At 34.6% G+C, this 72089-nt stretch overlaps 1 protein-coding gene across 1 annotated transcript; it reads right to left on the bottom strand.

Annotated features, from left to right (window-relative positions):
* Positions 1-39551: 39551 nt before the first annotated feature.
* On the bottom strand, positions 39552-46184 carry LOC107874949 (UPF0481 protein At3g47200). Its single transcript, XM_016721640.2, has 2 exons — positions 46050-46184; positions 39552-41063 (listed from the first exon to the last, which is right to left on the bottom strand). Exon 2 carries the CDS (start codon positions 41054-41056, stop codon positions 39689-39691), a length of 1368 nt encoding a protein of 455 aa, XP_016577126.2. The 5' UTR covers positions 41057-41063; positions 46050-46184; the 3' UTR covers positions 39552-39688.
* Positions 46185-72089: the final 25905 nt, after the last annotated feature.

The following is a 72089-nucleotide window of genomic DNA, read 5'->3' as shown; positions in this document are numbered from 1 at the left end:
CATTATGAGGCCTGAAGATGCTAGTATGATGACTTAGGTTGTACCATGAGTTGATCTAGTTTTTATATATGTACATCTGTATATAATTAGATTTGGTATTATCGTATATCCCTTTCTTCCTTCATTTATTTAGATTATATATTCATTCCTTGGCTTTGTATACTATTACTCTTCTTTTGACCCTTTACTCTTATATTGGTTAGCAATATACAGTATAATGTTGAGGTTCCTAAATATAGCTAGAACAGAATAGTTCATTCTTAATACCTTATTAGACATAGTTTTTCCGTTTTATCTCATTAGCTTTATTATGCAGATTGTTGGATATTTGGGTGTAATTTCTGTTTATATGTTATATATAATTTCTTTATCTTTGGAGATCAGTCGGCAGTTGTCTACTGAGTACCACGTGTTTGGTACTCATACTACACTTCTGAAGACTATAGATTACAATACAGGTTATCGTCATTGTTGTGTGCGTCCTATGGAGTAGCTATGTTTCGAAGACACAGGGTGAGCTTTTGAAATTTGGAGTATTAATTTTCTCCCTCTTATGTACTAGACTGGTCTCTATGTTATATTTAGAGATGGTGGTATCTGTATATTCATTTAGTACCTTATTTGTATCCTCTCTAATGGAAGAAGCTTTTGTACTGATTCCACCAGGTTTGGCGATTATCTTATATATGTTAGTCTTTTATTACATCTATTTAGCATTCCTTCCTTCATTCTCTTGGTAGTCTATTACAAGTAGTTTCGGACTACGGGGTTGGCTTACCTACTGGCGTGTTATAGTAGGTGTTACCATGACCTAATAAATTAGATCGTGACAATACCCATGACTGTCAGACACGTTATCCCATCCTCAAGTACCACTACCACTACCCCAGCCCTATCCCTACTAGCTCCACTACCTCTATCTAATTTAGCCCCACTATCCTCACCGTCTGGTTCACCGATATTCTTATTGATTTTCTTCACTACTTTTGAATTCAATGAATGCTGAGATGGTGAAGATTTATTCTTTTTAGCATCTCGTTTTAGTTCATCAATGCTTCTTTTTCTACTATCAAGGGTAAAAACTTTCTTTGAACCCTTTCCTACTCTTCTAGCCAGTTTTATGATCTACAAGAAATTGAATACCATTAACATTAACATTAATCTATATTAATTGATCACAAGGCCAAGAATAGAAACTAAAAAATTACACAACTTTATCCAGAAAAACCCCATTATCCACATCAATCGACATTCAAATATGCTACAAAACATAAATTTGTTTTAAGAAAAATCTCAAATTTCTAAGTCATTAATCGATAAAATTCAGAAAAATTCTCCATACTTTATATATATATAAAACAATCCTTGTGATTACTAAACACACTTATAAGAAATTTTGACCAGAACACTTATTTTATTTAAAAATCTTCAAAACGAACCTCATTACATTCAAAAATTTTAAAATAAAATAAAATAAAATAAAACCACCGCAATATGGACCTCAAAAGGATCGGAGAAAGATGAGAACATAAGTGGTAACGAGAATTTTGAAGTTGCGATCTTGGGAAAAAAAGAAAAATCAATTATGATAAAGTTGGGAGTTGAACTATTGGGTGAGAGGGAGAGAATGAAAAAGCGGAAGTTGTGTAAAGAGTAAAGAAGGAGTAGTGAGTTGTGTAAATATTAAAAAAGAATAAATGAATGAAGGTAAAATGAAAATGAATTTTATGAGATCAAGGTAGCATTAAGCTGATGACCCCACTACTTTGACTCTTTTTACCATAATCTTAAAGATTAAAGGGCCCAAGATTAAATCAATAAAAAAAATGTGATATCTATTCTTCTAGATAAGTTTTAAAATTGGGTGCCTCCCAATTTCTTTCGGATTACTTAGATCTTCCTTGATAGTAATAGATGCCTCATATAACTATGGTGGTCCACCCATTATATAGAGATAGGGGTATAACCCTGGCTAACAAGATCAAATCAAGTGTAACTAAGGGCCCTCAACATATCTAATTTAATTCGAAATAAGATACACAAGGATGAATTTAAAGTCTTAAATTTACACAAAAGAGATCCATCTATTCCGGACAAAGAGGTTCTTATGTTGGTAATTTTATTAATGGTTTGGCAAATGCAAAATCAACGACTCATTTGATATTTAAAATTCTAATGATATCATATAAGTTAAGATAGAAAAAATAGTAAGAAGAAAAAAAATAAGGCAATTGGAGATATTATTTCTTTAATTTCCTCACTTCTTATGATGAATACATCAACACAATATACTTCAGTGTTTGATAAAATTAGCAGTACGATTTATCAAATATTTGGATTTGTCATTCTCAGGATCCAATATCTGAAAGCAATGATCTTCTCCTTCAATATCAACCGCTTCTACTAATTTCCCACATTTCTCCATAGATTTAGCATATCGAATTCCCATATTTCTCAGCTCATCTTCCTCTGCCAAACACACCAACATCCTCAAACAAGCTGATTCTTCCAATCTTAGAGCTTTTTTAATTAAAGGATTAATCATTGGATCGTCAATTCCATTCTCAGCTAATGGATTCACAAACACCCACATCATACTTAACATACTATCTCTTATGTATTGGATCGATGATAAAAAGTATGGGAAAGAAAGAATCCCACCCAAGATTTTAACATTACCATTCAATTGTTCAATTCCAGCTCTCATGGCCATGTGATGAGCTATTGTTCCTCCGGCACTATCCCCGCAAATAAAGATGTCCTTGAAATCACTGTGTTCAGTTAACCATGGTTCTTTTTCGATTGTGGGATTTTCAAGAACATTATCTCTATCTCAATGAGACAAGGGTAGGGTACGGTCTGTGTACATTTTACCCTTATTGTTATTGTTGTTATTGAATTTTCTAGAACATAAGAGGCACGCAACCCATTGGACATTGAAGGGCTATCCAAGCATCTTAAAAAATAGCAGAGAAAGGATATTCTGTAGCAAGAGGATATTCTACAGAGATGATAATAGCGTTAGATTCAGCTCAAGAGGTTAAGGTACCTTTGAGAGAAGAAAGAGAGAGCCGACCCCGCACAAAAATCTCCACAATGATAATACACTAAGATAGGAAGCTTATTTTGCTTATTAACGGTGATTGATGAGAGATTTGGTAGAAAGATTCTGGCTTTGAGATGTGATGAAAGGGAGATGTCTTTCGAGGAAACTCCGGTAACAGACTCTTCTCATGATGGAGGAACATGAGTTGAAAAGAGAAAATGTTCAACGCGGCCGTTTTTGTATAACCACAGATGAATGGATAAATATCAATCACCACCTCTTTCTTCTCATTCATAGTTTACATTAGGAAAATGTCATAGCAAAATACAATTTTTCTTCTGTTATTATATAAACCCGGAGTCAAGTGTTATCTTAAAGTATTTAAATGCATTCTAGCAAGAAATATAGGGGTATCAAGTATAGAGGGTTGAGGTGATCAAAGGACAAGGGTTGGGGCATTGGGTGAATGGGAAGAAACAATGAGCATATAAAATATCACATGTCAGACTTGTTTATTCAACTTTATTAAGTAAGTCAGACTTTTTCCTCATTTTAAAAAATTACTTTTTAGTGAAAAAAATCAAATTTTTTATCCAAAAAATCATGAAAAAATTAAAAAAATATTTCTCAAAAAATATTCTACATTCAAATCAAACGCACCCTAAACTTCGAACAAAGGAATTTCCTTATGAGCTGATTTACTTGAAAAGTTAAAGGAATACAATTGTTGACTAAATCAAATTTAAGAGGGATGTAGAGTCATCAAATTTGATACGTATCGAAAAATAATTATTCTTTTCCTCAGTTTCCCAGATGAGGTGTTGTGGAATATATGTTTGAGTAACTATCCCATATTGCGAGCATGATACTCCTTCCAATAATATCGTCAAGACCTTCATTCATGTTCTGAAAAATATAATTTGATAAAATAATAGATAATAAAATAAAAATCTAAAAAAATATTTTTTATTTTATATAAAAAATAAAATTATGTCCTGCACTCAGTAACCTAAACAAAGTTTAAACATTCATACTATTTTGTAGCCAAACTCTCTTTGCCTCGCCTCCTTGTTATGATGGAAAAGTTAATATTTGATTTATTTAAACTGAAAATAAATTACACAAAAATAAATTTTTACTGTAATTCACCATGAAATTAATTTGGATGGTAAACACCCATTCACCTCTACTTTTAGATTGTAATTTCGAGTAATCAAGGAAGAAAAAAATAGAAACTCCTACACAAAATTTGTTTGAATATAATTTTTCAGTTATTGTATCTCAATTTTATGCTGAGTTTCTTTGTTCTATCACCTCTAGAAGGAGGCATTTAGTGAGAAACCGTTTGCCAAACAATTCAAAGGGTGTGTTTGGCCATGTGATACAAAATACTAATTTATGATATGATATCATATGGATATGAAGTTAAAGTTTTGTTTGAACATGTAATTTGAATTTTTGAAGTTATATTTTTTTTCATAAATATGAGAACTCTGCAAGTAGTGAAAACTATCCAAAAATAAAACTTTTTTTAATAATCTTACCAAATGAGCAAACTATAATTCATAAAAAAAAAAATTTAGTACACTAAAGATCTCATTCTATGCAAGATCGGGAAAAGGCCCCGCCACTAGGGTATATTCCTGTATAATTCATAAACAAGATATTTAAATATCCGTGTATAGCACAGAAATAGTATGGACACATTGAGGAAATAAGTCACGACACATGGAAGGATAACATATAGAACTTTATGATTAACTAAACAAATTCCAATGATCTTCTAGTTCTGGTGGTGACAGAGGAACGTGAGGTGAAAAGAGAATACGTTCAACACTGTCGTCTTTGCAGATTGCGGATGAACAGAGAAAGATCAATAACCACAACTTTGTCATTGAAATCCTTAATTTACGGAGTAGGAAAATGTCATAGAAAAATACTCCTCCATTTCAAAAAGAATGACCTAGTTTGACTTGGCACGGATTTTAAGAAAGTAAAAAAAATTTAAATCTTGTCGTCTTAAATTAAAAATATGTCAAATATACTAAAATATCCCTCAATCTTGTGGTTTTAAGCATGCCACGTGGAAAGTTAAAATTTAAAAGTTGCTAAAAAAGAAAAGGAGTCATTCTTTTTTAAACGGACCAAAAAAGAAAGTAGGTCATTCTTTTTTAAACGGAGGAAGTATAATTTTTCTTCTGTTATTAAATAACCCTGAGCCAGGTTCTTTACGATTAAAATAAATTAACAGTGTGTTTGGTATGATGGAAGCTATTTCCACGGAAAATATTTTTCTAGAAAATATTCTCTTGAAAAATAAGTTGGTTTCTTACTTATTTTTCAGTGATAGTTAAGTGAGCAAAACAAGTGTTATCTCAAGAGTATTCATATGTAATCTAGCAAAAAACTATACGGTAGAGGAGCGAGGTCTGGGGTCTCGAGGATGGCAAGTGACAAAGGGTCAGCCTGTTTGTTTGCACCCACTTCGGTAGTCATACTATAACTTTGACTCTTACTTTTTCGCTCGAACACTTAGTTTGCCTAGGCTTATGAATTGAAACAGACACAAGCATATACAAGATCAAATCCATAACTTTGTATTTAACTCGTGTCACAAAGAGACACACAAGTCAGACTTACAAAAATTTGACTTCCATAGCCAAATCTGGCCTTGAGACAACCTGCCTATGCTTATCTATTGGCCATAGATTCTGTCACATGTCAGTTATATGTCCAGCATATGTAACTATCCTAATTCAGTTGATATCCCCAACTGGTAAGATAATTTAAAATTGGAATACAACATTCAAATTCCATCAGCAACAAAGATTTACCATATATCTAAGGCGGTTGTAATTGCCCAACTACTGTCATGTGCAAGGCACACGCCAGTGTCAGAAATTCCTTGGTAGCACTTATTCCAAATTTGCATTAGGGTCATGGGTGTTTGTGCACTCGCCCATGTCACGGCTTTGTCAGCACCCAAGTCGCCCTATTCTAGCCATGTTTAGCCTAACTTGCCTTTTCTTAGCCACGTCTCTACAACATGACTTGCCTTAGCTTAAATCAACCTTAGTTTTGATCTTCCTTAGCTTGTCATCCCTTGTCATGCCTTAGCCACTCTACTACGAAGGTTTTGCCATGCCATGCCTACACGTGTCATTCCCTGTTGACATGCTCATGTCGGCAGACTGGCCTCAATTGAATATAAATTTAGCCCGAACCATTTGATCTTGGCTAGGTTGATCATGTAAATCCCTAGCCAAGCTCGAGATGCCCGAACCATCACGATGATGGTCTAACAAACTTCCCTCACCAAATGATCTCATCGTCCCCGATGAGGTAGAATCTAAGTAGTCATTGATTTTGTCTTCAAATTGCCACAATGATGATCCTTTCTCCCAAGTAGCTTCACATACTTGTTTTCCCTTCTATTGAACTACAAATTATGTTCGCCTATTTTTCTTGCCTTGTCCCAAAGTTTGGTGATCCAAGATGTTTTCAATCTCCTCTTCATACTACTGTCTTACAACAGGAGGAGCACATCTTTGTCACAATCCAAAAACAAGGGTTATTATGGCACTTGTCACGGCGAACCTTAAAAAGTAATTCTCTTACCCAAACTAATACACACGAAAAAAAAGACAAAAATGTCCCCAAGGTAAGACTTCTAGAACGAAGCTGAATCGCATAGATATAATAAAAGCGGAAAGTAAAAAATAAACACATGTAACCATAACTCCCAAAACCTGGTGTCAAAAGTGTAGGAACTACTAATACTATTCAGGAATCAAATACATCAGAAAATAACCACAAAGAAATAAAATTTGTCTCCGAATACTAATAAAGACATAACTAATACAGAAAGATAGAGGTGAACTCCGGACGTATGAATGTCCAACCACTACCTTGAGTAATTTGAAGGTGCCCGAAATCAACCAGTTTGAGGCGCACCCAAACCTAAAGCTATACCAAAAGGGTAAAGTAGGAGTGAGTACGGTCCACTTGTATACAGTAGGTGTCATAGGCCGATCGAGCAAAGTAGAAAATAAAGCATACAAAATACACATTAAGGGCACGCCACCTACAATTAGAAAATTTTCCACAATGGTAGCCCACACCTCTTGTACTACTAGTTCTAATATATCACATATATTGCAATATCACACCAAGATAGGACACAAGTACGTATTATATCACATATAAGTAGAACAAGGGAGAACATGTATATACAAGATCATCAAATATAAGTAAAAGAAGATATAACAAATACATAGATGACAAGTCAATATGAAAATAAAATATGATGTAACATAATAATGTAAGTGTAATGTATATGATGATGATAATGATGCATGAGGTCGTTGCACAACCTCTAGGATCGTTGCACAATCCACGTACACACCTACGGAGCTAAAACTTCCCGAATAAGACCCGTGGAGGGTTCTTCAACCCATTTACAATCCACATATCTCATATCTCCTATCCGACACATCCCTTGAAAAGGTTTTTATAAGGTGTTACAATATCTCCTCTCGACACTTCCGTTCGGGAGGATTTAATAAAAGGTGTTATCAGTGTTTCTCAGATGTTGCCATGTTGGTACTAATGCTTCATGAATGATTATAATATGAGAATGTAATGCTCACAACAATCACAATGAGTATTATCACAACCAATAACAATGATATATTTCCACAACCAACCACAATTATACATTTTCACAACCATGTGAGCCAATATTCCTTCATTATTTTCATTTCATCCATGAATTTCCACATGTATCATATAACAACAACTATAAATATATCACAATACACAAATGGTACCACATTAGGTATTTAAACAACACAATATAATTATTCACATATATGCAAGGCTGTCAACATCACATAGGACCTCACACGGTCACACATATCACATAATATCTCAATTTCAACAATTACATTTCATATAGGCCCCCATTCGAGCACAATACATAGATATTCATTTTTAATTTTAGTTTCCACCCTTACTATACATTTTATATCATCATTTACTATCCATCCAAGTCTGAAAGAATTAAGCCATAACCTACCTCAAAAGTCGAATTCAATCCACTACACTTTGAACTCACAACCTTAAATTCCATAAATGATCTTGAACTTCTCTAGAAATATCAAATACAGAATATATGAGTCAAAACAAAATCAACGACACCTATATTGACTATTTTTTGTTCGGGGTCAAAACGGATCCCTGAAATGGATTTTGAAAAAGAAGGGTAAAATCATAACTTTACTTCAAAGATGTATTTTCCATATTTTTAGAAACCTACAGCTGAAAACTCAAGTCAAATAGAGTAAAAAAAAGGTTTAAATCAAATAAAAATTATTTTAAAGCTTTACCAGGTAAAATCTTTGAAATCCGTATTAAGATCAAGAAACAGAGTTGTTTTAAGGTTAAATTGATGAAAAACTAGTGATTATAAGATAAAAACATTATTCAAGTGAAAAGACTGAAATTTGGGTTTAAAATCAAGCCCTAAGATTTTTGGGAGTTTGAAAAATCAATCAAGAAATTACTAAGAAAAAAGTGAATTCTTACCTTAAATCCGTAATAGAATCAAGAAATAGATGAATCTAGTTTCCCTAGCTCCCACAAGCTTCACTTTTAAGCTCTCACACTATTTTAGGGTTTAACTCTCAAGAGGCAAGATGAAAAATGAACAAAATGAGCCAAAAAAGGGTATAAAAATTTGCTATAAATAGTGCAGATTTTCTGCACCAGCTATAACAAAAAAGTTTTATTTTTTAAGTCTAATTCGGACTTTGATGGTATGTCCGAGATTCCTTCGGAGTCCAATAAATACAAAAAAAACTATGTAACCACACTAAATTCGACGCTCGGTACTCAATGGAGGTATAAAATTTTCAAAAAAAAAATTCACGAAGTTAACCACTGAAACTCGAAATCACAATTTTCCAAACCGAGGGTCAAAATGAGATTTAAAAGAAATAAAATCACAACAAACATGTTACCACCTTAAAATCGACGTTCTGGATCTGCTGATGGATTCGTATTTTTCATCCAAGATCATTTCAATCAAATGTGGATCCCACACCTGTATTTCTAATTTTTAAACTTTCTAACCAACAGGTCAAAATAAACTCGGATGCATCGAGACCCGAACCAAAGGTTTATCTAGCCTAAAATTGATATTCTAGAGCTGATGACGTAGTCCATTCAACCACCCATCTTACGGATCAAAAGATATCCACATAAGTCCAAAATAAAGCTCTTAAAGCCATAAAAAACATAATATCACATAAATGGTACCAAAATGCATCGCAAACTGTGTCAATCACCCCAACACCTCAGAAATACCCTAATGCAGATATGGGGTAAGGAAAAATAGTTTCAAATAACACAGAAACGCATATTTCACATATTTTATCAAAATACTAATTGTTACATCATCCACCACTAAAAATCTTGTTCGCCCTCAAACTAAAGACAAAATAAGCACCTGAATCAACAAAGAGATAGGGATAAGAACTATGCATATCAGACTCAACCTTCCAAGTAGACTCATCTACAGGTCAATGTCGCCACTGAACCTTAACCATAAGCATAAATCTAGCGTGCAATTACCTAACATCCCTAGCCAAAAAATAAAAACTAGCTCCTCAACAAAAGACAACCGCTCATCTAACTGAACTGACTCCCAACGAATGACATGACACTCATCTAGAATATAACAGCGGAGCATAGAAACATTATTTACTGAATGAACAACTGATAGATCAGGGGGCAAAGCCAACTCATAAGCCACATCACCACAGTCTGAAGAATATCAAATGGACTAATATACTTGGGGCTAAGCTTGCCCCTCCTTCCAAACCTCATCACAACCTTCATGAGTGAAACTCAAAGAAAAACACGATCCCCAACACCAAATCTCAAGGTACGAAGTCTACGATCAACGTAATACTTCTGCCTATTCTGAGCCGCTAAGTCTATCCTGAATGATCTGGAATCTGTCCAAAGACTTACGAAAAAAGTCCATTTCTCGAGATCTCACCTCTGAAACATCAAACCAACCCACTGGAAAGCGACAACACCTACCATACAATGCCTCAAAATCATCCATATCAATACTGGAATGGTAGTTATTATTATATACAAACTCAGCTAATGCTAAAATCTATAACACAAGTGCAGAGCATATCCTCCAAAACCTAAATGCTCTGACTGACCAGACTGAAACACTATGCTAAGATCAACCTGAGTACCCAACTCATCTAGAAAAGTCTTCCAAAAGTGAGATGTGAACACAGAACCTCAATTTAAAATAATAGACACTGGAACACCATAAAGATGCATAATCTCACGAATATAGATACGGGTCAACCTCTCAACACTGAATGAGACTTGAACCAAAATAAAATAAGTTAACTTGGTTAATGGATCAACGATGACCCAAACACTATCGAAACCATAAAAAGTATGAGGGAAAATAGTCACAGAGTCCATGGTGATTTATTCCAACTTCCACTTGGGAATGAGTAAGCTCTGAAGCAATCCACTAGGTCTCATATGCTCGGCCTTCACCTGTTGACAACATATGTAATGAGCCATTAGATCTGCTATATCTGGCCTCATAACACCCCACCAGTAGTGTTACCTTAAATCACTATACATCTTAGTCAGACCTGAATGGATGGAATATCTGGAACAATGGGCCTCTTCCAAGATCAACCTAATCCCGTCACTCACTCTTGGCACACAAACTCAGCCTCCAATCCGTTAAATTGCATATTAATTAAGTGAGGTTTCCTTAACCTCCCCACTCAACACCTTTTCATGAATCAACCTCAATCTAACATCATCAAATTGAAAAGCTCAAATCTACTCCATCAAAGAAAATCTAGCCTCCACAAATACCAAAACATATCCAGGTGTCGAAATATCAAGCCTAATCATTTGGTTAGATAAAGGCTGAACCTCTAAGGCTAAAGGCCTATCCTCACTCAAAATATGCACTAAGCTACCCATGCTAGTCAAATTCTAGCTCACGGCATCCGCAATCATATTAATCTTTCCTGAATGATAGAGAATGGTCAAGTCATAATCCTTAAGCAACTCAAGCCAACGATGCTGCCTCATATTAGGATCTCGTTGGGTGAAGAAGTACTGAAGGCTACGATGATTTGAGAAAATCTCACAACTAACTCCATTCAAGTAGTGCCTCCATAACTTCAAGAAAAACACAACTGCACCCAACTCCAGACCATGGGTAAGATAATTCTTCTCGTGAACATTACCCTCCTGCATCAACATAACACCCAACCTAACACCTAAAGCATCACAAAAAATAGTGAAACCCACACTCCTCTAGGCAAAGTAAAGGTAGAAGCTTGAGAAAACAAATCCTTAATCGTTTGAAAGCTTGCCTCACAAGCATTAGACCACTGCAAAAAATCTTTTTCTAAGTCAAATTAGTCAAAGGAGCTACAATAGAAGAAAACTCCTCAACAAAACACAGATAATAACCAGAAAAGCCAATAAAACTATAAATCTCGGCAAGAGAAGTAGGTCTAGCCCAATCACGAACTATTGCAACCTTGTTGGATCAACCATAATACCCTCTTTAGTCACCACATGACCCAATAAAAAAATAGAATCCAACCAAGACTCACACTTAGAAAACTTAACATACAACTTCTCATCCCGCAATCTCTGAAGCACAATCCGTAAGTGCTCCTCATGCTTAGCCTTACTCTTGGAATACATCAAGATATCACCTATAAATACAATAACAAAGGAGTCGAGATACGGTCAAAACACCAAATTCATCAAATCCATGAATACGATAGGGACATTGGTCAACCCAAAGGACATGACCAAGAACTCATAATAACCATATCGATTCTGAAAAGCTATCTTCAGAATATCTAAAGCTCTAATCCTCAATTGGTGATAATCGGACCTCAAATTAATCTTTGAAAATACCACAACACCTTGTAGGTGGTCAAATAAATCATCAATGCGAGGAAGATGATACTTATTCTTACCCGTCACCTTGTTCAACTACCGATAATCAATACACATCCACATAAAACCATCCTTCTCCTACACAAACAAGATAGGCACGCCCAAGGCAAAATACTAGGTCAGATAAATCTCTTATCCAACAACTCCTACAACTGATCCTTCAGTTCCTTCAGCTCTGCTGGGGCCTCCCTATAAGGATGAATAGAAATAGGCTTGGTACCTAGCTCAACATAAATAGAAAAATCAGTATCTCGACTAAGAGTCGTACCAGGCATGTCTGCGGGGAACACATTTATAAACTCACGGATAACACAAACAGAATCTAGGAAAGAAGGAAAAACAATGCTAGTGTCATGAATATGAGTCAAGTAAGATAAATATCCCCTCTCAACCAATTTACAAGCCTGAATATAATATATAATCCTCTTAGGACTCTAATGAAGTGCAACCTTCCAAGCTATCCTTGGCACACCCGGCGAAGCTAAAGTCATAGTCTTAGCAAAATAATCTAAGAAAAATGATAAAGAGCCAATAAATCCATACCTAAAATAATATCGAAGTCAACCATATCTAATACAAGTAAATCTACCAAAGTATCACACTCGGCAAAAGTCACAACACAAAATTGGTACACCTGATCCACCACTAAAGAATAGCCTACCAGGGTAGATACACTAATAGGCATGGCAAGAGGCTCACTAACAGAAATAAAGCTCAAAGCAAAATACACAAACACATTAGAAAAAGTTGATTTGGGATCAAATAATATGGATGTAGGTCTAAAACAAATGGGGATAATGCATGTGATCACAACATCAGAAGCCTCTGCCATAGGTCTGGCTGGTATAGCATAGCACTGCCCACGACCACCAACTTCCTGAGTGTCCCTATGAAAACCAACTATCTAAGTAGTCTTATGAGCTCCACTGCCTCTGCCCCTCGCACCTCTGGTAGCACCCCTACTCCTTACAACTGAAATAGGAGAAACCCAAATCACTTGATGGGGATAGTCCCTAGCCACATAGTCAGTCTCATCACATATATAACAACCTCTACAACCAGTCTCAATAGGAAAAAGTACAACTGGGCTCGAGCGGCCACACTGAACTGCTGAACCAGAAGATCCACCACCTGAACTCTATAAAGCAGCTTGCACTGGCCTACCAGGGTATCTATGAGAACTTATAAAATCTTTGGCTCTAGAGGTCTGACTCCTGAACTCACCAAAATATCCCACCTTCCTGACGCCACCCTAAGATGTTCTAAGAATAACCTCTGTCATCTTATCATGATCCACAATACTCTGAAAAGAAGCCCTAAGCACAACCATCTATGGCGTAGCCAGCTGAAGGGAGATATCCAAACCCTTCATAAACTTCCAAATCTTCTCAAAATCGGTGGAAATATTATCATAAGAATATCTGGATAGGGCATGAAAGTGTGGCTCATACTTAACAACTGTCATAGATCCCTGTTCCAAATGATCAAATTCATCCCGCATCCAATCCATCAAATTGCAAGGCACGAATCTCTCCAGAAAGGTATCAGCAAACTGATCCCATGACAACTCAGGGGCATAAATAGGCCAACAACCAACAAACAATCTCCACCAATCTCTTGCAGTATCTATTAACTGATATATAGTATAAGCCACACCATCTATTCAAAAAAAGTAAAACACAAGTCAGAACACAAGGTATGAAAGAATTTCGCACGATAAGGAACAAAAAAAGGGAAGTTTCCTAAAGATGTCCTATAGCCTCTCAAAGATAGATACATATGTCTATGTATGAATCGCGAGACTCTATTAGACATCTCATTTTTACATTGTTGAGACAAATAGACCTGGCTGCTTTAACATCAATTTGTCATGACCTAAAAATAAGGGTCATGATGGCACTTGTAACGACAAGCCTTGATAAGTAAGCCTCTAACTCAAATTGATACACACGGGAAAAAGATAGTAATTTCCCTAAGGTAAGGCTACTAAAATGAAGCCGAACCACATAGGTATGGTAAAATAAAAAAGAATTAAATCAGAACATGCATCCATAACTCCCAATACTTGGTGTCAAAAGTCTAAGAACTACTATTACTATCCCGGAGTTAAATACATCAAAAAAATAAGCAGAAAAAAATAATATTTGTCTTCGAATACCAATAAAGACATAACTAATATGGAAATATAAAGGTGAACTTCGGGTGTATGAATGTCCAATCGCTACCTTGAGTAATCTTAAGGCACTCGAAATCAACCAGTTTGAGGCGCAGCCAAACTTGAAGCTACACAAAAAGGGTGAAGTAGGAGTGAGTATGGTTCACTTGTACTCAGCAGGTATCCTAGTCCAATAGAGCAAATTAGAAAATAAAGCATACAAAATACATGCCAAGGGAACATCACCTAAATTAAAAAATATCCCACAACGGTAGCCCGCACTGCTTGCACTACCAGTTTTAATATATCACATATATTGCAACATCACACCAAGATAGGACACGTGTAAGTATTATATCACATATAAGTAGAACGTGGGAGAACACATATATTAAATATCATCAAATACAAGTTAAGAAAGATACAACAAATACGATGCAACAAATACATAGATGACAAGTCATATGTCAATACAACACAATGTAGCACAATAAAGTAAGTGCAATGTATATGATGATGATGATGATGATGCATGAGGTCATCGTACAACCTTTGAGTTCATTGCACAATCCCTATATACACCTACGGAGCTAAAGCTTCCTGACGTAGGACCCATGGGGGGTTCATCAACCCGTATACAATTCACATATCTCATATCTCCTCTTCGGAGCATTCGTCAAAAAAGGTTTCATAATCCTCTCTAGTACTTCCCTCGGGTAGGGTTTTATAAAAGGTGTTGTCAGTGTTTCTCAGCTATTGCCACAGTGGTACCAATGCTTCATGAATAAGTATGATATGAGGATATAATTCTCACCGCAATGAGTAATTGCACAACTAATCACAATGATATATTCCCATAACCAACCACAATTATATATTTCCACAACCACGTGAGCTAATATTCACTCATTATTTTTGTTTCAACCATGAATTTCCACATGTATCATATAACAAGTAGCATAAATATACCATAGTAAACCAATAGTACCACATTAGGCATTTTAACAAAACAATACAATTATTCACATATATTCAAGGCTATCAACATCACATAGAGACCCACACGGTCACACAAATCACATAATATCTCAATTTTAACAATTACATTTTATATAGACTCCCGCACAGGAACAACATATAGATAGACATTTACTATGATTATTTTCTACCCTTAACATGTATTTTGTATCATCATTTACTACTCAGCCTAGTCTGAAAGAGTTAAGCCATAACCTATCTTAAAAGCTGAAATCAGTTTGCTACACTTCGAACCAACGACCTTACTTTCCACAAATAATTCCAAACTTCTCTAAAAATATAAAAATTAGCATCTATGCGTCAAAATAATACCCACGACAACCATATTGACTACTTTTGATTTGAAGTCAAAGAAAACTCCCAAAATAGATTTTTCAAAAAAAAGGGCGAAATCATTACTTTACTTCAAAAATTGTTTCTCATATTCTTAGGAACCTACATCTCAAAATCCAAGTCAAATCGAGTAAAAAATTAGGTTCAAGTCAAAGAAAAACTATTTTTATGCTTTACCAGGTAAAATCTTTAAAATCCAGGTTAAAGTCAAGAATCAGAGTTGTTTTGAAGGTTAAATTAATGAAAAATTAGTAATTATAAGATAAAATATTATTCAAGTGAAAATGGGTGAAATTTGTGTTTAAATTGATCCCTAAGATTTTTGGGGTTTTGATAAATCAATCAAAATTACTAATAAAAGATGAATTCTTAAATTAAATCGGTAATAGAATCAAGAAATAGATGTTAATTTAGTTTCTCAAACTCCCACAAGCTTCACTTTTAAGCTCCCACACTATTTTAGGATTTAACTCTCAAGATGTGAGATAAAAAATGAGCAAAATGGGCCAAAAAGAGGGTAAAAAGCTGCTATGAATAGTGTTGATTTTCTGCACCAGCTATAAAAAAAAAGTTGTTTTTAAAAGTCCAATCCGGACTTCGATGGGGTGTCTGAGATTTTTTTGGAGTCCGATATATTCAAACAAACTATGTAAACACACTAAATTCGATTCTCCAGACTCAATGGTGATATCAGATTTTTGAAAAAATATCATTTTCACAAAGTTGACCCCCAAATTCAAAATCACAATTTTCCAAATCGATGGTCAAAATGAGATTTAAAAGCCATAAAATCACACAAAACATGTTACTATCCTAAAATCGACATTCTGGATCTGCTAGAAAAGTTAAATTTTCCATCCGAGGTTATTTCAATAAAATGTGGATCCCACACCCATATTTCTAATTTTCAACTTTCCAACCAACTGGTATAAATGAGCTCGATTGCATTGGGACCCAAACCAAAGGTCTACCTAGCCTAAAATCAATATTCTGGATCTACTAACGCAATTCATTCAGCCATCCATTGAACGGATCAAAAGATATCCACATAAGGTCAAAACAAGGCTCTTAAATCCATCAAAAAACATAAGATCGCATAAGTGGTACCAAAATAAATCAAAAACTGTGCCAATCATCTCCACACCCTAGACTACGAGAAAGGAAAAATAGTCAAATAACACAAAACTCATATTTCATATATTTTATCAAAAAGCTGGTCGTTACAATTTGAAGCTAACCTTGCTGGGTGTATGAAATCTTCATAAAAGGGCTTCCAAAAACTCACATCTGAAGTAGGATACATTTTCAGCCTTTTCAGTAGATTCTTATCGCTTCAAAGGGTGCATAATATTTGGAAATTAGCCTACAATGAATCGTTTTGCGATAAATTTTCTCCCATATTTGGGGAGTAAGCTTCAACAACACTTTGTCACCAACCTGAAATTCTAAAGCACGCTGATTTATATCAACATACTTTTTCATTCGTTTTATTGTCTTTCTTAAGTTATCTTAAACTTTATCTAGAAACTTTTTCTTTTCTCATGCATATTTGTAGGCAAAAGGGCTCTTACCCTCTGTTTTGGACCTAGCAGCTTCCAGTGACGTGTTAGGCTGCAAGCCTGATACTATTCCAAAAGGACTCTTCTCAATTGTTGATGATCTGTGCAGATCATAACAAAATTGTCCACTATCTAACAACTTCACCCAGTTCCTATGACCTATAGTCACATAGTGCCTCAAATATCCTTCTAGTAAATGATTGATTCTTTCGGTATATCCATCAATTTGTGGATGATTTGCATTTTATAACGTCATTTCAGTGAACAATATAGTCCAAAATATGCTTGTGTACCTTATATCTCGAACACCGAGTGGAATACCAAAATTCTTGACCACAAAATTATAAAATAATTCAACATCTATATTAAAATAACAAAGTGTAGGAGCGGCAATCAAAATAGCATACTCTAAAAACCTCTCAACCACCACCATGACTGACGTTTTGCCATCAACTTTTGGAAACCTGCTAATGAAACTCCATAGAAATGGAATCTCATGGGAGCTATGCAATAGGCAGAGGTTGAAGTTAACCTACTTCCTTTTTTATCTTAGTCTTGTCAAGTTGATGAACAAAACAAGACTTCAAGTAGGCTTCAATGTCATCTTTCATTTTCAATCAAAAATAATTTTGGGACAACAATGCCATCATTCCTTCAACACCCGAATGACTAATATAGATAGGATCGTGTGTTTCTTTGAGGAGTTTTGACCCAATCCATCACTTTGAGGCACCATAATTCTCCCCCTTAAAATACAATAAATCATCTTCGATATAATACTGTCTAACTGCCCCTTATTTCACTTGATCCATCAATTTAACATATAATGAATCATATGCAATACTAAACATTATATTATCTAAGGAATAAGATTCAAGTCTCGTGATTGCAAAAACTACAACAAATATCTCTTTATGACTCAATGCCTCCGTAACTTAATTTTGCTTGCCTGGCTTATGTATCCAAACAAAATCATATTTCGCAAGAATCTTCTGCCAGCAGGCCTGTGTCGGACTCAGTTTTTGTTGAGTTTTAAAGTATGTATTAGCTACATTATCCCTATTGACAACAACTTTGTTCCCAACAAATACACTCATTAAATTTGAAGACAATAGAAGACTGCCACCATCTCTTTTTCGTGAGAAAAATACCTTTGCTCTTTAGGATTCAATTTTTTGCTCTTAATGCTATTGGATGATCCTCTTGCACTAGCACACCACCAACTACATAGTCAAAAGCATCAGTATGAACTTCAAATGGCAAGTTAAAATAGCCAACCACACTATTGGTTCAGAAGTAATAGCCTTTTTCAAGGACTTGAAAGTCTTGTCACTCGCTTCAGACCAAACCCATTTAACATTATTCTTCAAAAAGTTTATCAATGGGGTAGCCTTCGTTGAATAACTGGCGATGAACTTTTTATAATAGTTTGCTAAGCCCAAAACTGATCTCAATTCTTTAATCCCGCTTGATGCGTTCCAACCCACAATTGCATGCACTTTATTTGGGTCCATTTGCACTTGGTTTTAGTTAACCAAATGTCCCAAAATTTTGATCATACAACAAGTAAACTCATATTATTCCATCTTGACATAGATTTGATATTCTATAAGTCGTTGCAGCACTTTGCTCAAATGCAACAAATGATCTTCTAGTGTTCTAGTATAAATGACTATATCATCTAAGTATATAACTAAAAATTCATCAAGGTACTCATAAAGGATATTATTCATTAAGTTACAAAAAGTAACCGGGGCATTAGTCATCCCAAACGACATTACAAGGAATTCATAGCTATAATATTCAGTTACATAAGAAGTCTTAAGGGTATCCCCCTCAGCTATGCGCACTTGCCAATAGCCAGACCTTGAGTCTAATTTAGAAAAGAAACTAGCCATAAACAACTTATACATAAAGTCTTGAACTAGTGGAACCGGATACTTGTTCTTCATAGTCACTTTGTTGAATACACGATAGTCAACGCACATTCGTAAACAGCTATTTTGTTCTTTTGGAACAGGATAGGGGCACCATACGGAGACTTTGAAGGCTAGATCAGTCCTACCTCAAGCAATTCAGACAACTACTTCCTCAATTCTATCAAATCTATTGAGGACATGAGATAAAAAGGCATGCCGGTGGCATTGATCCAGGATTCATATCAATTTTCCTCCTTGGATGCAACTCTTTTGGTGGCATGACATCCTTTAATTTTTCCAGCAACTTAGCAACACTTTTCGGAGATTTAATCTGCACATCAAAATTCAGTTCAACTAATGCAACAAGATAAGCAATCTCACCCTTCTCCAAGCCCTTTTCAAAATCCACAATAAACAACTAAGCAATAATTTCAGAGTTTTTCCTTTTCTTTTCCTCGTTATAAGGTCGAATGTCTTTTAGAAATCCAGGGTCAGTTTCCTACATGAGCATCAGACCGTTCAGTAAGAAATCAGAGCGACCTTGAACTTTTTCATACAACTCACAAACTTGGGTATTTTATCATGGTAAAGGCAAACAATTCTCATTAAGGCCTATAATATCTGTTCAAGACCGCACTCTGACATCACATTAAGAAATAAGGCTTCCAATTGCACAATAAGGCTAATGATGTCAAATAAAGCCCCGTATGGGTATCACGCAGTATATAATATCATAAGTAAACAACTACAAAATATAAGCCCTTAAATGGGAATCATTAAATATATAAAAAGAGCTCAAAAAGCATAACCCATAGTTATTTTCCTCATCCTATAACATGCTTTACTTATTCATTAACTATCCTACCCAATTTTAAGAAGTTAAGTCACAACCTACTTCAAAATGATGAAATCTGAGGCTAAAGTCCTTCAACATGGAGCATTCCCTTTTCGATCGACCTTGGAATCAACTACAACATTCAAATATAGCATCTATGCATTAAAAAAACTAAAGATACCCGTATTACCAATATTAAGGCAGATTCTAAAATGGATTTGAAAAACAGATTTAAAAATGAAAGGGATAAAATAAAAAATTATTTTAGAAATATCTTCCCAAAGGTTAAAGGAATCTACATTTGAAAATCCACGTGAAAATGAGGTCCAAATCACAAAAATAATTTTTAAGTTTTTCCAAAAAAAATCCTCAAAATCCCATAGTAAAACCAAGATTAAAGATGTTTTGATGAAATAATTCAATGAAAAGTCATGAAATCAAGGTTTTTAAGCTTGACCAAGCTTAAATGGTGATGAAAAACCTAAAAATTACTAAAATCTAAATCTCAAGTCCAAAAATGATGAAAAATTACAAGATTGAGCCTATACATAGTGGTGGCTGCTTTAGCAGCTAAGTGGCCACTAAAGTGGTACCAGACTGCTAAAGCAGCTACCGCAAAAGCAACGCCTGACCACTAAAGAGACCTAACTGCTAAAGAGGCTATCGCTTAAGAGGTCTTGGGCCACTAAAGCGGCTACACCAAATATTAACAAGTGCTAATTTTGGTACAAGGTAATAATACTAATGGACTTTCGATATTTAATTAGGACCACATAGAAATAAGCCATATATGCTACCAAGCTAAATTTAATGTTTCAGACTCAATAGCAACATTGTATTTTCAAAAAAAGTCTATTTTCAACAAATTAACCCCCTCGGACCCCCCCCCCCCCCAAGGCATATTTCACTAGGTTTTTAAACGGAGGATCAAAATATAAACTAAAGGCTCTGAACCCAAACTAGCCCTACTAATAACCTAAATTCAATATTTTGGATCAATAGGATTGTCCAAATCATCATCCGACACTCAGAACATCAAATGTTCATGAAAGTCAACTAAGGAACTTTTAAAGCACCTAAACAACTCAAACTCTCCCTAAACCCTCTTAATTGGGAATCGTGCCAACCATTTTCACACCCTAATATAAATATGTAGCAACTATGGAGGAAGAGCAAAATGATCAAATCACAAAAAAATCAAGTTTTCATACTTCAGGTCAGTATAGTATCCACCAAAGACTCTAGTTTATCTTCAAACTAAAAGGCAAGGAAATACCTGAATTGATAAAGAGTCGAGGGAAACTACTGTGCATGTCGTACCTGACCTCCCAAGTAGCCTCTTCAATAGGATGGTGTATCCACTCAATCTTAACCATTAACATCCTAGGTTAAAATAGACATTGGTTGCTCTACAAAGATCTACCTCTGATCCAACTGAATCAAATCCCAACAAAGTATGTGGGACTCATCCAGAATATTATGTTGAAGCATATACATACATACATACATATATATATATATATATATATATGAAAGACTAAATGAATGCCATAAAATCCTGAGGGTAATCCAAGCTCATAAGCAACCTCCCCAACTGTTCAAAGAATCTCATATGGCCCAATTGTCATGACCTAAAATGCAAAAAGTTGTGATGGCACTTGGCGCGGTGAACCTTGACAAGTAAGTCTATCACCCAAAACAATACACAAAGGGAAAAATACAATAATGACCCTAAGGTAAGGCTTCTAGAGCGAAGCCCAACCATACAAGTATAATAAATGTGAAAAGAATCATAACAATGCAGCCATAACTCCCAAAACCAGGTGCCAATAGTATAAGAGCATACCTAAATACAATTCAAATCCAAGGAAATACATAAGATGTCCAAATACAAGAGAAACTCTGTCTTTGAAATAAAAGTAAAGATATAGTCTATAAAGAAAGCAGAAGACATTCGGATGCCTGAAAATCATCAACTACCTTAAAAGCTCAAACAATCGCCGAAATCAAGCAACGTGGAGTGTACCCAAACCTGAATCAGCACCAGAAGGGTACAATAGGAGTGAGTATGGTCCACTTGTACTTAGTAAGTATCATAGGCCGACCGATCCAAGTAGAAAATAAAGTACACAAAATACACGCTAAGGGCATGTGACCTGCAATCAAAAAATATCCCACAGTGGTATACCAAACCGCTTGCACTAATTGTTCTAATATATCATAAATAATAACAACACAACAAGTAAAACACAAGTATATATTATATTAAATATAAGTAGAAACAAAGAAGAACATGTATTTACAAGATGGTCAAGTACAAATAATAAGATATAGAGCAAGCAGACATATAATAAGTCAATGTGGAAATTGAATCACCACATCAACATGATAAAGCAAATACAATGTATAAGATGATAATGATGATAATGATGATGATAATGCACGAGGTTGGTGCACAACCTTCGTATACACCCAAGAGGCAAGCTTTTTCAATGTGGAGGGTTCGTCAACCCATATACCACTTTGTATACACCTACGTAGGCAAGCCTTTCCAACGCAAGACCCGTGGGAGGTTCGTTAACCCATTACCACCAGTATCCATGACACTTCTCTGACATATTCCTTCGGAGAAATTCTATAAGATCTAATATCCCACACCAATATCCAGTATTTCCAGTGTTTCCAGTATTTTCAATATTTCCAGTGTTTTAAAAGAACATACATAACATCAAATAAAAATCAAGTACACATAGGTGACAACAAGTATATATAAAGCAATAAAATAAATAAGTGAAATGATGTTTGTGATGACATGAGGATGATAATGCAATATTCACAGCCAATCACAATGAGTATTTTCATAACCAATCCATAAGATGTATTTTAATAACCAACCACAATGTTATATTTTCACAACCATGTGAGCCAATATCCACTCATTATTTCCACCATCCATGAATTTCCACATGATTCATATGCCCACAAAGTATGAATATGCCACAATACACCAAAGGTACCACAATGTGTTTATTCACGTTTATTCTAGGCTATCAACATCACATAAGACCCCACAGATCACAATATCACGTAATATCTCAAATTCAATAATTATAGCACTTATAGACCCACACACGGTCATAAGATATAGATAGCCATTTCTCATGATTAATTTCCACCTTTAATAGGCATTTTAGTATAAAAATTAACTACCCAGCCCAGTCTAAATAGTTAAGTCATAACCTACCTCGAATGTCGAAATCTGTCTGCTACACTTTGAACCCATGACCTTATTTTTCACGAACGATCTCAAAATCAACTAAAATCAAGAAATATATAATCTAAATATCAAAACAAAGCCAACGATACCCATTTACCTATTTTTGATTTGGGGCCAAAATAGGTTTTCGAAAAAAAATGGAAAATCAAATTTTATTGCAAAATATGTTTTCCATATTATTAGGAATATATATTTAAAAATCAAAGTCAAATCGAGTCAAAAAAGAGCTTCAAGTTGAAGAAAATTCATTTTTAGGTTTTACCGGATAAAATTTTAGAATTCCACATTAAAATCAAGAATCTAAGTTGTTTTGAAGGATAAATTGATGAAAAACTAGTAACTATAAGATTAAAACATTATTCAAGTGAAAAAAAAGTCAAATTGGGGTTTAAAAATCAAGCCTTAAGATTTTGGGGATTTTGAGAAATTAATCAAGGAATTAGAGTAGAAAAAGATGAAAGCTTACCTTAAATCTGTTATAGAAACAAGAAATAGATGTTAATCAAGCTTCTCAAGCTCTCACAAGCTTCACTTTTAAACTCTCACACTATTTTAGGGTTAACTCTCAAGAGGTAAGGTGAAAGAATGGGCAAATAAAAGGGGGAAAAGTTGTTTTTATACCTTGCTCCAGCTTTTAAAAAATCAGATTTTTTAAAGTCCAACCCGAACTTCGATGGGGTACCCGGGATTCATTCGGAGTCCAATATATGCAAACTAATTATGTAACCACACTAAACTCGATGCTACGGCTCGATAATCAGATTTTTGAAAAAATATTATTTTTACAGAGTTGACTCCCGAACCCAAAATTATAATTTTCCAAACCGAGGGTCGAAATGAGATTTAAATATCATAAAATCCAACCAAATATGTTACCACACTAAAATCGATGTTCTGGATGCATTGGCAAAGTTGGATTTTCCATCCGAAATTGTTTCGAGCAAATATGGATCCCGCTAAAAAAGAACTCTCACTCGATAAAACGGCCCCTTTTGTGCCTTTCTTACTTGATTCGTCCACACCCATATTTCTAATTTTCAAACTTTCCAACCAATAGGTCAAAATGAGCTTGGATGCATCGGGACCCGTACCAAAGGTCTACCTCACCTAAAATCGATATTCTAGAGCTACTAGAACAGTTCGTTCATCCATCCATTGCAAGAACAAAAAAATAATCATATAAATAAAAAAAATAAGGCTCTCAAAGCCATCAAAAACTAGAATATGACATAAATGGTCCCAAAATGGATCGAAAACTATGTCAATCACTCCCACACCACAGAAATACCACAATGCAACTATGGGGAGGGGTAAAATAGTCAAATCACACTAGATCACAAATTTCACATATTTCATTAAATTTTCAGGTCGTTACATTATCCACCACCAAAACTCTTATTCCTCCTCGAACTAAGGCAAAGAAATACATGGATCAACAAAGAGATGGGGGATAGGAACTATGCATATCAGACTTGACCTCCCAAGTAGCCTTATCTACAGGTCGATGTTATAATTGAACCTTAACCACATGGATAACTCTAGAGCTCAACCACCTAACTTTCCTAGCCAAAAAGGAGACTAGCTCCTCAACAAAGGACAACCTGCTTATCTAACTAAACCAACTCCCACCGAATGATATGAGACTCATTAGGAATATGGTGGTGAAGCATAGAAACATGAAAAATTGGTTGAACAGCTGACGAATCCGGGGGCAAGGCCAACTCATAGGACACATCACCAAAAGTTCGAAGAATCCCAAATAGACCAATATATCTGGGGCTAAGCTTACCCCTCTTCCCAAACCTCGTCACACCCTTTATAGATAAAATTTGAAGAAAAACACGATCACCAACATCAAATCTCAAGGCACAAAGCCTATGATCTTCATAGCACTTTTGTATACTCTGAGCCGATCGAAGTCTATCCTAAATGATCTGGTCACTATCCAAAGACTCACAAAGCAAGTTTATACCTCAAGGCCTTACCTTTGAAACATCAAACCAACCAACTGGCGGCTGACAACACCTACCATACAATGCCTCAAAGGGGGTGATATCAATACTGGAATGGCAGCTATTATTATAAGCAACCTCTTCCAAAAATAAATGTTTCTCCCACTAGCCACCAAAAATCCATAACGTAAGCGCGAAGCATATTCTCCAAAACCTGGATAGTCCTCTTTGACTGGCCATTAGTCTTGGGGGTGAAATGTTGTATTAAGATCAACTTGAGTGCCCAACTCACCTTGAAATATCCTCCAAAAGTGAGATGTGAACACTGAACCATGATCTGAGATGATAGAGACGGGCACACTATAAAGTCTCACAATCTCACGAATGTAGATATGGGCTAACCTCTCGGCACTGAATGAAACCTGAAATAGAATTAAATGGCCAAACTTGGTCAATTGATCCAGGATGACCCACACACTTTTAGAATCACTAGATATATAAGGCAAACAGGCACAAAGTCCATGGTGATCCATTACCACTTCTACTTGGGAACGGGTAACCTCCAAAGCAAACCACCAGGTCTCATATGCTCGGCCTTCACCTACTGACCACATAAGCAATAAGCCACAAAATTCTCTACATCTTTCCTTATGTCACCCCACCAATAGTGTTGTCTCAAATAATGGTACATTTTAGTCACTTTAAAATGGATAGAATATCTGGAATAATGAGATTTTTCTAAAATCAATCTACTCCAATCACCCACTATCGGCACACAAACTCAACCCCCAATCCTAAAAATAACATCCACATCAAGTGAGGCTTTCTTATCCTCACCACTCAACACCTTATCTCAAATTAATGTCAATCTGGCATCATCAAACTGATGAGCTTGAATCTACTTCATCAATGAAGACTTAGCCTCCACAACTTTAAAGAAAACACAACTCACACCACTCCAAATCATGTGTAGGATAATTCCTCTCGCGGTGCTTCAAATAACAAGAAGCATATACAATCACCTTGCCATCCTATATCAGCACAACACCCAATCCAATACCTGAAGCATTACTAAACATGGTGAAATCCATACCCCCTTAGGCAAAGTCAATATAGGAGATAAAGTCAACAAATCCTTGAGCTTTTGAAAGATTTCCTCACAACCATCGAACCACTAAAAAGAAATCTTTTTCTAGGTCAACTTAGTTAATGGAGCTGTAATAGATGAAAAGCCCTCAACAAAATACCGAGAATAACCTGCCAACCCAATAAAACTCTAAATCTCAGTGGGTGAATTAGGTCTAGACTAATCACGAACCACTGCAACCTTGGTTAGATCAACCATGATACCTTTCTTAGTCACCACATGACCCAAGTAATAAACATACTCCAACCAAAACTCACACTTAGAAAACTTAGCATACAACTTTCCATCTCTCAATCTCCAAAGTACAATTTGCAAATGCTCTTTATGCTCAGCCTCACTCTTAGAATAAACTAAGATATAATCTATAAATATAATAACAAAGCAGTCGAGATACGGTCAAAACATTCGATTTATTAATTCCATGATGCAGCAAGGGAATTAGTCAAACCAAAGAACATGACTAAGACCACATAATGACCATATCAAGTCCGAAAAGCTCTCTTCGGAATATCCAAAGCTCTAATCCTTAAGTGGTGATAATAGGATCATAAATTAATCTTTGAAAACACCGTAGCACCCTGAAGCTGATCAAATAAATCATCGATGTGAGTAAGAGGATATTTATTCTTAACTGCCACATTTTTCAACTGTCGATAATTAATGTACATCTACATAGACCCATCCTTCTTCTTCACAAATAAGACAGGTGCACCTCAAGGTGCTACACTAGGTCGGATAAATCCTTTATCTAACAAGTCCTGCAACTAATCCTTTAATTCTTTCAATTCGGCTGGGCTATCCTGATAAGGAGGAATAGAAATGGGCTTAGTGCCTGGCTCAACATCAATGAAAAATCAATATCACGATCTGGAGGCATACCAGGCAAATCCATAAGAAACATATCCACAAACGTATGGACAACACAAACAAAGTCTAAGTAAGGAGGAGAAATTAACACTCGTATCACGACTATGAGCCAAATAAGATAAACTTCCTTTCTCAACCAACCTACTATCCTAAACATATGATATGACCCTTTTAGGCCCTGAATGAAGTGCACCCTTCTAAGATAGCATTGGTAAACCCGATAGAGCTAAAGTTACGATCTTAGCAAAATAATCTAAGACAACAAGATAATGAGCCAACAATCCATACCTAAAATAACATCAAAACCAACCATATCTAACACAATCAAATCTACCTAACTCTCATGGCCACAAAAGGTCACGGCATAAGATCAGTGCACTTGATCCTCTACTAAAGAATCTTCTACAGGTGTAAATATATGTATAGGATGGCAAGAGGCTCACTAACAGAATCAAAACCTAAAGTAAAATATGTATACACATAAAAAAAGGTCGATCTAGGGTCAAATAACACAGATATAGATTTAAAACAAATGGGGGTGATACCTATGACACAGCATCAGAAGCCTTTGCCTCAATTATAGTTGGTAAAGCATAATCCAGTCCATGACTACCAACTGGCTAAATAGCCCCGCGATCACCACCACGACCTCCACTATCTTTGTCTCTCACTCCTTTGGTAACACCTCAACCTCTCACAATTATAATAGGAGTAGCCCTAAAAATACTGCGGGGATAATTCTTGGCCACATGGCCAGTCTCATCACATACATAGCAATCTCTAAACTTGCCCTGATGGACACCCTGCACTTTTAAATTAGAAGACCCACAAGAACCTCTCAAATCTCTACCTCAACAAGTCTGACCTCTGAACTTACCAAAATAATGCACCTTCTTAGAGCCTCTTAAGATACCTGAGGAATAGATGCATGCATCCACAACTTGTCCCCTATACTCTTGAATGACTCCCCAAACACTATCATTTGTGTCGCGGCTCATTGAAGAGCAGGAGGTAAAACAAGTCTAGCTGGCTGAAAACCCACCTGAAGAGGTAATATGGATAAGGGTTGCACTCTGTATGTCAAAACACCATACTATGATATCAAGGCTGATGGATAAATAGTACTCAAGGTCTGAGGAGTACACAAAACCAAAGTAGGAACAACTAGAGGAACACCAAAACTAGACTCTAGCACAAATGGAGGTACCATGCTCGGAGCTGGGGGAATACTAAAATGAACACAAAGGGGAACCAACCACACGGGGCAACAGATAAATCAACAATCCCTCTAAGACTGAGGTATAAGAACTCTGAGAAACAAGAGTAGAACTCACACCTCCAACCTACTCAACACGAGGCTCAGGGAAGAGCCCACAAGCACTCCTTCTGGGTGGGGTTGATCCATGGGCCCATCCACTCCCTCAAATTTGTCCATGACTTGAGAATCTCCTTCTAGGTGAAGGCTCCACATCTTTAATCACACAAGACCTAGTTGACACCATCTGTGCAGAAAGAATGAAATAAAACTCAGAACACAAGGTATGAAAGAACTACACACAAAAAGGAATAAAATGAGGAAAGTTTTCCTAAATATATGTTATAGCCTCTCAAAAATAGATACAGACGTCTACATACCGATTCACGAGACTTTATTAGACATCTCACTCTTACACCATTGAGATCGATGAAACCTGGCTGATCTGATACTAATTTGTCACGACCCAAAATCCAAAGAGTCACGATGGCACTTGTTGTGATAAACCTTGAAAAGTAAGCCTATCACCTAAATTAATACACAAAGTGAAAAAGATAATAATAACCCCAAGGTAAGGCTTCTAGAATGATGTCGAACCATACAAGCATAATAAATATTGAAAGAAACACAACAATGCACCATAACTCCCAAAATTAGGTGTCAACAGTATAAGAATGTATCTACATTCAACTTGAATCCAAGGAAATACATAAGATATCCAAATACAAGAGAAACTTTATCTCTAAAATAAAAGTCAAGACATAGTCTATAAAAAAAAGGAAGCAGAAGACATTCGAACGCCTAAAATCATTAACTACCTTGAAAGCTCTAACAATCGCCCGAGTTAAGCAATGTGGGGTTTACTCAAACCTGAATCTGCATCGAAAGGGTACAGTAGGAGTGAGTATAGTCTACTTATACTCAGTAGGTAACATAGGCCGACTGAGCAAAGTATAAAATAAAGTACACAAACTACATACTAAGGGAATGTGACCTGCAATCAAAAAATGTATCACAACGGTAGCCCACACCACTTGCACAAATAATTCTAATATATCACAAAAATAACAACAACACAGCAAGTACAACACAAGTATACATTATATCACATGTAAGTACAAACAGAGAAGAACGTGTATATACAAGATAGTCAAGTATAAATAGCAGGATATAGTGCAAGTAGACATATAACAAGTCAACATGGAAATTCAATCACAACATCAACACGATAAAGAAAGTGCAATGTATAAGATGATAATGATGTTGTTGTTGTTACTAATGATGATGTTGTACGAGGTTGTCGCACAACCTCTATATACACCCACTGAGGAATATTTTCTCGAAGTGGGACCCATGAAGGGTTTGTCAACCCATATACAACCCTATACACACCTATAGAGGCCGATGCAGGACCCATAAGAGGTTCATCAACCCATATACCACCGGTACCCATGACTCTTCTCGAGTATAATTCTTTGAAGAAGGTCTATAAGATCTAATACCGATCCCAATATCTAGTATCTCCAGTATTTCTAGTATTTCCAGTATTATTAGTATTCCCAATATTTTTAATATTTTTAGTGTTTTCAGAGCACATACGTAGCATCAGACGCAAATCAAGTACACATACGTGAAAACAAGTATATATAAAGCAATACAACAAACAAGTAAAATAATGTGTGTGATGGCATCAGGATGATGATGCAATATTCATAGCCAATCATAATGAGTATTTACATAACCAATCCGCATGATGTATTTCCACAACCAACCATAATGTTACATTTTCACAACTACGTGAGCCAACATCCACTCATTATTTCCATCATCCATGAATTTCCCACAAAGAATGAATATATCACAATACATCAAAGGTACCATAATATGATTATTCACTTATATTCCAGGCTATCACATCATATAAGAGCCCACACGGTCACACATTTCATGTAATATCCCAAATTTAATAATTACTGCACATATAGCCCCCATATGGGCACAACATATAGATAACCATTTTTCATTATTAGTTCTCGCCCTTAACATATATTTTGGTATATAAATTAACTACCTTCCCAGTCTGAAGAGTTAATCCATAACCTATCTCGAATGTCGAAATTAGTCTGTTACTATTCGAACCCACGACCTTACTTTCCACCAATGATCCCAAAATCAACTCAAACTTAGAAATATAGAATCTATGCATCAAAGGAAAGCCAATAATACTCATATTGCCTACTTTTGATTTGGGGTCAAAACAAACCTCCAAAATGGGTTTTCGAAAAAAAAAGGGCAAAATTGAAACTTTATGACAAAAATGTGTTTTTCATATTTTTAGGAATCTACAGCTGAAAAGCCAAGTCAAATTAAGTAAAAATGAGGTTCAAATCAAAGAAAACCCAATTTTAAGCTTTACCTGGTAAAATCTTTGAATTTCGCGTTAAAATCGAGAATCAAAGTTGTTTTGAAGGCTAAATTGATTAAAACATTATTCAAGTGAAAAGGAGTAAAATTGGGGTTTAAAATCAAGCCCTAAGATTGTTGGAGTTTTGAGAAATTAATCAAGGAATTAGAGTAGAACAGGATAAAATCTCACCTTAAATTCGTAATAGAACCAAGAAATAGATGTTAATCTAGCTTCCCAAGCTCCTATAAGCTTCACTTTTAAGCTCTTACACTATTTTAGGGTTTAACTCTCAAGAGGAAAGGTGAAAGAATGGGTTAAATGGGCCAAAAAGAGGGGGGTAAAGTTGTTTTTATACGGTGCACCAGCTTTTAAAAAAACCCAATTTTTTAAGTCCAATCCGGACTTTGATGGGGTGCCTGAGATTCATTTGGAGTCAGATATACATAAATAAACTATGTAACCACATTAAATTTGATGCTTCAGACTTAATGGCGATATCAGATTTTTTATGTCATTTTTATAAAGTTGACCCCCGAAGCTCGAAATTATAATTTTCCAAACCGAGGGTCGAAATGAGATTTAAAAGCCATAAAATCCAACCAAATATGTTAGCACCCTATAATCGATGTTTCGGATGCATTGGCAATGTTAGATTTTCCATCTGAGGTCATTTCAACCAAATGTGGATCCCACACCCATATTTTTAATTTTCCAACTTTTCGACTAATAAGTTGAAATGAGCTCGAGTGCATCGGGACCCAAACCAAAGGTCTAGCTAGCCTAAAATTGATATTTCAAAGTTGTTGACACAATTCGTTCTACCATCCATCGCACAGATCAAAAGATATCCACATAAGTATAAAATGAGGCTCTGAAGCCAACAAAAATCACATTATCACATAAATGGTATCAAAATACATTGGAACTATGCCAATCACCCTCACAGACCAAAAATACAACAACATAACTACACAGAGGGATAAAACAGTCAAATCAGACAAAATCACAAATTTCACATATTTCTTCAAAGTTTTAGATTGTTACTCCGATATACCTAAGGCTATGCTTGCTTCTCATTTTGAACCTCATCACGCCCTTCATGGATGACATATGAAGGAAGACCCGATTACTAATCCCAAACACCAAGGACCAAATACTGCTGTCCACACATCTCGTTTGCTTACTTTGGGCTACCTAAAGCGTATTCCGAATCATCCAAACTTTATCAAAAGACTCAAGAAGCAAGTCAATACAATAGGGTATAACCTCTGAAGTCTCAAACCAATCAATAAGAGATCGACAACGTCTACCATACATTGCCTCAAAAGGTGTCATCTCAATACTTGAGCGGTAGTATTATTATAAGCAAATTTGCTAGCATTAAATATTGCTTCCATTAACCTCCAAAGTCCATAACACAAACGTGGAGCGTAACCTCTAAAACCTGAACAGTCCACTCCGACTGACCATCAGTCTATAGGTGGAAAGTTGTGCAAAGGTCAATCTGAGTACCCAAATCTTTTGAAAACATCTGTTAGAAGCTTGAAGTAAACACTGAGCCTCGATCTAAAATAATTGAAACAGGCACCCAATAAAGACGAACTATCTCACAAACAATTATACAAGCCAACCTCTTAGAACTGAAGGAAATCTAAATATGTATGAAATGGGTAATTTTGTCAACCAATCCATGATGAACCAAATGTTGTCAGAACTATTAGAAGTATGAGGAAACTCACTCATGAAGTCCATATTGATCCGCTCTCACTTCTACTCTGGAATGAGTAATCCCTGAAGCAAACGCTCGATTTCAAATACTCATCTGTCACCTGCTGATAACTAAGCAACGATATACAAATTTGCTACATGCTTCTGCATACCACTCGCCAAGTAATGTTGCTTCAAATCACTATATATCTTAGCCACCCCTAGGTGGATAGAACATCTGAAACAATGTGCCTCCTCTAAAATAAATCTCACTTATCCACCAACTCTCGACACTCAAACTCAGCCTCTAATCCTCAAAATATTATCGAAATCAAAATATGTAGCCTCACTACTCAACACCTCACCCTTAAACTATCATCATCAAACTGGTGAGCTCAAACTTTCTCCATCAAAGAGGATCTAGCATCAACAAAGGCTAAAATATGTTCAAATGTCAAAATATCAAGCCTAACTATCTAGTTAGCTAAAGACTTAACTTCTAAGGCTAAAGTCCACTCCTGGGGCAAAGAGATAAGCTAAACTCCCCATACTTGTTGAATTTTTGCTCAAGAAATCCTCAACCACATTAGCCTTACCCAGATGATAAAGAATAGTGAGATCATAATCCTTAAGCAACTCAAGCCAACATCGTTATCTTATATTAGGATCTCGTTGATTGAAGAAGTACTGAAGGATACGATGATCCAAGAAAATCTTGTAAGGAACTTTATTTAAGTAATAATGGCATAACATCAACATAAAACCATGACTACCAAATACAAATCATGGGTAGGGTAATTCTTCTTATGAGGCTTCAACTGATGAGAGGCATGCAATCACCTTAACCTCCTGCATCAATACTTTACTCAACACAATACCAAAAGTATTACAAAATATGACAAAACCTGCACCTCCTTGGGTAAAGTCATAATAGGAGTACAAGTCAACAACTCTATGAGCTTTTGAAATCTCTTTTTACATGCATCAAACCACTAAAATAACATCTTTTTCTGAGTCAACATAGTTAAAGGAGATGCAATAAATGAAAAACCCTCTACAAAGCATCAATAATAACCCATCAAACTAATAAAACTCTGAATCTCAATAGGAGAAGTAGGTCTAGCCTAATCACGATTTGTACTTACCTTGGCCGAATCAACCATAATACCATATTTGGTCACCACATAACCCAAGAAAGAGATAGAATCCAACCAAACTCACACTTACAAAACTTGACATACGGATTCTTTTTACGCAACCTCTGAAGTATAACCCTTAAGTGCTTTACATGATCTACCTCATTCTTGGAATAAATCAAGATGTCATCTATAAATACAATTACAAAGGAGATAAGGTATGATCAAAATACCCGATTCATCAACTTCATGAACATTGTAGAGGAATTGGTCAACCCAAAAGACATGATTAAGAACTCATAATGAACATTTTGAGTCTGAAAAGTCGTCTTCAGAACATTCAAAGCTCTAATTTTTAACTAGTTATATCCAGATCTCGAATCCATCTCGAAAAATACTGAATCAACCCTTAAGCTAGTAAAAAAGATCATCAATGTGAGGAAGAGAATACTTGTTCTTAATTGTTACTTTATTCAACTGCCTTAAATCAATACACATACATATATAACTATTTTTTCATCAAAAATAAAATAGGAGCACTCCAAGGAGATACACTAGGTCTTGTAAACCCCTTACTCAATAAATCCTACAATTGCTACTTTAATTTCTTCAACTTAATTGGGGCCATCCTATAGGGATGGATAAAAATAGGTTTGGTTACCGACTCCACAATAATAGGAAAATCAATATCCTGATCCAAAGGCATACTAGGCAAATTTATAGAAAACACATCCATGAACTCGCGAACAACATAAATAGAATCCATAGAAGGTGGTAAAGTAACACTAGAATGATGGACATAAGCCAAATAAGATAAGAACCCTCTCTCTACCATGCGACAACACATAGGAAAGATATCCCTTCACAACCAAATTAAGAGTACCTTTCCAAGCTAACCTTGGCACACCCAGTATAGCTAAGATTGCAGTCTTGCATTAACAGTCCAAATAGAATAATAGGGAGCTAACCAATCATATCTTTACTAACATCAAAATCAACTATATCTAGGATAATCAAGTCTACCCAAGTCTCATAGCTTTCAAAGGTAACTATACAAGATTGGTACACTCGATCTACCACTAAAGAATGTCCTACTTGGATAGAAAAATAAAGAGGCATATAAAAAGGCTCACATACAACATCACAATCAGAAGAAAAATATATAGACACATAGGAGAATATAGATCCAGCTGGGTCAAATAACACTAAAGAATATCTTTAGAAAACTGGGATGATATATGTAATAACTGCTTTAGAAGCTTCTATCTTAGGTCATCCAAGCATAGCATAACAATGACCACATCCATTCCCAAACTGAGTAACTCCACAACCACCACTACGAGCTTTCTTACCTCTACCTCTAGCCCTACCCCTACCACTCTATGAACCGCTTTCACCGTAGATATTAGAGTAGGGCAAAGCTGAAGCTGAGAACCCTGTTAAGTGGGTCCATACACACTTTTGGGATAATCTTTGGCCAAATGGACAGCCTCATGACATACAAAAAACCTTCTATGACTTGACTTAATTTGAGGGGGAACAAATGAACTAGGACGACCGCCCTGGCCTGAAGAACTAAAATTAGAACCTTCACTAGCATGACCTCATTCCTAGCTGCCAAAAGTTACAGAACTTGAAGGTTACCACGTGATCCCTATAAAGCAGCCTTAATTGGCCTACCATGTTAACCACAGAAACCTCTACTAGAGAAATCTTTACCTCGAAAGGTGCAATCACTAAACTCGACCTGATGGCACACCTTCTTGGTGCCTTCTTAAGTAACTGGCAATAGATTCGGTCAACTTTGCATGTTTAATAATACTCTATAAAGAAACCCCTAAAATAACTATCTAGGTTATAGCCAACTGATATGGACACTCAAAGCCCGTCATAAAATTTCAAATCCTCTCTAACTCGGCAAAACTGCAAGAGGTTGAATATCTAGATAAAACATAGAAGCGTACCTCATACTTGAAAATAAGCATAAAACCCTGCTCCAAGTAATAAAAATAATCACATATCTGATCTCTCAAGCTATATGGCATAAAACTCTCCAAGAAGACCTCAGAAAACTAGATCCAAATCATAGTAGGCAAACCTAAAGGCCTACAGCTGGATAAAAACCTCCACCAATCCCTAACTACACTCGTCAATTGATATGTAGTATAAGTAACTCCATAAAACTTAAAGGATCCAAGATTATGTAACATCTCCTGGCAGTCAATCAAAATAGGCTTCGCTTCTAATCGCTCCACTAAACTTGAGAGAATCCAAATGAATAAACTTCTCAGATCTTAATCATCAGAATATATCATTGTACCCAAAACAAATGGAGAAATAGTAATTCTACTAGGCACTCCATCCACACACAGGGGGTACCGTAGATGACGGTTGTACCCCCGAAATAGAAATACCATAAGCATATATCAGTACTGATGGTGGAACACCACTCAAATTCTGAGGAACACCAGGTACAATCAATGGACCACCCTTTAAGAAAATCATAAGATAAATCAACAAATCTTGAACAACTGGGGTATCAACTAAACTCTGTGGAACCCAAGCTGGCCTTAGACCCCCTATCTGATAAACATCTCTAGTATACACAATCTTAGACTCAGGAGAGGCCTCCCTAACATATTCTTTGGCTGGGGAAATTCCTTATTCCCATCCTCTACCTATGGGTTAATCACGAACCTAACCTCATCTTCAAATCAGGGCTCCCATATTAAGTATCGGCTCAACATTCTTAGCATCTCTAGACCTTATCCTCACCATCTTCTTAGAAAAAATATAATAAAAGTCTAGAAATTAGACATGAACAAACTGCACAACAAAGAACCAAATTAGAGAAGGTTTTCCTAATGATATCGTATAGCCTCTCAAAAATAGATATGGACATCTACATACCAATCAGCGAGACTCTACTAGACATCCTGCTCTTACAATTATGAGACTGGTGAACCTAATGCTCTGATACTAATTTTCCATGACTCAAAAGTTGATGTTCATGATGGCACTTATCTCATCCCATCCTTGAGAAGTAAGCCAAGCTCCAAAAATCAAAACAAATTATAAACAAATAGTAAAACAAAATAAGGCGAAACTTCTAGAATGAACTCAGACCACAAAATAGATAAATATGAAAGTCTAAACAAAATACATAACAGTCCCAAAACCTAGTATCATAAGTACAAGATCATCTAAAAACTATATCCAAAGCTGAAATACTATATAAGCCTAACTTTGTAATAAATAAAACCAACATATAGATAAGATGAGGTCTGGAACTAACTATGAGAGTCTAGAGTATGCCAGTACCTCAAAGTATCCAAGAATCAAGCACGAACTCAGCTACCCAGTGTCACACTCATACTAGGATCTGCACCAAAAGGACACGGCAGAAGTGAGTACGGTCTATATGTACTTAGTAGGTATCATAGGTTGACTGAGCAAAGTAGAAAATAATACAAATAAAGAAAATACTATGAGCGCACAACATTCAAGAAAAAGAGTTCCTAAATATTAGCTCACGCCGTCTCCACTATCACTTCTAGTATATATATCATCAAGGAATAAGCATACACGAAAGTATAGATAGAAGATATACACTACAAGCAAACACATAATGAGAAGCACATAATATGCAAATGTAATGCAATGCTATGTATGATGAAGCGAATGGTTGAAAATTGTCACATGACTTTTTGTATAGAAATATCGAACCTCAATGCTCCAAAAATAGGACTCATGGGAGGATCACAACCCGTATACTATATCAAATTTTCGTTAACCTTAGCAGCATGTGTCAATCTACTCAACCATCACATTCCTTATTCTAGGCATTTTAGAAAGTGTCTCATTTTTTTCCAAAAATTAATGTTCCTCAATGGTATCAATATCTTATGAATGTGTATATATAATAAGGATGAAATACTCATAATTATATCAATATTAAGATGTTAAATCCATTCAATAGGTATATAAATGAGCTTAGAAATCCACATAATATGCCAATTATTCATGATATCAGTCCTAATTGTGCACCATTAGAATAAATATGCATGTAAAACATAATTAATAGCATATCAACCTATAAACACGATATTTTATCATGATAAAGGCAAACAATGCTCAATAAGGCCTATAATATCTATTTAAGCCCCCACTCGAGCATCACATTAAGAAATAAGGCATTCAAATGCACAAATAAGGTCAATGATATCAAATAAAGCCCCAGCACGGACAACACAGTATATTATATCATAAGTCAACAACTACAGAATATAGGCATCATAAAATATATAAAAATAGCTTAAAAAGCATAACTCATAGTTATTTTTTCCATCTCATAGCATGCTTTACTTATTCATTAACTACCCAACCCAGTCTGAAGAGTTAAACCATAATCTACCTTGAAACGGCAAAATTCGAGCTAAGTCCTTCAACACAGAGCCTTTCCCTTTTGATCGCCCTCGAAATCAACTACAACATTCAAATATACCATCTATGAGCTAAAATAAAGCTAGTGATACCCATATTTCCCATATTTGAGCCAAGTCCAAAATGGTTTCAAAAAATAAGTTTAAAAACGAAAGGGATAAAATCAGAATTTTATTTTAGAAATACATTCCCCAAGGTTAAAGGAATCTACAGTTGAAAATCCATGCCAAAACAAGGTCCAATCAAAGAAAAATTATTTTAAATATTTTTCACAAAAATTCTCAAAATATCATGTTAAAAGCAAGATTAAAGAGTGTTTTGATTATATAATCCAATGAAAAGTAATGAAATCAAGGTTTTGGAGCTGACCCAAGCTCAAATCGTGATGAAAACTCTAAAAATTGTCCAAACCAAAAGTTCAAAATTCAAAAATAGTAAAAATCTCAAAATGGTGTTTATATACAGCGATGGCTACTTTAGCGGCTAAATTGCCGCTAAAGTGGCTACTGTTTAAGCGGTCCATGACCGCTTAAGAATCTACACCATATATATGCGAGTGTTGGCTCTGAACAGACCCTCGGGATCTGATGGAAAACCCATAGAAACAAACCATATATTTTACCAAGCTGAATTCGCATTCCTGACTCAATGGCGATATTGATTTTTTAAAAAAAGATCTTTTTCAACAAATTAACCCCTGGGATCCCCTTTAAGACATATTTCAGTCATTTTTTAAATGGAGGGTCGAAAAATAAACTAAAGTCTTCGACACAAATCAACTCTGGTACTAACCCAAATTCGACATTTTAGATCTGATAGAAGTGTCCAAATCGCCATCTGGCACATAGAACATCAAATATTGATTAAAGTCAACTATGAAACTTTTAAAGATCCTAAACACCTTAAACTCTCCCAAAATCCTCCCGAAGACATTGGAAACTGTGGCAATCATCCTCACATTTCAAAATCAACATTTAACAACTAGGGGAAAGTGCAAATGGCCAAATCACATAAAAATCTAGATTTCACACTTTAGGTCATTATATCCATAGTGAGCTTGAATCTCCTTAAAGAGAGCGAGATCTCTGTATCACAGCCAGAATATATTATTTTTATTTATTTTATTTTATTTAGTTGCCCATTGTGTTGTAATTTGTAGAATATTACATCAACAATGCATATTACATTCTGTTTTTAGAGTGCTTAAAATATAATGTCACTTATGATATTTAACAGTGACTTATTTAATCCAACATCTGATGCAACATTGCAAACTTTTTATAATTAACAGTGACTCTCTTATTCCAACCTCTCATGTGACATTGCAATGTTATCATTTTTTAAAAGACATTTTGATACGTTATTACAAATCTTTTAATTGAAAATAACAATAGTTAAAAAGTTTCGTTTATTATTTATAAACTTGGGATCCAATAATATTCAAACTAACAATATTTATACCCAGTAATCAAACTAACAACATTATTCTCAACATAGTCCCACAAGTAAAATTGGTCCCAATAATCAAACTAAATACAATAAAGCAATACTGAGGTATGATACAATCAACAAATAACTAATCAAGATTAAATTTTCCTTTTGAACAACAATTATCACCATTATCATGACCAGCATAGTATGTCTGGATAATAGTCAAGATGAGGAGGACAATAGAACCAACCAAAGCAATTATAGACCAGGGATTGTCAAAATAGTTTGTTTTAAAATCAGCCATCCACATCTTTACTTTGCTATTGTAGTGCTTTTCGATATTCGTCTTCACATCCCAGTAAGAAGAGCTATCCTCTGCCTCATAAGTATTCAAAGCATTGTAAAGTTGAACAACTTGTTTGTCCCTCCCTAAACTATTAACTATAATATCTTTCTCTCGCAGCTCCTTCACGTCCTTTTTTGAAACCACAAGGAGCTTCATGAAGCTCACGTAAGCAGTGACAGATCTAGGCAGAACAAAGTTAGGAGCAAACTCATAAGCTATCATGTTCATGAAAAATACTTTGGTGTACATTGTAACGTGCAAACTTGGGAGCTCCAGCATTGCAGACTGACAGAATTTAGTGGGATAAAACCTTACACCTTTGAGTGATTTAATCCTACTAGCCCTGAAATCAATGCCTTTTGATTTCAGATCGCTCACCGAACGAAACACATACCGGCCAGGCATATTTGGTCCTTTGCCTCTGGAGAAGCAACAGGAGTCGAGGCACGATACCAGTTTGTTGATATCGCAACAATGATCTGCAGGTCGCGTGCTTTCGTGATCCAAGCCTGTGACAATTACTCTTCGGAAAATTTCAAGAAGGTGAAGGGGGGGTTCCATCTCTAGTTTGTTGGTGGCAAATGGATTTTCAATATTTTCATCATCAAAAAACATTTTAAAGCAATAGGTTTCTATGGTCTCTAACAATTTATCTCCCTTAGTAGTGTCATGATCAGTATCATATTTCAAGTGAACCAATATTTTGAGAATATGGAAAGGTACTTGATTTTCAAGCAAATACATGTCACGTCTAATGTTTGTATAAACAACAGTACCAAGATGATTAATTGTCCGGATCTTTTTAGGTGATTGCTCAGTCTCCTCTGGTCCGATATAATTTAGAATGAGACATGCATCTTGAAGCATCATTCGAGCAAATACTTCATTACTGTACTGACTGGTGACTTCTTCCAGGTAAAAACTTTTAGTGTACCTAGTAACACTTAAAATCTTTTCCATGAAGACAACTTCATTTTTGCCTCCAATAAACATTTTAACGGCCTCAGGCTTGAAATCCTCAACGAACTTGAGCTTCTTTTTTCCATAGTGGTAAGGCCCCAGGGAAACCACTTTTGGTTCATAATCATCACTTTCCTTATTCTCTTCTCTCATCAACGATGGAACCATTTGCATAGCTGGTTGCTCAAAAGGCATTTCTCCTTCCATCAATTTGCTACAAGATGAAGTAATTTAATTTCGATTTTAATTTATGTTGAAAGAGTGGGGAGATCAAACATCAAACAACAGATTAATTAGTGTATCCAATCCAGGATTAGTTACTATACTTAGTTTATCAATATACTTTGTTCACACACACACATATAGAAAAAATTAATTTCCTCAAAGCAAAATGATAATATATATATACTGAATTATGACCATCTCATCTAAAAATTAAAGTTATTAGATAGAACATACTTTAGCTACATGTTTTGTTTGATTCTTTTTCATATACCAAGTTAAAATGCTTGACTATCTTATCTAAAAACTTAAGCTATATATTTTAGAGAAATCATATTTATTTCAAAAAAAATAAAAAAATTAATCTTTCATTCGGGATATGAATCGCATGAACGGGGAAATAGGCCGTTGTGGTGTGCTCGGAACTAAAAAATTTCATATTCCTATTCTTCATGAAATTTCCATTAAGACCAATTTGCAAATATAAAATTTTTATAATTGAAATTGGTGTATTTGTTAGGGTAGTAATTACAAAGCTACAATTATACTTTTTTGAAATTACCATAACGTCTTTCTTTTCCTCAATGTAATTACATAGCTACATTAAAATTTTAAAATAAAATTTAATTATAAAAAATTAAAATTAATTATTGATAAATAAGGTCCTTTATTTACGATATTAAGTTAGGAATTTAAGTATATCTTGTACCTTGAAAATATGTTAATTAATAAGCAGATATTTTTAACTAATATTATAAAAAATGATATATATATATATATATATATATATATGGCTTAAGTCATCCACAACTCCTTTAAGTTGTCCCGAAATTTCACTTGAATCTATCAACTCAGACTTGTACCTGTTGAATACCTTTACTACTGGTCTTGTACCCATTGAACACTTTAACTACTTGAATTCGAACCGTTTAAACACATTTTTAACAATCAGCTATAAATATTAAGTGTGTGTAATTGTGGTGGTGAGGCAAAATAACAAATTAAATAATGCCATTTGGCATGTGAATCCAAAAAAACAAAAAAATAGTGAAAAAAATCTATAATACAATTTACAATATTTAATTAAAAAAAAAAAAGCAACTTTTCCATAACCCCCCCCCCCCCAAAATCATCTTCTTATTCGTCAAATTCTGTAAAAATAATTTCAAATTATTTTTAGCAATCTTATTTCTTTTGAGTTTTTCAATGGCGTATTAGTATCAATTTATATTTATTGCTATATTTTCTTCTTCTTGTGTTGTGGGTTCCTTAGAATTTGAATTCTTTAATAATATCAAGAAACTAATTTCAGATTCATATCAAGTTAGCCAAAAAAAAATGGAGTTTCGTCGGAGAAATTTTTGTATTAGTGTCAATTTATATTTATTGTTATCTTTTCTTTTTCTTGTGTTGTGGGTTCCTTAGAATTTAAATTCTTTAATAATATCAAGAAAGTAATTTCAGATTCATATCAAGTTAGCCGGAAAAAATGGAGTTTCGCCGAAATTTTTTTTGACCCAATTTGATCTTTATTTTTCTGATAAGATTCTATTCTACATTTTTAATGTTAAGCCTTTGTCGGTCAAGGATCAAATTTGTTGCCTTCTTGCTACTAAATTTTTCAAAAGAAAAAAAAAAAACTTCACCAAAAATTAAATTTTCAAGAACCCAAGTGAAAAGATTAAAAAAAATATTTTAATTTTCAGATCAACGAGGAGAAAAAATTGCCCCAAAATACTCTGCAAAAACAAGATTGTTAAGAATTAAAAAGAAAATTACAGATGAAGAAGGATGATGAAGAAAACGACTAAGAGAAGTGATTGGGGGGGGGGGGGGGGGGGGGGGGGTTTTTTTTTTTAAAATTAAAATTGTCATTAGTGTATTAATGATTTTGTTAACAAAAAACAAGTCATTTGATACTCTATTCACGCTCCTAAGGAGAGTGAATAACACTTTCCTTGCCACATCAGCACTTTGTGCCTGATAGATATAGAATTGAATGGGTTAGGGGTCTGATAGATACAGGCCTGAGTTGAAGGGTTTAAGTGAAATTTTGAGACAACTTTAAGTGGCTAGCGATGACTTAAGCCTATATATATAGAAAAAAGTTATGGTTTCTACCTCAAACTATACATGAAAAGTCTAAGTCACACTCAAACTATCATAATGACCTATTACACACCAACACCATATAAAAGTGAAACTATTACCTCCCCGCAACACTCTTGCCCAAGTTTAATGAGTGGAGGGTACTCCACTCGCCCTGTGGTGATGCCACGTGTTTAATTTATTTTTTCTATTTAATTAATGGACCCTTAAATAAACCTAACCCGACCCAACTAATTTAATCCAATTTTAACCCGACCCAACCCAAATATTTTACCATACCCAATTCATTCGGGTAGAATATGAATTTAAATATCTCCTTCTTCCTACCCAACTATTTTAAATCTATTCTTCTTTCTTTTTCATCATTGATAAATTGAAGGGAAAAGAAAAATTTAAAGAGAGAAACAAACAATGGTAAAATAAATATTGAGTATAGAAGTTGCGGTAAAATTTTGATAGGCGGTGATAACACCATTATTGCCGGTGGCAGGTTCGAAAAGAGGAAGACAAAAAGGGAAAGGGAAAGTTTCATTGTCAATAGTAAGGCGCCATTAGAATTTAGTAGTGGTGCAGGTGCGAATTTGTGGTGGTTTTTGTAAATTAACATGTTAACAATGGTACTATTGTGATTCTGATAGCAATTTTAGTAGTGGATGTTGAATTTTGTGGTGGTTGTTTGTGATTTTTGTGATACTAATGGTTGTATTGTAATTTCGATAATGAAAATTATGGTGGATTCTTAAGATTATTTTGGTGAAGATTTGAATTTGATGATGATGGTGTCAATGATGGTATTTTAATGGTGATTTTGGTGAAGAAAAACTAGTTGAAGAAAGAGGGACCCGCATATTAAAATGAATAAATAAGAAAATTTAATTTTATTATCATTTTTTCAATTGAAAAAATAACTAATCTAATTGAATATATTAAGAAAAATATTAGGAGTACTTAATGATATAATGACAAATGAAATAGTGACACGCGTGCAATTATGTCATTTTAAGATTTTTTTCTTTCCTCTCACGCACCTTAGGAAGGTGAATACACCTTCTCTGCCACGTCACCTTCTAAGGTGGAAATAGTTTCACTTTTATATAGTATAGGTGTGTAATAGGTCACTACGATAGTTTGGGTGTGATCTAAACTTTTCGTGTATAGTTTGAAGTGAAAAACATGACTTTTTTCATATCTATACACACACATATATACATATACATACATACATACATATATACATACATACATTAATAAGCAAATATGTTTAACTAACATTATAAAAAATGAATTACACACACAGAGACATATATAAGAAATAGTTCATTTTAATTTAATTAATCATAAAATCTAAAAGCACATGATTTTTTAGAGCATGATATTTATGTTTTACAAAAAAAATTAATATCATAAAATTATTCAAACATTTGACAGAAGATAACCTATCAATTCTAGCTGAAAGATGAATCACATACAATTTGAAATAACAAGTCAATACTAATAAAACAAATAAATTGAAATGAAAAATATAACATAAATTTAAAAACAACATAATCAATACTTTATGTTAAATTTTAACGTGACTTATAATTATATAATTCTAATGAAAAGTAAAATATAAGTCTATAACACATTCAACAATGAGTTCTACTTTAATTTAAAAATTGAAATACTAACGGAATTATGCTAAAATAATAATAAATAAATAATAATAATAATAATAATAATAATAATAATAATAATAATAATAATACCATGGAGTGAAAAAGAAGTAAAGGTTGAGAGTGAGGGAATGAAATATAGATAATGTAAATATAAATACTTTTTTAAAAATTTAAAATAAAAAATCAAAAAATCAAATGGAAAGAAATCCAAAATAGAAATAAAAAAAGAAGAAATTGAAAAGTGACATGACAGTGTTACAAACAATTCACACCTATTCTGAGAATAGAAGAGTCTAATTAGCCTCTCCCAATTACACACAATTTCCTGCTAATCAATTAAACACCTGACCAAACTGTGTTACACCCAATAATTACACTCAAATCTAATTTGAGGCATCTTTCGAAACATGAGTTAAATAGTATTTTTGCGATCAATTTTCATTTCTTCACTTTCAAAAAAAAAAAAAAAAAGTAGTGAGCCAAGTTAAACAAGAGAGAGAACAGACTTTTAGTTGTTGTTTCTGTTCATTTTTATTTGTTTACTATTTTAAAAATATATTTTTATTTTTATTTATCGCTTTTAACATATCAAGAAAATATAATTATTTTTTTTCATGTTTTATCCTTAATATTAATTACGTATTCTTCAAATTATTTTTCAAAATACCTAATATTAAATATCAATAAATAGGGTTAGTGAGTTAAAATAACTATATCAATCATTGTTTCCTTAATGGACATGACAAATAAAAATGAGCGAGGTAGTATTGAATATCTTTTCTTTTGGTTTCACATTCGATGTTCGATGCCCGCATTGAAACTCCGACTAATCTGGATCGCGCGTTGCAGGTCCCATTAAGAGGTTAGCGCTCCCAATATAATTTTTTCCATACTCGAAACTCGAACTCGAGATCTTTAATTAAAGTTGGAGAAGCCCCACCACTGCACTACAAACCATGTAGTGGGGGGAGTATTGAATATCATCTATCGCCACCAAGGAAGAAAGAACAATTTTAGAAAAGGATATAAGTTAGAGGTGGTATTATAAGGAATACGTTTAATTGTGTAACTAGTTTCAATTTTTTTTCTTTTGTAAAATTTAGAATTCATCATTTAAAAGAGAGAAAAAATGAAAAGAATCATTGATGCATTAAGAGGCATACCATGAAGACTGAAAAAGGATATTTATACGGCGGAACACATTTACATACCAGTGCACTAGCGTTTGGGAATTCGGATGCTCCTCTGCTGAGATGTTTGATAATAGTCAAGGATATGTTCGCCATATTTAAAAGGTTATCAAGGATGGAATTTATTAAGCCTTGGTCCCAAAGTAAAGAAAAAAAACATTTTTGGGTAATAAGTAAAGAATAAAAGTTAAAGTGTCATTGGGATAGTTTAAAAGTAAATGAAATAAAGACATATTCTCTCCATTTTAATTTATTTATCAAGTGTACTGTGTGGAGTGTTAAAAATATTTTCTTCAATTATATATTTTTTGAAATATTTTCTAAACAGTTTGCTTTATTAAGTAATATTGTAACTTATAATACTTTTTATGAAATTTCGGAATATGTAGTAAGTTGTACTTTGAAAAAATATTGAAGATTCTGTGTCATAATTGACATTGAACCTAGGTTAATTTAACATACGTAATACAAAACAAGTCAAACAAATTAAAGGAGAGAAAATATCACTTTAATTTAGAACCATAATTTCAAAATTTAATGAAATTCTGCGTTTGCCATCCTTAATGCAAGTCTTTTTTTGGGCGATTAGTAGCCAGATCTATTTTTTAACTAGGAGTAATATGATTCATGTTAGCACGGATCTAACCAGAAGAATATTTTTAGGTTAACTATTGTCACTTGTAATACTTTTTACTTAATTTTAAAATAATATATGTTACACCTTCTGTCTCAATTTATGTGGTATTGATACAATTTCAAGAGTTAATTAAATTTTTGAGATATTTTTAAATGTTAGAATTATTATTATTGTGATTTATGGTATTTTTTTTCCTGTCTCAATTTATGTGGCAGTAATAAAATTTAGAGAGTCAACCAAACTTTTTTACGTCTTTTTAATAATTTTAAATTATTAATTATTACGATTTATAATATTTTTACATAATTCTCAAATATATAAAAGATTAAAAAGAAAAATAAAATAAATAAATATAAAAAGAAATATCTAAGCAGACAACACAAACAAACATGTTGATCTGTTGTCTGTTTATCATCCTTTATAAGTGAGGTAATAAATCACAAATGTCAATTTAAGTGACACAATGTTTAGATGACCATGATAATTAAAAGGGCTAATATAGTAAAATCATGATTGAAGCAGCAAAGCAAACATGTCTTAAATGACTTACAACAACTAATTAGAGGTGATAGTAAAATTATTATAAAAAAATATTAGTGAAAAAATTTAAGTGGGCCGCATATAAGACATCGAGTTAATTTAAAACAACAAGAGTTAATTTATCTTTTTATGTCTATTTAACTTTTTTATTAAATATTAGTATTAATTTTTAAATACATAGATAATTTATAATAACTAATTAGGGATAATATTTAGTAAAATTATGATTGAAGCTGATGAAGCAGACATGTCATGAATGTCTATTTTTCTAATTAAACATTATAAATTTTCTAATACATAAATGACTTATAATAATTAATTAGGGTGATATAGTAAAAATACTGATGTAGCTGACAAGCATGACGAAATCGCTGGGGGATATGGCCCGTGTTAGCATGGCCCCGACGTAAAGAACATTTTTAGGTTAACTATTGTGACTTGTAATAATTTTTACGTAAGTTTCAAATACTATATGTTACACCCTCTGTCTCAATTTATGTGGTATTGATACAATTTTGAGAGATAACTAATTTATTTTTAAAATATTTTAAATTATTGATTATTTTGATTTATGATACTTTTTCTTCTGTTCCAATTTATGTGGCTGTAAGAAAATTTAGAGAGTCAACTAATTTTTTTTTACTTTTAAATTATTTTAAGTTGTTAGTTATTTTTATTATAATACTTTTACGTAATTCTCAAATATATAAAAGATTAAAAAGAAAAGTAAAATAAATAAGTATAAAAGAAAATATCTAAACAAACAACACAAACGAACATGTCGACCTGTTGCCTACTTATCATCCTTTATAAGTGAGGTAATAAATCATAAATGTCAATTTAAGTGACACAATGCTTACATGACCGTAATAATTAATTAGGGGTGATATAAGAAAATCACTATTGAAATAGTGAAGCAGACATGTCTTAAATGACTTACAACAATTAATTAGAAGTGATATAATAAAATTATCACAAAAAATATTTGTGAAAAAAATTTAAGTGGGCCTCATATAAGACGTCAAATTAATTTAAAACATCAAGAGTTAATTTATCATTTTATGTCTATTTTATCCCTTTTTATTAAATATTATTAATTTTTTAATACTTAGATGACTTATAATAATTAATTAGGAGTGATATTTAATAAAATTACGGTTGAAGCAGTTGAAACAGACATGCCACAAATATCTATTTTTATTTTTTAATTAAATATTATTAATTTTTTAATAAATAAATGACTTATAATAATTAATTAGGAGTGATACAGTAAAAATCATGATTGAAGCAGCTTTCAAACATGTCAAAACCAATGCTTCCATAATATAGAATTATTGACACCTTTGACTTTTTTTATTTTCTTGTAAAACAATCGAACCACAATTTTTAAATATTTTTTATGAGGGTAAAATTGAAATATAAATAATAGTTTTTTTGGTACATAAACAATTTTATTTCACCAAAGAATATTTACAAGTTCCAAACATGGTCAGACCCCCTGTTTCTCAAATATGAATAAGACCAAAATCTTACTATTTCCACGACTGCACCTATCAGCTAGGGAATCCAAAATAGTAATGGACCATCATAGACCTTACAATCAATACAACTAAAAGAATAGTAAAGCTAAGCAACAGTAATTGACTTTCTTCATGTCTCTGCATCTTCTTGTTGTAGAGAAGGCTCCCATTTCCTGTATGTTTGGCTTTGAATGTGAATATACATATCAATTTCACTGTACACCAGATCCTCGTGGTAGCTGCCTTGCTGGAATTTGATAAGGTTCCTATTTCTCCATATTATATTGACCATCATAGCAAAGACACAACAAATGATAGAGCTCTTAGCAGATCTTTCTTTTGTTTGTTTTGCAACCCGTTCCACTTCAGTGGTCCAGTCACGCATACTTATCTGTACTCCCATCCACCCATCCATTTTAGTAGTCTCAACCATAGACTTTTAGTGACATTACATTCTATAAATATATGATCATGAATTTCATCAGCACTTCCACAAAACACACATTTAGCAGGTACCTGTATCCCAATCTTTGCTAGTCTCTCAACTGTAGGGAGCCCGTGGAGTAGTGCTAGCCACAATGTAAATTTGTGCCTAGGATGTATACATGGATTCAAGATAATACCTTTCAAAGAAACTTTTGGAAACTAGGGTGAGAGAGCACCATACACATTTTTTATCAGAAATTTTGATCCTTTAACACAGGATGCCAACCTAGTTTGCAAATCTTCGTGTAATCCAGGAGCCATCATAACATGTTGTCTTGAGCCTATGATCTTCCTGATTGCCCAAGTAGTATTTTTTGGGATTTCACATGTTTCCACAAAGTCATTTTTCAAGTAATAAGTATAGACACATTTAATCCATAGATGGTCTTTCTTATCAATAAGTGCCCAAAGCTATTTTGTAATTACAACTTTATTCCACAAGTAGAGGTTCATTACATTTAGTCCATTAACAAATTTTGGGAGGCATATCTTCTCCCAATCCACAAGTACTTAGATGTTAGAATATTACCAGTCCATAAAAACACTCTACACAGCCCTATGATCATCTTCATGATTTTCTTTGGTAACAGGAAAATCTGTGCCCAGTATGTCTGAACACCAAACACCACAACTTTTATTAGGTGGATCATGCCTGTATAAGATAGTAACTTAGCACTCCAGCATGTTATTCTCTTAACAACCTTATCAACCAGTGGCATACATTGATCTACTATAAGTTTTTTTGATGAAAGGGGAACACCAAGGTATTTAAAAGGTAGTCCTTCTTCTCTATAGCCCAGATAGTCAAGGATATATTGCTTTACCTGATGTTTGGCACCTAAGAAATAAACTGAACTCTTATTAATATTTCCTGTAAACCTAAAGCCCTAAAAAACCTATAAAAATCCCCCTGAATGAGTGTGACTAAATTGAGATCAGCTTTGCAGAATAAGAGTAAGTCATTTTTAAAGCAGATGTGCTTAATTCTAAAAAAAATTCATCTAGGGTGGTATTGAAAGACTTTGTCCTTGTCCATCCAGTTCAGTTCCCTATTTAAGTACTCCATAGCTATTATAAAAAGGTAAGGTGACATAGATCACCTTGACCTATGCCTCTCCCCTGGAAAGGTTTAGTGAGCCCCCTATTTAGTACCAAGGAATAGAAAACAGAATAGATACATTCTATGACCCAATTGATGAATTTCATCGAAATTCCTAGCCCAGCTAGTATGTTGTTGAGAAAGTACCACTCTATTGAGTCATAAGCTTTTATGAGGTTTACTTTTAACACACATTGGGAGAAAACCCTTTCTAGAATACCACTTGAACAACTCATGGATAAATAGTATGTTATCTATAATACTCCTTTCTTCAATGAGCGTTGATTGTGATGGTCCTATAATATATCCTATTGCCTTCTTCATCCTATTAGTTAGAATCTTTGTAATCAATTTATAAAAGGTCGTGTAGCAGGATATAGGTCTATAGTCTTTCTCCATAATAGGAATAGCAAATATGGGGATCAAGGCTATAGCTGCACAATTAAAAGACTTCAGTATCTTTCCTGAATAAAAAAATTCTTTCACTACCTTTAGAACATCACACTTGGTAGTGTTCCATTGACCAGTAAAGAATTTTACTAGAGAACCATCTACCCCTAGAGCTTTGTCTACTGGCATACTCTTCAAAGTATATAATATTTCTTGATCAGTAACCTCTTTTATTATTTCTAGTTGCTGGGGGTATGTAACGCATGGACCTCTTTTAATCACCTCAGAGTCTGGACAAGGGATTTCAGTTATAGTTGTTCCCATCAAGCTAGTAAAGAAACCAATGAATTCATTTTCAATAAGGTTAGGGTCAGTAAGCTTGTTACCTGTAGTACAATAGATATAAAAAATATTGCTTCTGTTGGCCCTGATTCTACACTGTGCATGGAAATACATTGATTTTGCATCACCACACTTAATCTGCAGTGCCCTGAATTTCTGACTTAGAACTTTCTCCTCCACAAGGTTGTGGTGATAGAAATCCTGGAAAAGTTTTTTCTCTTCCTATATCCACTCTTGATTCATAGGTTCTGAGGCCAGCCTGTTTTGTGTAATTTTTAACATTTCTCTGGTTTGCTGGATTTTTGGGCATAAAAAACAAGGTGAGTATTCAATCCTTGTAAGTCACACTTCAGGTTTTTGAGCTTTTAATTTAGTTTGTACATACAAGTGCCAAAAAATTATTTCCTCCATGTGGCTGCTATAATTTCAGGGAACATTTGGCGCTCTATCACAGTGTTATAGAGCTTGAAAGGCTTTGGCCTTGTCAAGTGCTAGACAGTATGATAGATAAGTATAGGGGAATGGTCAGATATCCCTAAAGGGTGAAAATCAGCCTCGACATTCCCATAATTCTGCAACCAGTAATAGTTCCCTAATGCTCAGTTAATTTTGGAGTGTACCCTGTGCTCTTATTGCTACTTATTAGAAAATATGTTGTAGCATCTTTTTTGCTTCCAGGGAGGTTAATTTGTATTGGTCTACACATTCTTTGAAGTCTTGAGTTTCTTGCTGAGTGACTGCAGACCTAATTCTATCATCTGATGACAATACAACATTAAAATCTCCAAGAAGTAGCCAAAATTCCTAAATAGAATCCCCCATCAGTCTAAGTTTATTCCACAACTCTAACCCCTCATGTATACTATTCTTTACATATACAATAGTAACATAGGAAGATAAATTACCAGTAGTATCACATACATAGCAATGGATAAATTGATTTTACATTAGTATAATAGAAACAGTCACATGAGGCTGCCATAGTACTCAAATTCTCCCATTTGAAGCTGCTGAGTAGTTACATCAGTTATTACACCCATCCTTAATCTTCTTAAAGATAGTTGCAGTCTTATTTTCCTTTATTCTGGTTTCCAGACAACCCATGACATCAATCGCATGCTTTCTCAGAAAGAGTTTCATCTCTTTTTGCTTCAAGGGTTAGTTTAGACCCCTGATGCTCCAGGTAGTTCCTTTTTTTTATGCTTCCTTGAAGGCCTCTTCTTTATATTTTCCTGTTACTTTTTTAAAAGCGATAATCCTCAGAGACATGGTCAAATCTCAAACAATGTCCAAATTATTTTGGTCTCCATTCATACTCCACTGGCTATTGGAAAACCCTGTAGGAGTAGTCATCTCTATAGTATCAATTAAAGGTTGTGCTACATAGCTTCCACCAGTACCCTTGCATAGAAAATTCTTTTCATAGTAGCAGTGAATTGGTTAGTGTGTTTAGGCTTGCCTATGGCTTTTTCAACTTTGCTTAGTGCTTCACATGACCAATATTCATCCAGAAGTCTTGAAAATGTAACCCACGGTAGGATGGTAGTCATACGATTAAGGTCAAAGTCAAAGTTGATATCCCAAGCTTGAACAATAAATGGTTTGTTATGGAATGTATAAGGCCCCCCATTAGCACCCTATCACACTTCTCAGCTGAGGTAAATCTAAAAATGAAGTACCCATTATCATGACTCAGCACTTGAGATTTTTCAGGACAGTTCCACACATGCACAATGTAAGGCTTAATAGACTTTAAATAGGGGGTATCCCCAATTATAAATCCTATCATTGCATATTTATAATACTCCGCTTGACTATGTATATCATCCTCAACAATACTTAGAAATATCTTACCTTGCTTCGTAGTTGGTGGAACATACAATACTGATTTTCCCTGGTGGCCTACTCTATTCTCACCATACTCCGATTTCATGATCGGGGTATTGTGGTTGAAGTTGTCACCGCTGAAAACTGAAGGTGTCGGTTTGTCGGTGGACCAATCGAGTCTCCATAGTTTTGTTGGTGCAAAACTTAGGTGAAAAAAAAATTATTAATGTATCCTCACCTTCCTTAGGAATAGATTGAAATTTTAGGGGTAGGAAATTTTTGAAGGTAATCGACGGTAAACTACGGCTAATTCCATACCTCATCTAGCATACCAGTATATTCTTACATACTGACACATACTTTCTTGTGCGATGATGTTTCATATTATAGGTTTGAAGTTCTTAACCACGTATAGACAGATTTAGATTTAGACAATAGTAGTAGATTTTGCAGTGAGTCCTCATCATTCGAGGATATGCTATCATTTTAGTTTTTCAGTAGATTCAGTATTTAATTAGTTGGAGTTAGTTTGGGGATTATCCCATTATCTCCACTTTCAGTCAGTTCAGATTAGAGTCTTTTCAGACTAGACTTTCAGGTAATATTTCAGATTCAGATATTTATCAAATATTGTTATTGTTACTCATTAGTATTTTAGATTTTTGAACCTTATGGCAATTTAGCCTAATTCTATATTTATTTTAGTATTACTATTTGGTGCCCATAACAGATATTAGTCATGAGTTAGCTGGTGATCCTTTAGGATCACTAGCACTGTGTAGCGTGTGGGGTACAGACTCGGGTGTTTTATTACAGTCATGGAAATTTTTTCTTATGATTGGCTTGATTTAAATGAACTGAGAAGTCAAATTCCAAAATAATATAATATAAAGAGGCAATGTAAGATTGGACTATTGTGGAATAGACACATCATCGTTATATTTAGTCGAATGGAGAATTTTGTGAGCATAGTAAAAAAATGGTTATTACATATTTTCTTATCAAATGTGACCTATAATCTATGACACCAAATTTAATCCTAAAAAAAAGACGACACATGCAATGGACTGGAATTATTTTAGGATTTGTTGCCTACGTTTTTTGGTAAGGAGACACTTTGCAGTTGCAGCTGCTGTGGAAAAGCCAATTCATCTGAATAATGCCACAATCAATAAGACTCGACCTAGTTGCGCGGGAGTAAAGGTACAAGTTGACCTAGAAGCATATTTACCTAGTCATGTGGAGATTGAAATGGTGAACAATAAGAATAATTTGACTACATTAGTCTATATTAGCGTCCAGTATGATCTTTTGCCAAAATACTGCAAAACATACAAACTCCAAGGGCATCAAAAAAGGACTTTCGCGTACTTCAAACCGAATTAAGAGAGATGTTTGAATCAAACAAGATTGAAGAAAATAGAATAAAAGTGTAATGATCAAATTTGTAAAATTTTACTTTCAATGTGTTTTGATCATTTTTTCTTCATTGTTGTTACGTATTGAATTTGGGGTGTGGTATTATTGGAATAATTCTCGATGCAATCATAAATGATTTGGGTAAATTTAACTTTTCTAGAGGCTTCAAAAATTATATATTTGACTTTGGTCAACATTTGATATTTTGAGTGTCAAATGATGATTTGGATAGTTCTGTTAGATCTGAAATACCGAATTCAATTAGTAATGTAGTTGGTTCGGGTTCAAAACTTTTATTTTGTATTTCGATCCTTCATTTAGAAAATAACAAAAAAAGGGGTCTCAGGGGTTAATTTATTAAAAATTACCTTTTCATCGAAAATTCAACGTTGCTATTGAGTCTAAAACATGAACATATCCTTAATTTATTGAAAATTATCTTTTTTTTTTTTTCAAAAATTCAACGTTGCTATTGAGTTTAAAACATCGAACGTAGCCTAGAACCATAGTTCATTTACGATCACCGAATTTCAAAAAAATCTCGAGGGATGATCGACAACTTTACAACTTAGAAAGTTTGTTGATGTAGATGAAGCTGGTGCAGTCGCTTTAGCGGGTAAAATATTACTTCAGGAGCAATGCACCGCTTTAGCGGTCAATCGACCGATTGCCTACCGCTAAAACAGGCACTCTATCGCTTTAGTGGGTGAAACTTTAACGAAAAAGGACTGCTTTAGAGGAGCTTAGAAAGTAGGTTAGACCACTTTAGTAGTCACATGTTACTTAAGCGATGGTCGCTTTAGCGTCCAACACTAGGTTTGTATATATAGCTTATTTTGGAATTTTCCTCCATTTTTGGAACTTTGATCTTCGGATTGGGGTGATTTTTTATGTTTGCTACATCATTTGAGCTTGGTTAAGTTCCAAAACCCTAATTTCATTATTTTCCATTGATTATATCTACTAAAACACATTTTAATCATGATTTTAAGCTAAAATTTTGATATTTCTACCGATAAAGATTAAAAATAATTTTCTTTGCTTTGGATGTCATTTTCAATCCCCTTTCTGATAGGTTTTCAATTGTAGACTCCTATAACCTTGGAAATGTATTTCAAAAATAAAATTTTGATTTTACCCTTTTTGTTTTTTACCTTGTTTTTCAAACTCGTGTTGGATCTAACCCAAATGTGAGTATCATTAGCTTTTGTTTAACATGTAAATGCTATTTTTAAATGTTGTAGTTGAATTTGAGGTTGTTCATAAAGGGAAAGATCCATATTGAAGCACTTTAGGCTTGCATTTTATCAGTTTGAGATAGATTATGGCTTAATTTCTTTCAAATTGAGCTAGGTAGTTATTAAATAGGTAAATTTTGCTATGGATTGGGGAATATATTTTGAGATTATTAGTACTATTGTATGTACGGGTGGTGGTTTAGATTCTATTGTTGTTGACTTATGATAGCCGATATTATGTGTTGCCAATGTGGGTGGTTTATTTGACATCATTGGACTTATATGTGCATTTAAATGCCTTTACTCTAGATATATAATACATGTGTAGGGGCATGAGCTATTATTATAGGCCTTATTAAGCATTAGTTGTCTTTATCATGACAGAAATGTCCTAGTTAGGGATTGATATGATAATAATGATATCTTATATACATATTTATTCAAATGGTGCCCAATTAGAGTTGATTATAATGAATTATGGGCATATTGAGTTTATTTCTGGGTTCACTTATATAAACGTGTTGAATGTGTTGGATATCTTCATATTGATTTTATTATGGGCATTACATCTTCATTATAAACATATACATTCATGATATATTGATACCATTTGGGAACACTGTTATCGAAAGAAAATAAAGCATTTTTATAAAAAAACTCACTCCATGAACACGAGCCAAAGAGGTAAGTTGAGATTTGACATATGAGGTATAGTATATGGATTGGGAACCCCCATGGATCCTATCACGGGGATGCAAGTTTGGTAGGTATATATAGAAAGTCATGCGATGACTTTCACTATTCATCCCATCATTATGCATTGCAATACATATGCATCTTTCATAGTTGTTTTGCTTGTCTTGATGTGTATTTAGTGTTCCTATACTCTTTGTGTATATCTATGTTGCTTTGTTTTAGTATTTTTATTAGAACTAATAGTGGAGACAGTGTGAGCTACAATTTGTGAATTTTTCTGCTTGTAGGTGATGTGCTTATAGTGTTATTTCATTTATATAATTTTCTGCTTTGCTCAGTCGACCTATGATGCCTACTGAGTAAAAGGCAACCGTACTCATCTGTACAATGCCTTTTCAAGGCGGATTCTAGTACGAGTATAGGATACGACAACTGATTTTGTGTTTATGTGGGTGGTGATTGAGGTACTGTCATGCTCTAGGACTTTAGAGCTGACTCAAGACCCCCTCTTACCTATTTTAGATGTCTTTACTTATTTTCAGAGACAAATATTCATATTTTAATATTTCTGAGTTGTATTTAGATACTCCAGACTTATGATACCAGATGTTAGGTTTTATGGTATTTATTTTAGACTTCTGTTATGTTTTATGTATGTGTTGATCTAACTTTATTCTAGACATCCTGTTTTATCTTTGTATTTTTTTTTGGATAATATTTGATTTTCTTTCCTTTTGAGTGATTGTCTTACTTGTTAGGACTGGGCCACATTAAGTGTCATATGATACCATTTTTGGATTGTGACAAATTGGTATCCAAGTGCTAGGTTCTCTCATAAGTGTAAGAGCAGAATGTCAAGTAGAGTCTCATGGATCGGTATATAGACATTCGTCTTTATCTTTGGGAGGCTATAAGATATCTTTAGGAAAAACTTCTCTAATTTGATTCCTTGTCGTAAAGGTTGTTCACATCCCACGTTGTACACTTGTATTCCATTCATTTCTACGTAGATAGTGAGGACTAGGTCCAGAGAGACTAGAGATGTTGAGTTGGTACCTAAAATTGGAACACCAGTTTAAGGATGAGGCAGGGGTCGTGGTTGACCCACAGATAGAATATAGGCTCGATGAGCTGACCTAGCTAGAAGGCATACTAGAAAGGCCTTTCCTGATTCTGAGGTTGTGTATTCCAAATATAATTATAAGACAGGGGTGTAGGGCCATCTTAGGTTCAGTTCAGTTGATAAACCGGTGATTTAGGGACATTTAGTTTGTCTTTTTGAGTCGTTTGGAGGTTGTTCCATTGAGTGTACCTAGTATTACTCAACCCTTGAGTGACATTCCATCGTCAATGCCGATATTTACTTATTGTATTCCTACTTCTGAGGTACAACCATCATCTATGGTAACCCACGTGTGAACTCCTTGCCTACTAGACTTGCTATCTTTTTTGTTGCTTCGGGTACAACTATGTCTTCTGATGATCAGAAAAGATTTGAGAAGTATATAAACTTGGGTCTGCCCAAGTTTAGTGGGGCTATTGGTAATGATGACTATGAGTTTCTTATTTATTGATAGGATAAGTTACATAATCTTCGATCCCTTTAGTCTCATGGAGTTGCTTATACTACATATCAGTTGATGGATGTGGATAGGAATTAATGGAGGTCGTTTGCTAGTTGTAGGCTTTTGGGTTCACCTGTTATAACTTGGACTCAGTTTTTCAAAGCCTTTTTGGAGACGTTTGTTATGTATAGCTTGAGAGATTAGATGAAGGATGATTTTGATCATTCGGAGTAGGGCTCTATATCTATTTCTAAGTTTGAGGAACATTTTAACACCTTATGCAGATATGTTAGCATCTCCACCGAGTTTGAGAGGATTAAAATGTTTGTGAATGGGTTATATGGCAAAAATCAGTTGGCTACAACCCATATGGTAGTTTCAAGAGCTTCATCTAGAGCATTATTGAGCATGCTAAGACGATTGAGTCTATTATCTAGGCTACTCACGAATGCACCAAGAAGGTGCATCGTTAGGGTAAGTTTCGTGGACGCATGTTGCACCCAAGAGTACAGGCAAGAGCACGTGGTTTCCTAAATAGTAAAGTGGCCTATGAAAGCTAAGTGTCGATCCCAAAGGGACTTGTGCTCAACAATGATCTAATTCTAGTCTTACTATGAAGATTAAAAAGTACAAAAGTAACCAAAAATGTTTGAGAATTGAAAACTAAAAGTAACCATAAACAATTCGATAAAAGTGTTGGAAAATAATAGGGAGAATCCCAAGGTTAAGTCACTAAAAGTAATACTACTTATCTATATAATCTCATTGGTTTATTTAATTATCTTGGTTGTTGGTTCACGAGGTTGATAACATGACTATGATCTTTCGATCCTCTAATCGTCTATGTAACTTAGAATCACAACTACATCATTGAGCAGGGAAGTGAATACTAAGTTGAACACATTTATATTTGATCCCGTATATGAAAAAATAGGGATAATTAGGTATATTCCTATCCTAAACACAAATCTTAACTTCAATCCCTTGAATGATTAATATCTTACGCCATACACCCCACATTCTAACCTATCGTTCCTCCTTCTAGGCACACAATAGAAATACATGTTTATTCGAAGGGTTACAAATTTGTAGAACAGTAAATACAAGGATATATGAATGATCAATAGTGATAAATAACATAAAAACACTTCTATAAGCACAAGTAATCATATTCTTGGCCTCAACCCTAGATGAGGGTGTTTAGCCGCTCATGGTCTTACATCAAATCACAGTTAAGAAATTCATGTATAAAAACCAAAAAGTAAACTAAAAAAAATATTAATAACCCTAATTTAAGCCTCATCAAGTGTACTTCAAAAAATTTGTCCAAGGTGTTTACAACAAATCCCAAGTGTCCTATTCATAATATGACAAAAGTTGTCCGTTTTGGTGCCTTAAGCGTGCCACACTGGTGTTGCTTTGTATTTAGGGAGTGTAACACCCTTAATGCGTATGCACACTATTTTTGAAATATTTATTTTATGTCTAAGGTCATTTTACTCCCTTGTATCAGAGGTCCAAGGGTGGGACGCACCCATGTGCTCAGAAATGTTCGATTTCGTCATCGATTGCTCCTTCTTTTTGCCTTTGCATTCCTCACTTATTGGGTGTCTTCCCACTTTAATTTAATACTTTTTATCTTCCAAAAATGAACTTAATATCATCCATGGACTTATATTACATAAAACCACAAGCATTAGTTCATACAACACCATTGAGTTCAAACAAGTAGACTAGAACCAAGCTTAGCTCAAGCTAGCACAACTAGTTTCATCATCTAAACTCTATTTGATATTTTTTACTCTTACCTTGTTTAAATTGAACCTTAGATACTATAAACATGTTATTACATTCATATTTACATAATTATACCCTTTATATTTCATTATGCACACAAGAATCTATCGAGATAAACTAGAACAACACATAGCTCAAGCTAGTAATACTAGTTTTCTCGTCTAAACTCTAAGTGACCAAATTGATTCTAAGGTTATTTGAAATACACCTTAAATATTATAATCAATTAGTTTAACACAGATTCTCAATTATATGAATATCACCCCATTAATTAGACGAGAAGTCCTTAAAACAAGGCTAAACAAATATAGATTATGACACCTAGGTGCTTAAATCCACCTAAGATCATCACCCCTCACTTAAAGACTTGTTCATCCTCGAACAAATTTTCACATTAATCACCATATAAGGAAGAATCCAACATTACTACTATAAGCAATACACTCAAGATAGTACTACAATGACTATACGGATAACAAGTTCCATATTAAACATGTGATAAACAATTGAAAGTTCATGAACATTACGTCAAACCACTTTAGCGTCAAGAATTGACTCCACCAAGTTGGAAAACTTGTGCATATTACCCAATAAACAAATCGTATAAATCACCCAACTATCATCAAACATGTTCCCTTACCACAAAAGAGATTTACCCATATTCACTCATAGAGATACAATTTACTACTTAAATACAAGAATGGGTATAAGAATCAAGTTACGTAATCTCGCACAAAGAATTCACATGTCACATAAGATGAGCCATAGTCTTTCCCTTAGTGTAGTACACTACTACCATCAAAATGTCAAGGCTTAAGATCAAGTAGGACTTTAAGGGTTGTAATGTAGGCTAAGAGATGGGTAGGACTATTCTGGCTAGTAATAGTAAGTATCTTCCCTAAGAGCTTTAATACATCACATTTTACATTAGGATCCTTTCTAAACAACCAAACTTTCACCACATCTATCTTCATAATTTCTTTTGTTTTTTCCCATCTCTTTAAGATAGTTCATATATAGTAAGGAGGGAGTATTTTCTATCAACACATGATTCAATTTTGATCAATTTTTCTCTATTTCATTACATCAATCTCAACCACAATACATAAATTTTTTCACACCACTAGGTACTCTTTCAGGGATTCACTTTTACCTCTTTCCTCCTTAAATTTTACACTCCTTAACCGTACTATTTTTTTTAACTAAAGCGCTTAGGATCTTTGGATCAAATTATGGTTAATCAAAGAAAGAGAATGGGCTACAAATGAGGCTACCAACGACTAGACTAAAGGCCCAATGGGGCTAACTAAGATTGTGCAATAGGGGTAGGTAAAAAGGGTATAAAACATGGCTATCAAAGAAATATCTATATCATCTCCTAAACACAACACTTTTTATTTCTCTTTGCACACAGACTGCACAAGTTCTAGACACCAATATGCAATAAGGAATATACAAGAAGGCTCATATCACACATGACACATGCTCAAATCAAGTAGTATCATTATCGACTCTGAATCAAGTAATAGCACGAATTTAGAATTAAGCCAAAATCACATAGGAGTCATATAAATGAGCCTAGGAGTCTCAAAAATAGTCATTCAACATAATCAATATGATTTCACATTCAAAACCACTTGCATCATGTAATCACCCATAGCAATCTAGTAAAAACATCTCACTTATTTCTAATACAAAAATTTTAAAATTTACTCCAAAAATAAAAAAAGAGATTCTGGGTTCAAAAAGTTTCCCCTTAAAAAAGAACTGAAAAAAAACCAAGAGATGGGTAAAGTGTACACCTACTAGACTAACACCAACCATTAAAACTAAAAACAAACAAAGAGAAAATCTTTTTGTAATTTTTTTTTTCAAATTGAGTCAAAAAACTAACAAAAAAAACAAACAAACCCTATAACTGCACTTTACCCTAAATCATGGGAAGATTCCCTACCCACATTTAAAAACACACTTGTACCCAATGTATAATTCAAGAGAAAGGATAGAAATACTCCCTGAGGCCTCTAGGCCTTGCTAGCAGCATCTTAATCATTAATGAGCTTGGATGGACCCTATACCCAATCTTTGCCTTGCTCTTTAGCTCAGATTTTTTGTACTTAGACTTCCCCTAAACTTGTGACTCAACGAAAACCAAAACTTTGTGAAATAAAAACTAATATACGAAAAATAATACCTACCTTAACTTGGGTTGCCTCCCAATCAATGCCTGATTTAGTTCCGTGGCACGACCTACATCACTATGTCAACCATATTCCTTTATCCTCTTCCTCCTACTTGAAGGTCATATTATCACTCTTTTCTGACCTTCTAAGTGTGTACTCTCAAGTTCTACTTCTTTTTTAGTAAAAATATTTTTAATATCCTTCTCAAGTTTGTTAATTATAGGCTTAAGAGGTGGCTCGAGAAACTATATGAAAGAGTTCAAATAGGTCATTAGTGGTTTGGAATCCACCACCCTACACTCATCCACTTCCATATCTATAATTTTGTATTAATCCTTATAGTGTGAAAATGGATTGAGTGGTCTGTATATTTGAAGACCACCTCTTCTTCATTAGTCTCATTTTACGAGTGCCCCCTCTCACATCAATAAGTGTTCCTCGTGTCGCCAAGAGTGGATGTCCTAATATAATTGGTACCCTATCTTCTACATCATAATAAAGCACAATAAATTCATCACGAATAATAAACTTACCAACCTTAACTAATACATTCTCAATGATTCCTTCAGGATGTACTTTGGCTCTATCTGCTTTCTAAAACCAAGAATATTGACACAGACAGGGGCAGTAAGTTTATGCTTGCCTCCAAGTCACTCAAGGCATGGACCACATCATTATCACCAGTTTGTATATGGAGGGTGAAACTCCATGGGTCCTTTAGCTTTTTCAACATCTTTCTCATCACCACCAAACTGTACTCCCTCAGTAAATGCCATAGTCTCACTGTCATTCAACTTCATCTTTTTGGTCACCACATCCTTCAAGTACTTAGCGTACTTAAGCACGCACTATAAAACATCTAATAATAATAGATTAATGTGAATTTCTCTGTTCATGTCAAAGAACTTCTTAAAATATGCATCCCTCTTAACCTTTTTGAGTTTTTGATAGAATGGTGGTAGTGGCCTTTATTGAACATGCTCAATAACCTTGCTTTTAGGTACCCAAACTTTTTCAAATTTTCAAACTCTTTACTTGCAACTTGATTCTCCTCAACCCACTATGGGACCAAATCTACCTAAACCTCTTTATTTTTCTTGGGAGGCCTGTCAATGAGATCTCTATTACTCCTCAAGGTGATTTCCATAAGTTGCTTTAGATTCTCTGTGTGACTTGGAACTCCACCTTAGGGCCTAGAACTTTGTACCTGAGCTATCTTCCCCAACTGTATCTCTAAATTTTTCTGGACAAATTGCTGATCTTTTATTTCTGCAGCCACCTGTTCATGATTGGCTAGGATTTTTTTTGAAGTTTATTCAATATTACTGGCTTGAATGTTTTTCTACCATTTAAACTACTGAGTTTGAACCTAATCATTTCCCCATGAATATCTAGGTTGACTCTGCCACTTGTGATTATAGGCTTTACCATAATTTTCTTTCTATGCATTGCCCACAAGATTTACCGACTCCAGATTTTCTCCACATAAGTCTATAGAGTGACCACTAATACCATAAATTTCACATCAAGATGGGGCCTATTGGACTAAATTTACTTGTTCCTGAGGTTGGTTCACACCCAATATATTGAATTGTGTCATTATTTGATTTAGCAAGGCTGACAACTAGGCAGCCAGAGCTGTGGAGCTATCTACCTCAATCATACCTACAGGCTTCTTCATTGCACTTCTAAAAGTATCGCCATTCTATTCAGGATTACCTTGTGCAATTCTATTCAGATAAGTGTACAACTCATCATAAGTTTTCTCTAAAGCTTGACTACCTGCAGTTGAATCTAGCAAAATTTTTATGTTGTGGTCAATAGCTTTAACAAAAGTATAAGCCAATACCTCATTCATTTGTTTATTGTGGAGAAATCCATGCGAAGAGATTTGAACCTCTCGCATGTATGATACAAATTCTCAACTGGCTTTTGCGTAAAGCTTAAAATCTAACTGCATACCCTCACAGTCTTGTCGAATGACAAGAATCAAATTAGGAATTTTTTTTCAAGATAGTCCGATGTAGTGATGGAGTTTGAAGGTTCTACCTTCAACCATTTCTTTGCTTCACCTAAAATTGAGATGGAAAATAGCATGATCCTCACATAGTCTGTGGAGACTCCAGTGGGGATGAAGGTGTCACTAATATCCAAGAAATTCTACAAATGGACATGTGGATCTTGATGTGACAAGCTTGTGAATTTCCCACTACTATACAATAGTTGTACCATTTTTTTAAGCTTGAATCTACCTCCAGGTTTCAATCGGCAGATGCCAGAGGTAATATTAGTTATGAGTGGGTTTTCCACTTTGCAAACTATCCTGCAGGCTGGTGGATCTTCATCCATTAGTGTAGGAATAACATCCTCTTGTTGAGTTTGTTGTATCCAATAGAGAAGTATTGCTTCTCTCCTCAGCTTAGGCAAGTGTCGCTCAAGTTTAGGATATGGGTCAACTAAATCCCTTCCCTTACCGACTAACTTACGTTACAAATCAAGTTTAGCAAAACGAAAAGTAAGACAGTTGCCAATTTTCATGTCCCCGGCAACAATGCCAATAAATGTTACGCCCAAGTGAACATCCAAGTGTACCTGGTCAACTAACAGTAAAGTGGATTATGAAAGCCAAACATCTATCCCAAAGGTACTTATGATCAACAAAGATCTAATTCTAGTCTTACAATGAAGATTAAACAAGTACATAAGTAACCAAAAATGTTTGAGAATTAAAAACTAAAAGTAAGCGTAAATGATTCGATAATATAAGGTGTTTGACAATAATAGGGAGAAACCCAGGGTTAAGTCACTACAAACAATTCTACTTTGTTGTATAATCTCATTTGTTTATTTAATTATCTTGGTTGTTGGTTCACGAGGTTGATAACACGACTATGGTCTTCTAATACTCTAATCATCTATCTAACTTAGCCCCATAACCACATCATTAAAAGAGGATGTGAGTACTAAGTTAAACACATTTATATTTCATCCACTATATGAAGCAAATAGGGAGAATTAGGCATATTCCTATCTTAAATGCAAATCTTAACTTCAATCCCTTGAATGATTAAGATCCTACTCCATACATCCCACGTTCTAATCTATTGTTCCTCTTTTTGGGCTCACAATGGAAATATATATTTATTTGAAGGGTCGAGAATCTATAGAATAGTAAATACAAGGATATATGAACAAAAAATGATGATAAATAACATAAAAAAACTCAAATATAAGAACAAGTAATCATGTTCTTGGTCTCAACCCTTGGTGAGGGCGCTTAGCCGCTCATGATCTTACAACGAATCACAATTAAGAAATTCATGTATAAAAACAAAAATAAAACTTAAGAAAAGATTAAAAACCCTATTTGAATCCAACTCAAGTGTAGTTCAAGTCCCAAAAGTCATCCAAGGTGTTTATAACAAGTCCCAAGTGTCCTATTTATAATATGACAAAAGTTGTCCATTTTGGTGCCTTGGACATGCCACGCTGGTATTGCTCCACATTTAGGGTGTGGCACGCCCTTAATACAGATGAACACATTTTTGGAAACATTTGTTTTGTGTATAAGGTCATGGAAAACCTTTATATTAGAGTTCCAAGGGCGTGACACACCCATGTGCTCAAAAACGTTTAATTTTGTCATCGATTGCTCCTTCCATTTGCCTTTGCATTCCTTACTTATTGGGTGACTTTCCGCAACACTTTTAGATTGTTTAGCTTTACAAAATTTGATAGTATCATCATAAATAGTATTCTGTAACATAAACAACAAGAATTAGTTAATACAACACCATAGAATTCAGACAAGTAGACTAGAACTAAGCATAGCTCAAGCTAGCACAACTAATTTCTTCATCTAAAAACTATTTGATCTTTTTGAATCTTAAATTGTTTAAATTGAACCTTAAACACTATAAAAATGTTATTACACACATAATTACACAATTATAGCTTTAATAACTCATTATATACGCTAGAATCTATTGAGATAAACTAGAACAACACATAGCTCAAGCTAGTAGCACTAGTTTTCTCGTCTAAACTCTAAGTGACCAAATTGGTTCTAACCTTATTTAAAAAACACCTTAAACATTAAAATACAGTATTTTAATAGATATATGCTCAATTATATTAATATTACCTCATTAATCAGACAAGAAGACTTTAAAAGAAGGCTAAACAAGCGTAGATTATGACACTTAGGTGCATAAATCTACCTAAGATCATCACCCCACACTTAAAGCCTTGTTCGTCCTCGAACAACTCTCCTAATAAGCACCATATAAGTAATACTCCAAAAGTAATACTAAAAGCAATACACTTAAGCTAAAACTACAATGACTATACGAATAGCAAGTTCCACACTAAGCATGTCATAAATAATTGAAGGCTCATGAACATTACTTCAAAACACTTTACCCTAAAGAATCGACTCCAATAAGTTGGAAAACTCATGGATATTACCCAATCAAAGAGATCCTATGAATCACCTAACTATCATCAAACTTGTGCCCTCACCATAAGAGAGATTTACCCATATTCATTCATAGAGATGCAATTTACCACAAGGATACAAAAATTGGTATAATAATCAAATTATGCTTGATCTCACAAAGAATTAACATGTAACATAAGATGAGCGATAGGATTGGCCTTAGTGTAGTACTTTACTAATATCATAATGTCAAGGATTAAGATCAAATAGGACTGTAAGGGTTGTAACTTAGGCTAAGGGGCGAGTAGGACTATTCTAGCCAGTAATAGTAACTATCTTCCCTGAGTGGTTTAATACATTACATTTTACATTAGGATCTTGTAATGACCCGACCCTAGGCCTAGTCATAAAAGGTATCTTAAGTCCACCGAGGACCTGAGACCACCTTCATAGCCTGTTCAATCGAGCAAAATACAAATATTATCAAGCGGAAGGCAACGAGAGGATAAAGATAAAATAGTTAATGTAACTCAACAATAAGCTCTAAGTGTCAACAACACCATCCAAACCATACATATTGTCCACAAAAGCCTCTAAACCTATCTGAATAGAAAACTATGTTGAGAAATGCCCCCGACCATGGCCAAAAAAGAATCCAAAAATAAAAAAAAAATGAATAGGATCTTGATACTCATAAGGAAAGTAATGAAATATCTGGCCTTCTGGAGATGGAGGATCACCACTTCAACGTAGACCAATTAATAAACCAGAATCCACCTAACGTTGCATAGGGGTAAAAGAGGTTCCCTTGAACCCTACATTATGAAATTATGTAGCTTCCTAGGATGGTTAGTATGGTTGTGCTAACATGTAACTCAGGATAGGGATAAAATAATGCCATTTCAAAATCAAGTTGAAACTAAATGTACATGTTCATATACATGAATATATACACATATATAAAATGTTGGGTTAGGGAACAGGGTTTAAACGATAAACCTGGATTGTGTAGATCTAACTGTTCTAAGGGCACCCACGGGCAATATGGGTTCAGCTCCCCATGTTGAAAGTGCTCCAGTGCATGTTAGGCATCCGAACCAGAGAAATACAAGTAAGGGCCAAGGAATGCCTTGACCCAAGGCAATCCAAAGTGTGTATAAAGTGTAAACTATGGATACGGTCATAAAGACCCCCACGTCGGCAAACATTATCACGACCCAAACTAAGGACTGGTCATGATAGGTACCACAAGTGCCACATAGACCAGAGATCATCCCCTTCACCTAACATAGTCAGCTCAACAACATTAAGTGTAGGATGAATTCCAAACATATAACAAGATAGTGCAAAATAAGACTAATGGTAACTCATGAAATGTCTAAGCTAATCCACCAAAATAACACACCCAAGTCCATAGTAATCCATCAAAGCCTCTTCAAATCCAAAGTCAGTAAAATATCAGGACATGCCCCCGACAGTAGCCAAAAACAAAGTGTAAACAAAGTCTAAGACATATGATATAAAAACTATGAAATGAAGCCTTCCGAATTATGGAAGCTCACCACTTTAATGACAACTAATGAACCACTCAAACACCTAATCATTGCACAAAAAAAGTAGAAGAAGTTTAAGCCTGTGCATCGCGTGGGGTTACAACATTCGGAGTACGTTAGCGGTTGGAGCGCTAGCATGAAACTCGGGGATAGAGGAATAAAATAATTCCATTATTCAAAACCAAGTTAAATCATCATATTCGATCACATGTATACATACATACATAATGTACGTATTTACATATATAGTACCGGGATAGGGAACAAGGCTTAGGATGAACTTTAAAAACCTTAGCCTAGGTTGTATAGCATAACTGTCATAAAAGAAAGCACCCATAGGCTATACGGGCCTAGCACTCCTTTAGATGGAAGGGCCTAAGTGCGTGTAGCACATAAACCAGAGAATATCCATACCCGTATATGCATTTATGGGGGACTAATACCTCCCAACAAAATTAAGGCGACTTAAGCACTAATGTATAAAATATGGGGGACTCTAACCTTATATTCATATATTCATTTGGGGGAATCAAACCTCCCGATCATATAGACACCTGCATCGGCTAGCGTGGTTTCTAATGTTTGTCCTTTGGACTCCACTTTCACGACCCGACTACCCATCCTACTTTAAAGCCCAATTTAAAACATTCATTATACATATTCACAACCATTAATCTAATTAATTACCAAAGGCATCCCGTTGGTATCGTCATACCAACCCCACTTGCAAGCATACAACATGCCATAACCATTATTAATAACCTTTGAGATTCGAACCCATTGTCTAAACCAAGATATCAATTCAATTCAATATTTAGGGACTCGAACCCATTTAGCCAATCAAACCACCAAGGTTACAATTCAAATTAATTTATGACCAACAAGGCCTTCATAAAACCATTTACCAATATTAACATTCATAGACCAATGCCTTAGTTCAAAACATAATTCATATGTGACAAGATTTTTCTCATTGACATTTTCACAAACAAGTTGAGGGCATACCATTAGCAAACCACTATTCAAAGCTAAAATCCATCAAGACTAGCATTAAACATAACCCATTCATTAAACCACAATTTCCATGTACCCAGGGGAGCAAAACTATTATCAAAACATGTATAATCATAATTTAAAACATGAGAAAATTATACTCAACATTATGTATTCAAACCCCCAGCCATGGTTTTCAAACCCACCATAATGAATAATGAACAATGTTCAAACCACATGATTTTTGTTAACTAACAATGAAGGAAGAGTCACATACCTGTGTTATGAAGATTCACGGAGAGATTTTGATCTTTAAGCCTCTGGATGATCACCTTGAATAAACCCTAGCCCAATTTCCTTGAGAAATTTCTAGAGAGTATTTTGATCTTCTAAAGTGTAGAATGAATACCCAATAAGTGTTATAAGATATGGGTTATCAAGGGTTTGGGATAGGAAATATCCAAACTAACCTCAGCTTAAAAGCTGTGGAAAAATCAAAGGTGGGTATGAGTGGACCCTCTCACTCACCACCACATCATACGAGTGGTACCCTTAAACTGTCACCAAAATAGAAGTTTGGAAACCATATTTTATCCGATAGACGACTCCCTTTTTCAACTTTTCACATCACCATATGACTATTACCGTTAAGTTGTATCCAATGCAGAAGAACATCAAGGGCTAGACATTGGACAACATATGATTTGGACCCTATACTTCTCGTCACTTGACCATACAACTCGTATGGAGCCTCTCATGCCTAGAATAGAACTTGGACAATATCATACTGACCAACATATGACTAAGGTCCCTAGACCCGAAACCACACTATACGACTTATGGTGTGAGTAGTATGATGATCAGAAGGTTTAAGACTCATGAAATTTTGCATGAGATGAAGTTTATGTGTTTCAGTCTCCCCCTGTTTAGATCATTCATCCTTGAATGATGGGACAAGGCAATACAAGCACGATTGAACCCCAAACGTCTCTACTCTTACCTTTAAGACAAAAAACAAAACACTAAGGAATTCATAATCTACCTTTAACAAAGATAGAAAATAAAGATGTTAGGTTCTACACATACCTCAAGCATTAATTTCTGGATTAGAAATAGGAACAGATACTTGGAATTCATGTCCTCTTCGTCTTCTTTAGTAGCTTTCTCAGACTTTTGGTTTCTCCATAGAACCTTTATAGAAGCCACATCTTTTGTTTGCAACTGGCGAACTTTTCGATCCAAGATCCTCACCGGGACCTCCTCATAGGACAAAGAATCTGCAATGCCAATGTCTTCCTAGGGAATAACCAAGGAAGGATCATATGCATTTCTGTAACATGGACACACGGAATACCGGATGGATGGAACTCAGCTAGATGGCAATTCCAACTCATACGCAACACTACCAACCTTTCTCAAAACTAAGTACAGGCTAACATACCGAGTACTAAGATTCCCCTTTTTACTAAACCACCTTACTTCTTTCATAGGAGACACCTTTAAGAACACCTAATCTCTAACCTCAAACTCCAAATCCCTTTGCCTTACGTCCGCATAGGACTTTTGGAAACTTTAGGTGGTCTTAATCCTATCTCGAATTACCTTCACCTTTTCCATAGCTTGGTAAACCAAATTCGAACCAAACATCTCTGCTTCACCAACCTCGAACCACCCAATAGGAGATCTACATATCCTACCATACAATGCCTTAAATGGGGCCATACAAGTGCTAGAATGGTAAGAATTATTATAATCAAACTCAATAAAAGGCAAATGGTCAAACCAACTACCACTATAGTCAATCTCACAGGCTCGCAGCATATTTTCCAAAGTCTGAATAATCCTTTTGGCTTACCCATCCAACTAAGCGTGAAAAGTCATACTAAGACTCACTTTAGTCCTTAAACCACACTAAAAAGAGCACTAGAAATACAACGAGAACTGAGTACAATGATCTGAAATAATCAAGACAGGCACATCATGCAACTTTACCACTTCCTGAAAGAACAACTTTGTATAATCCTCGGCAGAATAATTAGTCCTCATTAGTAAGAAGTGAGTGAACTTAGTCATCTAATCCACGATGTCCCAAATAGAGACAATAATTTTGTAACCATAAAATGCTGATAATGAAATCCATATTAATTATCTCTTATTTCCACACCGATAATTTAATCTCTTGAGGTATCCCATCGGGCCTCATGTGCTCCACCTTCACTTGCTGACACACCATACACTTAGCCACATAGTTCGCTATATCCTGATTAATGTTATTCTACCAATATATCTCCTTAAGGTGATGATACATCTTTTTTGAACTGGGATAAATCATATACCGGGATTCATGAGCCTCGTCCAAAATCCTTCCTCGCAATCCATCTATGCCAGGAACACACAACCTCACTTGGTACCTCAAGATACCATCTTCATTGATCTCAAAGGCCATTACCTTTTACTTACCCACATCATCCTTGATTTTTATTAATAGAGGATCTAACATCCTTTTCTCCTTTATTTTTGAACTAAGAGATGATTGCATCATATATTGAACAAAAACACCACCATCCTCAGAGTCCAAGAGATGAACTCCAAGGTTAGACAAATGGTGAATGTCCTTTACCAAATCCTACTTATCCCTATCGACATGCGATAAGCTTCCTATAGACAACCTACTAAAAGTATCAACAACTACATTAGCTTTAAGTGGGTAGTAGTAAAGACTGATATCGTAGTCCTTCAGCAACTTAAGCTACCTCCTTTGCCTCAGATAAATCTCTTTCTGAGTGAACACATACCCTAGGCTCTTATGATTAAAAAAGATATCAACATGGACCCTATAAAGATAGTAATGCCAAATTTTCAATACGAACACCATGACTAATAGTTCCAAGTCATGAGTCGGATAGCTCTTATCATGAACCTTTAATTGTCTAGAGGCATAAAAAACCACCTTACTATGATGCATCAACACATAACCCAAACCAACTCGGGATGTATCACAATAGACGACAAAACCTTTGGTATCCTCGGGTAGAGTCAAAATCGAAGTTAAAGTAAACTTATCTTTTAGCTTCTCAAAGCTACCCTTACAAGCATTATACCACAAGAACTTTACCTTATTATGAGTCAACTTGGTCAATGGAGTAGCAATAAAAGAAAAATTTTCTACGAACCTCCTATAATAACTAGCTAATCCCAAAAATCTCTGAATATTGGTTGAAGTCGTGGGTCTAGGCCACTTCTTAATCATAATAACTTTCTAACGATCCATCATAATCTACAACACAACATGTACTAGATAAGTTATGACACTCAATGAGAATTCATACTTAGAGAAT

This window comes from Capsicum annuum, chromosome 6 (genome assembly GCF_002878395.1).
Source record: "Capsicum annuum cultivar UCD-10X-F1 chromosome 6, UCD10Xv1.1, whole genome shotgun sequence".
NCBI classification, from domain to species: Eukaryota; Viridiplantae; Streptophyta; class Magnoliopsida; order Solanales; family Solanaceae; genus Capsicum; species Capsicum annuum.
This window is presented reverse-complemented; position numbering and strand designations above follow the sequence as displayed.

Excerpts from the sequence above, each read along its gene's own strand:
- LOC107874949 (XM_016721640.2), bottom strand. The coding sequence starts at position 41,056 with ATGGAAGGAGAAATGCCTTTTGAGCAACCAGCTATGCAAATGGTTCCA.